The sequence below is a fragment of the Artemia sp. Qi Xiang Cuo genome, chromosome 10 (assembly GCF_049724085.1).
Source record: "Artemia sp. Qi Xiang Cuo chromosome 10, ASM4972408v1, whole genome shotgun sequence".
Classification (NCBI taxonomy): domain Eukaryota; kingdom Metazoa; phylum Arthropoda; class Branchiopoda; order Anostraca; family Artemiidae; genus Artemia; species Artemia sp. Qi Xiang Cuo.
Genome location: NC_142803.1, coordinates 26,777,415 through 26,849,503, shown reverse-complemented (window position 1 = coordinate 26,849,503; position 72,089 = coordinate 26,777,415). Strand labels below are relative to the sequence as shown.

The following is a 72,089-nucleotide window of genomic DNA, read 5'->3' as shown; positions in this document are numbered from 1 at the left end:
CGCTCTTTATTTAGGCAGCGCTATTGCACTGCCTATGATATCAAACAGATTTAAGCTATAAATGTATAAATAAAAAAAGTCGGTGAGTAGAGGAAAATGAGCTTAAAAATCAAGTTATGTAAATTCTAATCCTTTTGTGCCCATTTTTTCGCTAAGGGGGAATTCAGACAAAAGAGGGTAATTTTGATGTTGCATTATGGCATTGTCACTGAAAGTCCATATATTGATGAAATTTGGAACAAATTGAACATACGGAAGTGGTCGAAACGCGACTCGCAAACTATACAAATTTATGTGAAAAAAAAAAAAAAACGAAAAAGTGTAAGCAAATAAAAATAACTTTCTAATTCGTTTTCGAATAAACTAAAAAGTAGAATTTTTTCTCTTTCGAAAATCTATGAATACAATTTAAAACAGAAGGTGCTAGAGGGATTGGGATTACATAAAACATATATCGAATTGACCCAGGCTGTAAAAGTATAAAAAAAAGGTCCGAGTTGAGAAAAAAGAGTTAAAAAGATGAAGTTATGAACACCCCATTTCGTTTTGCTCCCCCCCCCCCGGCCTCCTGTTTTCACTTATACTTATAGAATTTCGAGAAAAATATTATTTTCTATTATTTAGTCAATTCTGAAAACGAGTTAAACTTTTTGCACTTATTATTTTTTCTTTTGTCTTCTCTTAGACTGAAAAGTTTTATTATTCTCTGAAACAGAAATTTGTCTTATCCAAAATTCGATCTCACCTTACCAAGGGCGCGGGCAAGTGTTCTTACCGTTGCACTATCAAGTCTTATATGATAGTGTTTGTTTTATAATATTTTTAGTGCCTAATCAGCCATTTTATGTTGTTCAAATTTATTCAAGAGGGAGTATGCAAGAAAAGACATTTTAGATACTAAATTATTTTAGACATTTTAAGACGTTTTAGACATTTTCGACATTTAGACATTTTAGACATTTTCCCCATCTAAATCATTTTAGACATTTTAGATACTGTCATGGGAAGTGCATATACTAATTAAAAGGGGAAGTAATTGAACATTCGTAAGTGGTCGAAACATGGCTCATAAACCATACAAATTTATGTGACAAACAAACGCAAAAAAATAAAAATAATAAATTTATAGGAAAAATCTTTTTAAACTCATTTTTAAATTTGACTAAAAAGTAGACAAGATTTTTTTCTTCTCAAGAACCTATGAATATAATTGAAAACGAGGAGTGCAAAACGGATTGGGCTTTACATTTCATATATCAAATTGACGTTACAGACATGAGTTATAAATGCATAAAGGAAAAAAGGAAATGATTTGGGGAAAACGGGCTAAAAATATTAAGATATGTAAAGAAGAATTCGTTTTGCACCCCTCGTTTTTACTTATGTTGATAGATTTTCGAGAAAAAATTATTTTCTACGTTTTAGTTGATTTCGAAAACAAGCTATTTTTTTTTATATATTTATTATTTTCGACAGTTTGTCTTCCCTGAGACTAAAAAATCCATAGTCTTCTGTGAAGAAAATTTGTCTTATCTAAGACTCGAACCTAAACTTACCGCTTTGCTATCAATCTATGTCTTATATGATAGTGTTTGTTTTATACTGTTCAGTGGGCCCAATTATCAATTTGTTATTTTATTTCTAAAAGTATGGGTATACAGGAGTGGGTAATTTGGATTTTGAACTATTTTACTGTCATGAGGAGCACGTTCACTGATTACTTTTGGAAGTAATTGAACATTGTGGTCAAAATATGGCTCACAAATTTAACAAACTGTGACAAAAGTGTGACAAATGTGACAAAAGTACAAACAAGTCGGTGAGTTGAGGAAAACGAGTCAAAATTATAACAATATAATCTAACTCATCTAAGATAAATGAATATTCTAATGACGCGCTTAAAATTTATTGTTGTTTGCTGACAATTACAAAATATTCGCCAGAAAAAGGAACTTCAAATAAAAAAAGTTTAGGTATAGACAAAATTTAGGCACCTTATAAACTTTAGGTATAAGCTAAAATACGGCTAAAATACGCGCAGTTAATTCGAAAATTTTACCTGTTCAAAATGTGAAGTTTTGTCTATGCATCAAATTCTACCAGGTTTTTTCCTGATATGAGGTGGCGTGGGGGGGGGGCATTATAGACTTCTTAGTGCCCTTTTCATATATTCAATGGTGTAAAAAAAATCTTTTCCATAAAATTTTGCCGCCTGAATATTTTCCCACGGTTAAAAGTAAAGAAAAAACAAATGTTCTCAGTTTTCGTTCTTCTTTTCCCTTCTCTTCTGATACCTATTCCAATTAGTATATTTTATTAAACTTCGGCTTCCAGCTCAAAAGTAGTACTACAGTGTACAAGTAGTACACCTGGCCACCTGAGGCAAAGACAGCTACACATGTTCCTCCTCCATCCCACTATACTAAAAAGCTTCCCTCTTTACAGTCTCCCAGGAAGTTCTTCTTTCCTTTAAATCTTTCTTTTTGACATCCTCCTGCCCCAACCGTGAACGACCTGCTTTCTGCCCAGTCCTAGACGGTTGACCGAAAAGAACAATCTTCGGCTGCCTCTCCTTCATCCGCAAAAGAGTGCCCAACCTTTCTCTCATTATATAAAGAGTGCTCAACCTTTCTCTCATTATAACCCTAGAAAGCGGGATAGAACCACACTTTTCGTACAGCCTAGTATTTGAAATACGATCAGTCAGCCGGATACCCAGAACAATCCGTAGACAATTTCTCTGGAAAACATCTAGCAAATCTTCATCCGCTTTTCGAAGCGCCCATGCTTCAGAGCCATATCTGACCACTTTCATCACTGTATCTTCCAAAATTCTAATCTTGGAAATATTTTATCTACTCTCCCAAACTTTTTTTTAACTGTGAAAAAACACCCTGAGCCTTGGCTCTTTCTTAACATTTTAATTTTTATTTATTAACATTCTTAACAGCTTCACTGCTCCCACCGTCTTTACTAATAATACTACAAAGGTAAGTGAAGCTGCCCACCTGATCAATCTTTTCGTTATCCAGTGTCATCATTTTCATCTTCACTTCACTTCAGCTTAGTGACTTAGTTTTCTTAGCATTAATTTTCAAACCTATTCTAGCTCCCTGAACTCGCAAAGCCTCTAAAACTTCATTCATTTTGCTGAAACTTTCATCTAGGATGCTTAAATCATCAGCATAACCTAGGTCAAGGAGATTTTTTCCTCCCCATTTGATTCTGTGGTCTCCCATTGCCTTTCCTGTGCTCCTTAAGACAAAATACATCAAAATGATCCATTTAAAGGGAATAGCAAACAACCCTGCTTAAGTCCTGATTTAATATGAATCCAGCTACTAACCTTATTTCCTACCTTGACCGTAGCAGTGTTATTCTCGTTCATAGCACTAATCACTTTAATGTCTTTGCCTGGTATACCATTAAAGGATAAGATCTTCTCTAAGGCTCTTCTATCAACAGAATCGAACGCTTGCTCATAATATACAAAACTGAGTACCAAAGAAGTTTGATAACTCGGGCACTTCTCAGTTATTAAACTAAGAGTAAAAATTTGGTCGACACATCCTCTGTCTTTTCCAAAACCGCACTGTTCTTCTCTTAAAACTTTGTCTACAGCATCTCTCAGTCTAAAAAGTATCATGTTACTAAGTAATTTGCTACCTACAGAGACCAGACTAATGCCTCGATAATTACCACACTCACTCTTATCACCTCATGGAAATCAGCTCTCACTTCCCACCTAATTCTGCTGAAATCTGATTACCTGTTCTTAGTAGAAATTCGATTGTAAGAAGCCGTCCTTCTCTCCAATTACCCAGAAAGATAGGGTCTGTGGTCTCCAAAAAACACCAGCAGAACACTAGCTATTCCTTTCCTTTAATTTCAATATCAGTCCTGTGATGTTATGATCAGTGTGGTGAATGTGATCATAGCAAGAATAAAAGGCTTTCCTAAAATAGCTAGGTACATCCCCTTTTCCTAAAACCATATTCATAATCTTCAATAACTTATTTGTAACTATATTTAAGAAACTCATTTACCACAGTATTAGCACCTGGAGCAATATTATTATTTAATCCTTTTAATACTGTCGCTATTCCTTCCTCACAGAACAAAATTTCCTTCACGTCCAAGGTATCACTAACTTTTTTATTTTCCTCTATATCCTTTTCTGCAACTCTATTTCGGTTTATCAAAACTCAAAATGTTCTGCCAATCTCTCTTTAACTCCCATTAAGGGCCCGTTCCTATCTTTAACTGGGACAAGTCTTGATTGACTACTCCCTTTCAATTTATTAACATGCCAGCACAATATTTTACTGTTATCACTGTTATCTATGGCCTGCACTTCACACCTCCTTAGTTCATATTTTAATGCTTTCTCCGTTTTCTTTACATTCCTTTGTTTTCATATGATCTATCACTCAGATAATTCTTGTAAAGACCCCTTTGCCTGTCTATTAAACATAAATTTGTTTCACTAATATTACTAGATACTCTCCTAACTTTCTTCGATAAGACACCATCAGCAACTTCACAAATTGTTTTTCTAACATTATTCCAACCATCTTCCACATTGTCAAATTTTAAACTCTTAAGTTTAGTATTCAACTGTTCCTGGATAGTTTCTCTCAAATTTTCATCCTTGAGTCTATCCACATCATAACTTCCCCAGAGGTAGTTACCCTTTCCAAATTTCAGCTTTAAATTAACCCTAGACACTACGAGATGGTAATCTTTACTTTTAAAATCAATAACAGCACTTTTATATACCCTTGTATCTTGTACTGATCCTGTCAGTCTTCGGTTTACAATAACATAATCAATAAGGTTTTCTGTCTTACCGTCACGTGAATACCGTATTAACTTATTGTCCATTTTATGACCAAACACCGTATTGGTTGTAACTAGATTGTTATACCTAAAAAATTGCAGAAATCTGTGCCATTACTGTTTTCTGTCTCCTATACCAAATTTACCTAGGCTAGGATACTATATATCCCTATTTCTACCGACCCGGCGTTAAAATATCTTAATAAAAACACCATATTGCTACCTGGTGCATATACTGCTATAACTGATATCCTGAACTTTCTAGTCATAAAATGAGCTACTAGTATTCCATTATTAATACCTTCCCAGCCTAAGCCAGACTTAGCAGCTTCCTTATTCATCATGAGTCCTACTCCCTGTCTATGTACCCCATCTTTCCTGTCTGAGTAAATAAATTCTATATCAACTAATTTCATGCTTCCTGTCCTACCTGTTGGATATGAGTTTCTGAAACTCCTAAATAAGTCCAGTTTTAATCGTCTGAATTCGTCAGTCATAATGTCGATGCGATAGTTATTTTTTAACGTCGCACCATTCCAAGTTCCAATTTTTATATTCTCTAAATCATCGAAATTATTTTGGCCTCAGGAAAAGCAATGGCCCCGGATACCAGTGCAGGACGGGGACCATCCATCTTCCCAAGTCTACACCGGAGTGCTTAAGCCTTGGGATCCGGACAGCTGAGAACCGGATAGCAAAAAGTCCGTGAGACCTTCAATACGAATGTAGGTTTTGTGCAATCCTGGACCCAGTTTGTTCACAACATGGTTTTCAGCACTTGACGATGCTCTTCCATGCACAAGAGTAGAAATCCTGAACTTACAGTCTCAAGCTTACTACCTCCGATGCATTATATATTCATGCCTATAAAATATTATGCTACAACGGGGAGCAAACCACAGTAGATAAATTAACTAGGATGAAACGCCCACTAAAAAAAACCAAGCCCAGAAGAATTATCCATTAATCAGAAGCCCGTGCGAATGTTGTGTCGTTCACTAGGCTATAATTTCCTCGAGGGGAGCCACTCCTCAAGTGGGGATAGAGTTGACCGTAAAGACCCCAGTCTTTCTGGTACCCCGAAAGGGTCGATGCAGCCCTTTGCAGAGGCCGTTGTTCGTAAATCTCGGTCTTATGTCCTGCTGCAGTTGTCCTCCTACAGAGGATCCTCCCACAGTGGTGTTCTGCATCACCATACAACTTAACCCATTACTGGGAGAAGGTTTGTAACTCACGGGATGTGTGCACACACTGGGGGGTCTTGTTGATTGAACTTTTGAGGGATCTTCTTCCTCCTCCAGCTGCATTTACGGCCCCGGGCAAGGGGGCACCAGTTTTATTATGGATCCCCAAGGACAAGGCCCCCCCATGGTCCGTGCATCCTATGAAGATACCCTACATATTTGTAAGGTGTTCCCCTTTCGCCACCTGGAGACACACTGAGAGGCCTGAGGGAGGCCCCTGCCTATCTGCCTAGTTGGATAATGCAAGAAAAGCTAGGACAAAGCATTATCTACCTTGTTAGGTGTTCATGCTGCACCTAAGGGATATAATTGTCTACCTAGAGACAATTATTTGTCCAGCATATTACCACCAATCTACTATGGTCAATTATAACTCAGAAAGATGTAAACTAGACTGTAACCTGTAACTGTAGGCTACTGTAATTAATAAAAATGAATAGTAGACTGTAACTTCTAGTAAACTAGAATGTAGCAGTAATCCAGAAGGATGTAAACTAGACCTGTAACTGTACTGTAACTCAAAATTAAGGTAAAACATTCTCTGCTAAATTTAGATAGATACAGTATAGACATATTATGCATACAATCTTATAAGTAGTAAGTACATATGGAATTTGCATAAAGCTATAGCAATTACCATGTTATTCCATAGAAGCTCTACACCTTTTCAAAGAGAGTGAGTATCCTCTCACATGGTCTTATGTTCCTTCCATTGTTATTCTATGGGACCTCTACACGTGATTAAAGACGTTATGAAACTATGTGCTATTTGCTTATGTCCCGTTGGTACCATTCCAAACGAGTGGGGATTCCCCTCCTGTTCCTAAACATTGCAAAAAAGATAACAGTATGAATGGGGGATTCCCTGCACAAATTTGTTTCAACTCCAAGTTTTTTTTCAACCAGTGTGGGTTTTTTTTCGAGCTGACACCTGTTTTTTAGGCAGCCAATCAGAGAACTGCTTACATATGATTTTCCCTTTGCATAACAATTCGTCATTGAAATTTCGTTGAAAACAATGGATTCGTCAATTGTCAATGTGAGTACAGCTTATTAAATTTTTTAATTTATTTCCAGATAAAAAACATTTACCAGTAAATTCAAATTTCAGGGGGACTTAGCCCCCCTCCCCCCATCCCCAACAATAAAAATTCCATACAATAGTATATTCGATAGAAAACGCTAAATATGCTTTTTTCTATTATGTAAAACAAAAACTCTCTCATCCACTGTTGTGTTACGACCATAATTCCTTACTTTTAGCTATTTCGTTCATAAAAAAATGCCCCTTTTTCCCAATTATCAGAAAATCTTTTTTTCCAGTCTAAAAACCACATGTGTTTATAATCAAGGAGAGTCACTTTTGAAGTCAGAGTTTAAACGTGTCTTATCTGAGTTATGAAAACAAAAGGTTGATGATTAAGACAAGGATTTGTGTAATTCTAAACGCTTTGGCCATTCAAAAAAGCGAGGATTTCTGTTAAATAAATAATTCTTATACATTTTAAAATAGCTTATTTCGTTCCAAAGCCTGGCTTTTTCATAACCAAAGGTTCAAATTTGACCCAGCGAAATGTATTTTCTATAATTTTCTTACAAGAAACTAGAGTTTACGGTCAAAAACCCTTATTAGCTCAGATTTTATAGGAATAGTTTTATTTTTCGATCCGAAAATAGACTAAAGTTTCAGATTTGAACCAGAGAATTGTATTCTCCATAATTTTCTTACATCTTTGGAAATCATTAACGATAACAAACATGTTATCGACCAGATGAGTTTTTGAAGAGCACATTCAGCATGGCGTGCGCTATTTTTTTTTTATCATGAACCCTTTAGAGACCAATTTGATCAACTTGGAGAAAGTTCAAATAGAATCGTTAGTGATATTGATATTAGTGCGTAAACTACAAACTGGAAAAAAAATATTCAGAACTTTTTTTCTTATAGCCTTGACTTTGAAGACATTTCTTCATCTTAATTGGTTTTAGAAATATCATGCAAAATAAAACTAGTAAAATAATTCAGGTTGTATGATAAATTAAATTTTTTTTTAATGCAGTAGTTTTTTGTAAGAACACTCGATATCCTAAAAGTGTCTGATTAAAACTTACCTTGTGCATCGATGTTGTTAGCAGAATTTCAAAAGGATCATTTATGAGTGCTGGCGTATCTGATGAAATAATTTAGGTCATATGATAAATTTAATTAATATTTTTTTTTAATACAGTAGTTTTTCAGTAAGGACATTCGATATCCTAAAAGTGTTTGATTCAAACTTTTACCTCAGGAATGGGATTGTCTTGAGGGGGGAATTTTCCATGGAAGAGGTGGAGGGTATTTTTACTTGAAAACAACTTCAACCGTGCCCAGACCCCCGCGATCAGAAATTAAATTATAAAAAAAGTTTCTTCAACTGAAAGTAAGGAGCAGCATCAAAACTTAAAAACGGACAGAAAATAGAGGCTGTTTCCAAAAGATCTAGGATTCATTAACTTTAGTGCTGTCAGTCAAAAGCTATGGGTTTGAGAAAATTGTCTGATTATCGAAAAATGAAGAAACACCTTCCAAAAGTCGACAGGAATGGGATTGTCTTGAGGGGGGAATTTTCCATAGAAGATGTGGAGGGTATTTTTACATGAAAACAACTTCAACCATGCCCCAGCCCCCCGCGATCAGAAATTAAATTATAAAAAAAAAGTTTCTTCAACTGAAAGTAAGGACCAACATCAAAACTTAAAAACAGACGCAAAATAGAGGATGTTTGCAGCAGATTTAGAATTTACTAATATGCCTGTTGCCAGTCAACAGTTGATGGTTTGAGACAATTGAGTGAGTATATACAAACTAAGACACATCTTAAGCACGTTGACAGAAATTGTAGTGTCGTCAGGGGGGACTTTTCAATAGACTAGATGTAGTGTCTTCTTACGTGAAAACAACTTCAACCATGCCCAGCCCCCCGTGATCAGAAATTAAATTATAAAAAAAATTTTCTTCAACTGAAAGTAAGGAGCAACATCAAAACTTAAAAACGGACATAAAATAGAGGCTGTTTCCAAAAGATTTAGGATTCATTAACTTTAGTGCTGCCAGTCAAAAGCTATGGGTTTGAGAAAATTGTCTGATTATCGAAAAATGAAGAAACACCTTCCCAAAGTCGACAGGAATGGGATTGTCTTGAGGGGAGAATTTTCCATAGAAGAGGTGGAGGGTATTTTGACATGAAAACAACTTCAACCGTGCCCAGCCCCCCGCTATCAGAAATTAAATTATAAAAAAAGTTTCTTGAACTGAAAGTAAGGAGCAACGTCAAAACTTAAAAACGGACAGAAAATAGAGGTTGTTTCCAAAAGATTTAGGATTCATTAACTTAGTGTTGCCAGTCAAAAGCTCTGGGTTTGAGAAAATTGACTGATTATCTAAAAATGAAGAAACACCTTCCAAAAGTAGACAGGAATGGGATTGTCTTGATGGGGGAATTTTACATTGAAGAGGAGAAGTTTATTATTACTTGAAAACAACTTAAACCGTGCCTAGCACCCAAAGGTTTCAAATAAGATTATAAAAAAAAGTTTTTTCAACTGAAAGTAAAGAGCAACATCAAAACTTAAAAACGGACAGAAAATAGAGGCTGTTTCCAAAAGATTTAGGATTCATTAACTTTAGCGCTACCAGTCAAAAGCTATGGGTTTGAGAAAATTGTCTGATTATCGGAAAATGAAGAAACACCTTCCAAAAGTCGACAGGAATGGGATTGTCTTGAGGGGGGAATTAGTTTTAAAAAGAAATGTCTGAAAAGTATTTTTTTGGGGATGGCGCGATGACTTTTCATCGGTCAGAGATGCAACAATGGTACTGTTTTTTAATAGCATGGAAAAGAACGACTATTCAATGCCTCGCTGTTTAAGTTAAGAGGTGAAATCAAGACCAAAGAACGACTATTGAACACAGAGACCACACACACACAGAGACGACACACACACAGAGAGACGACACACACACACACAGACGATACACACACACACACAGACGACACACACATAGAGACGACACACACAGAGACGACACACACACACAAAGACAACACACACACAGATACGAAACACGCAAAGAGACAACACACACACAGAGTCCACTCACACACAGAGAGGACAAACACACAGAGACTAATCACACACAGAGAGGACAAACACACAGAAACGACACACACACACAGACACAAAGAGACGAATCACACACAGAGAGGACAAACACACAGAGACGACAGACACAAATAGACGAATCACACACAGAGAGGACAAACACACAGAAACGACACATAGAGATGACACATGCACAGAGATGATACACACACCACACAGAGTCAACACACACAGAGAGACGAGACACACACAAAGAAACGACAAACAGATATAGAGACGACACAAACAAAGAGACGTCACACAAACACAGAGACGATACACCCATAGAGACGACACACGCACAGAGACGACAAACACACTAAGAATACAAACTTACAGTGACAACACACGTACAGAGACGACAAACACATAGAGAGAACTTACGAATAGAGACGACACACACATACAGACGACAAACAAACAAAGACGACACACACACAGAGACGACACGCACAGAGGGACGACATACACACAGAGACAACACACACACAGAGACAACACACACACAGAGACGACACACGCACAGAGAGGACAAACACACAGATACAACACACACATACACAGACTACACACACATAGAGACAACACCGACATAGAGATGAAAGAAACACAGAAACCAAAAACCCAGAGAGACGAAACATTCACAAAGACGACAAATACAAACGCAGAGTCCACTCACATACAGAGATGACAAACACACAGAGACGGCAGACACAAAGAGACGAATCACACACAGAGAGGAGAAACACACAGAAACGACACATAGAGACGACACATGCACAAAGACGATACACACACACACAGAGTCAACACACACAGAGAGACGAGACACACATACAGACATTACAAACACACATAGAGACGACACACACAAAGAGACGTCACACACACACACACAGATAAGAAACACACATAGAGACGACACACGCATAGAGACAACACACACACAGAGACAACATCCACAAAGAGACGACACACACACAGAGACGACACACTCAAATTGAAGACTTACACATAGAGACGACACACGCACAGAGACTACAAGCACACAGAAACGACACAGGAGCGCTCACCACCACACACAGACAAGACACACACATATAGAAAACGTCCAAACAGATACGACACACACACACAGAGACGACAACAAAAAGAGATACGACACACAACCAGAGACGAACAACACACAGAGAAGCCACGCAAACACAGATTAAACACACACAGAGACGACACATGCACAGAGACGACACACACACACAGAGTCCACTCACACACAGAGAGGACAAACACACAGAGACGACAGACACAAAGAGACGAATAACACACAGAGAGGACAAACGCACATAAACTACACATAGAGACTACACTTGCAGAGAGACGATACACACACCCACAGAGTCAACACAAAAAGAGAGACGTGACATGGGGTATATGATGAAATAATTTATGTCGTATTATCAATTTAATTTTTTTTTTTTTTAATACAGTAGTTTTTTTTTTAGTAAGGAAACACAAGACAACACGCACACAGAGAGAACACACACACACACACAGATACGAAACAAACAAAGAGACGACACACACACAGAGACGACATACTCAAAGTGACGACTTACACATAGAGACGACACACACACACACACACACTCACACACACACTCACACTCTCACTCTATCTCTCACACACACTCACTCACACTCTCACACACACACACTCTCACACACACACACATAGATAGACACACACACATACATACACACACACATACACACACACACACACACACACACACACACACACACACACACACACACACACACACACACACACACACACACACACACACACACACACACACACACACACACACACACACACACACACACACACACACACACACACACACACACACACACACACACACACACACACACACACACACACACACACACACACACACACACACACACACACACACACACACACACACACACACACACACACACACACACACACACACACACACACACACACACACACACACACACACACACACACACACACACACACACACACACACACACACACACACACACACACACACACACACACACACACACACACACACACACACACACACACACACACACACACACACACACACACACACACACACACACACACACACACACACACACACACACACACACACACACACACACACACACACACACACACACACACACACACACACACACACACACACACACACACACACACACACACACACACACACACACACACACACACACACACACACACACACACACACACACACACACACACACACACACACACACACACACACACACACACACACACACACACACACACACACACACACACACACACACACACACACACACACACACACACACACACACACACACACACACACACACACACACACACACACACACACACACACACACACACACACACACACACACACACACACACACACACACACACACACACACACACACACACACACACACACACACACACACACACACACACACACACACACACACACACACACACACACACACACACACACACACACACACACACACACACACACACACACACACACACACACACACACACACACACACACACACACACACACACACACACACACACACACACACACACACACACACACACACACACACACACACACACACACACACACACACACACACACACACACACACACACACACACACACACACACACACACACACACACACACACACACACACACACACACACACACACACACACACACACACACACACACACACACACACACACACACACACACACACACAAACACACACACACACACACACACAGAGAGAGAGAGACAAAAAACACACAGAGACGAGACACATAGAGAGACGACACAAACACAGAGAGAAGATAAACACACAGAGACAACACACACACAAGAGACACACACACACACACACACACGCACACACAGATACGAAACACACAAAGAGATGACACATGCACGGAGTTTCTGACCGTTTAAGTTTTGATGTTAGTGTTGTCAGTCAAAAGCTATGAGCTTGAGAAAAGAGCTTGAGAAAATTGTCTGATTATCGAAAAATGGGGAAACACCTCCAAAGTCGACAGGAATGCAACTCCTCCGGCGCGCCGGAGGGGGCATTCCTGTCGACTTTTGGAGGGTGTTTCCCATTTTTCGATAATCAGGTAATTTTCTCAAGCTCTTTTCTCAAGCTCATAGCTTTTGACTGACAACACTAACATCAAAACTTAAACGGTCAGAAACTCCGTGCGTGTGTCATCTTATTGTGTGTTTCGTTTCTGTGTGTGTGTATGTGTGTGTGTGTCGTCTCTTTGTGTGTGTGTTATCTCTGTGTGTTTGTCGTCTCTCTGTGTGTGTGTGTCGTCTCTATGTGTAAGTCGTCACTTTGAGTTTGTCGTCTCTGTGTGTGTGTCGTCTCTGTGTCTGTTTCGTATCTGTGTGTGTGTGTGTTCTCTCTGTGTGCGTGTTGTCTTGAGTGTCCTTACTAAAAAAAACTACTGTATTAAAAAACAAAAATTAAATTGATCATACGACCTAAATTATTTCATCAGATACGCCATGTTTCGTCTCTCTGTGTGAGTTGACTCTGTGTGTGTATGTATCGTCTCTGTGTACGTGTCGTCTCTATGTGTCATTTCTGTGTGTGTTTGTCCCCTCTGTGTGTGATTCGTCTCCGTTTGTCTGTCATCTCTTTGTGTGTGTCCTCACTGTGTGTGTGTGGTCTCTGTGCATGTGTCGTCTCTGTGGGTGTTTCGTATCTGTGTGTGTGTTGTCTCTGTGTGTTTCTCGTCTCTGTGTGCGTGTCGTCTCTCTATGTGTTGTCGTCTCTGTGTGTGTGTCGTCTCTGTGTCTCTGTTGTCTCTATGTGTGTGTCGTCTCTGGGTGTGTGTGTGTGTGCTGTGTGTCGTTTCTGTGTGCTTGTCGTCTCTGTGCGTGTGTCGTCTCTATGTGTAAGTCGTCTCTTTGACTGTGTCGTCTCTGTGTGTGTGTCGTCTCTGTGTGTGGGTGTCGTCTGTGCGTGTGTTCTGTCTCTGTGTGTGTGTCGTCTCTATGTGTGTTTCGTATCTGTGTGTGTGTCGTCTCTTTGTGTGTGTCGTCTCTATGTGTGTTTGTCATTTCTGTGTGTGTGTCTCGTCTCTCTGTGTGTGTTGACTCTGTGTGTGTGTATCGTCTCTGTGCATGTGTCGTCTCTATGTGTCGTTTCTGTATGTTTGTCCTCTCTGTGTGTGATTTGTCTCTTTGTGTCTGTCGTCTCTGTGTGTTTGTCCTCTCTGTGTGTGAGTGGACTCTCTGTGTGTGTGTTGTCTCTGTGCATGTGTCGTCTCTGTGTGTGTTTAGTTTCTGTGTCTCTGTAATCTCTCTGGCTGTGTTTTCTATTAGTTTGTATCGTCTCTGTGTGTGAGTGTGTTGTTTGTGTGTGTTTATATTATTTTTCCGTTCGTCCTATCTGTTTGTATGTCAGCTCTGTGTGTGTGTTATCTGAGTATGTTTTTCTTCGCTGTTTAAGTTTCGTCTCTCTCTGTATTTTGTCTCTGTTTGTTTGTCGTCTCTGTGTATGTGTATTCTCTATGTATAAGTCCTCACTGTGTGCTTGTCGTATCTGTGTGTGTGTCGTGTTTGTATGTGTGTCTTCTCTGTGTGTGTTTCGTCTCTTTATGTGTGTGGTCTCTATGTGTAAGTCTTCACTTTGAGTGTGTCGTCTCTGTGTGTGTGTGTCGTCTCTGTGTGGATGTTGTCTCTGTGTGTGTGTGTTGTCTCTATGTGTGTGTCGCCTCTATGTGTGTTTCGTATCTGTGTGTGTGTGACGTCTCTTTGTGTGTGTCGTCTCTATGTGTATTTGTCATTTCTGTGTGTGTGTCTCGTCTCTCTGTGTGTGTTGACTCTGTGTGTTTGTGTATCGTCTCTGTGCATGTGTCGTCTCTATGTGTCGTTTCTGTGTGTTTGTCCTCTCTTTGTGTGATTCGTCTCTTTGTGTCTGTCGTCTCTGTGTGTTTGTCCTCTCTGTGTGTGATTAGTCTCTTTGTGTCTGTGTGTGTGTCGTTTCTGTGTGTTTGTCCTCTCTGTGTGTGATTAGTCTCTGTGTGTTTGTCCTCTCTGTGTGGGAGTGGACTCTGTGTGTGTGTCGTCTCTTTGTGTGTTTTGTATCTGTGTGTGTGTTGTCTGTGTGTGTGTGTTTCGTCTCTGTGTGTGTCGTCACTATGTGTGTCGTCTCTGTGTGTTTGTCGTCTCTGTGTGTTTCGTCTCTGTGTGTTTCGTCTCTGTGTGTGTGTGTGTCATCTGTGTGTGTGTGTCGTCTCTGTGTGTGTGTCGTCTCTGTGTGTGTGTTGTCTCTGTGTTCAATAGTCGTTCTTTGGTCTTGATTTCAGCTCTTAACTTAAACAGCGAGGCATTCAATTGTCGTTCTTTTCCATGCTATTAAAAAACAGTACCATTGTTGCATCTCTGACCGATGAAAAGTCATCGCGCCATCCCCCAAAAAATACTTTTCAGACATTTCTTGTTATTACTAATTCCCCCCTCAAGACAATCCCATTCCTGTCGACTTTTGGAAGGTGTTTCTTCATTTTTCGATAATCAGACAATTTTCTCAAACCCATAGCTTTTGACTGGCAGCGCTAAAGTTAATGAATCCTAAATCTTTTGGAAACAGCCTCTATTTTCTGTCCGTTTTTAAGTTTTGATGTTGCTCCTTACTTTCAGTTGAAGAAACTTTTTTTTATAATTTAATTTCTGACCGCGGGGGGCTGGGCACGGTTGAAGTTGTTTTCACGTAAAAATACCCCCCACCTATTCTATGGAAAATTCCCCCCTCAAGACAATCCCAGTCCTGTCGACTTTTGGAAGGTGTTTCTTCATTTTTCGATAATCAGACAATTTTCTCAAACCCATAGCTTTTGACTGGCAACACTAAGTTAATGAATCCTAAATCTTTTGGAAACAACCTCTATTTTCTGTCCGTTTTTAATTTTTGACGTTGCTCCTTACTTTCAGTTGAAGAAACTTTTTTTATAATTTAATTTCTGATCGCGGAGGGCTGGGCACAGTTGAAGTTGTTTTCATGTAAAAATACCCTCCACCTCTTCTATGGAAAATTCAACCCTCAAGACAATCTCATTCCTGTCGACTTTTGGAAGGTGTTTCTTCATTTTTCGATAATCAGACAATTTTTTCAAGCCCAGAGCTTTTGACTGGCAGCACTAAAGTTAATGAATCCTAAATCTTTTGGAAACAACCTCTATTTTCTGTCTGTTTTTAAGTTTTGACGTTGCTCCTTACTTTCAGTTGAAGAAACTTTTTTTTTATAATTTAATTTCTGATCGCGGGGGACTGGGCACGGTTGAAGTGGTTTTCATGTAAAAATACCCTCCACCTCTTCTATGGAAAATTCCCCCTTCAAGACAATCCCATTCCCTGTCGACTTTTGGAAGGTGTTTCTTCATTTTTCGATAATCAGACAATTTTCTCAAACCCATAGCTTATGACTGGCAGCACTAAAGTTAATGAATCCTAAATCTTTTGGAAACAGCCTCTATTTTCTGTGTCTTTTTAAGTTTTGATGTTGCTCTTTACTTTCAGTTGAAGAAACTTTTTTTTATAATTTAATTTCTGATCGCGGGGGGCTGGGCACGGGTGAAGTTGTTTTCACGTAAAAATACCCTCCACATCTTCTATGGAAAATTCTCCCCTCAAGACAATCCCATTCCTTTCGACTTTTGGAAGGTGTTTCTTCATTTTTCGATAGTCAGACAATTTTCTCAAACCCATAGTTTTGACTGACAGCACTAAAGTTAATGAATCCTAAATCTTTTGGAAACAGCCTCTATTTTCTGTCCGTTTTTAAGTTTTGATGTTGCTCCTTACTTTCAGTTGAAGAAACTTTTTTTATAATTTAATTTCTGATCGCGGGAGGCTGGGCACGGTTGAAGTTGTTTTCATGTAAAAATACCCTCCACATCTTCTATGGAAAATTCCCCCCTCTAGACAATCCCATTCCTGTCGACTTTTGGAAGTTGTTTCTTCATTTTCCGATAATCAGACAATTTTCTCAAACTCATAGCTTTTGACTGACAGCACTAAAGTTAATGAATCCTAGATCTTTTGGAAACAGCCTCTATTTTCTGTCCGTTTTTAAGTTTTGATGCTGCTCCTTACTTTCAGTTGAAGAAACTTTTTTTATAATTTAATTTCTGACCGCGGGGGGCTGGGCACGGTTGAAGTTGTTTTCACGTAAAAATACCCCCCACCTATTCTATGGAAAATTCCCCCCTCAAGACAATCCCATTCCTGAGGTAAAAGTTTGAATCAAACACTTTTAGGATATCGAATGTCCTTACTGAAAAACTACTGTATTAAAAAAAAAATATTAATTAAATTTATCATACGACCTAAATTATTTCACTAATTTTATTTTGCATGATATTTCTAAAGCCAATTAAGATGAAGAAATGTCTTCAAAGTCAAGGCTATAAGAAAAAAAGTTCTGGATATTTTTTTGTCAGTTTGTAGTTTACGCACTAATATCAATATCACTAACGATTCTATTTGAACTTTCTCCAAGTTTATCAAATTGGTCTCTAAAGGGTTCATGATAAAAAAAAAAATAGCGCACGCCATGCTGAATGTGCTTTTCAAAAACTCATCTGGTCGATAACATGTTTGTTATCGTTAATGATTTCCAAAGATGTAAGAAAATTATGGAGAATACAATTCTCTGGTTCAAATCTGAAACTTTAGTCTATTTTTGGATCGAAAAATAAAACTATTCCTATAAAATCTGAGCTAATAAGGGTTTTTGACCGTAAACTCTAGTTTCTTTTAAGAAAATTATAGAAAATACATTTCGCTGGGTCAAATTTGAACCTTTGGTTATGAAAAAGCCAAGCTTTGGAACGAAATAAGCTATTTTAAAATGTATAAGAATTATTTATTTAACAGAAATCCTCGCTTTTTTGAATGGCCAAAGCGTTTAGAATTACACAAATCCTTGTCTTAATCATCAACCTTTTGTTTTCATAACTCAGATAAGACACGTTTAAACTCTGACTTCAAAAGGGACTCTCGGTAATTATAAACACATGTGGTTTTTAGACTGGAAAAAAGATTTTCTGATAATTGGGAAAAAGAGGTATTTTTTCTTATGAACGAAATAGCTAAAAGTAAGGAATTATGGTCGTAACACAACAGTGGATGAGAGAGTTTTTGTTTTACATAATAGAAAAAAACCTACTTAGCGTTTTCTATCGAATATACTATTGTATGGGTTTTTTATTGTTGGGGGTGGGGCGAGGGGGGCTAAGTCCCCCTGAAATTTGAATTTACTGTTAAATGCTTTTTATCTGGAAATAAATTAAAAAATTTAATAAGCTGTACTCACATTGACAATTGACGAATCCATTGTTTTCAACGAAATTTCAATGACGAATTGTTATGCAAAGGGAAAATCATATGTTAGCAATTCTCTGATTGGCTGCATAATAAACTGGGGTTAGCTCGAAAAAAAAACCCACTCAGATTGAAAAAAAACTTTGAGTTTAAACGAATGTTCCCCGGGAATTCCCCGGTCATAATGTTATCTTTTTTGAAAAGTTTATGAAAAGGATGGGACTCCCCACTCGTTTGAAATGGTACCAACGGGACATAAGCAAATAGCACATAGTTTCATAACGTGTTTCATAACGTGTTTAATCACGCGTAGAGGTCCCATAGAATAACAATGGAAGGAACATAAGACCATGTGAGAGGATACTCACTCTCTTTGAAAAGGTGTAGAGCTTCTATAGAATAACATGGTAATTGCTATAGCTTTATGCAAATTCCATATGTACTTACTACTCTTATAAGCCCTAAAAGTAAGAAAAGGGTAGATATAAAAACCTGGTAATACTTTCCCAGGATAAATTTTGAATCCTAGATTCATTCCTGAGAATTAATCTATAAAATAATGATTTTTTGGGGAATCCCCCTTTTCCCAAGAAATTTTCTCATGGGATTTTCGTCTAATTGGCAACACCAAAGCTAATAAAGTTTGCAAACATATCCAGAAGCAAAAGAAAGATTATTTCTTTTTCACAAGTTAAAGTAAAAATAAAAAATACAGTAAATATGAATCTGATTGATTTTTTGTATGACAATTCCTAAGTTCATAGTCAGTGCAAGAAAACTTGTTTGCTAAACCTACATTTTCAAATCTGTTGATTTTTCTTTTATTTAAAGCAAACAAATAATAAATAAAAAACATCTTTTTTCTAAGGACTAACTACAAAGAACGTTTTCCAAAAAAGAAAAATAAATAAAAATAATCTATAAGGCTATGTGTAATCTTCCAGTGTGTCTGAGGACACATTACAGCGTAGTTGCTGAACACGTGTGCAGTCCGTACAATATGAACGGTTAGTATGACAATTATATTAAGAAACAGTTTTACAACTGCAATGAAAGAGAAAAATAAAACTTCGAATAAACGTAAATTATCCTTTAAACAAAAGTTTATATTCAGTGCTAAAATTTAACATATAATTTATTGAGAGCATGAAAAAATATTTCTATTACCTTGAAAATTTAATGTAAAGAGTAGGGAGTTCATAAGTTTGCCGCTTTCCAACATGCGGCATAATTTCTGCTAGTCTTAAGTTTTAACGTTGCCCTTTGCTTCTATTGGAATTGTTTTTTCTTTATTAGTCATAAATGAGACAGACATCACTCTTTGTTAAGTACAATACTATTGTGTTGACTATGATAAAAATTGTGGGGTAGGGTAAAAATGGTCGAGGGACAAATCACCTATTAAAAATAAAACTTCTTCAGAATGAGCTATTAAATATTTTATTCTGACTACTTATTCCCCAATTCCCCGGAAAATCTCTCCCTTCCAAAACGATGATCTATGGATTAAAGCAAACGAAAAGAAACACATTTAATATACCTATCAAAAATTAACTTTACGGAATTTTAATCTGAATGTCAACAAGGGGGAATCAGGTTCCCCTGCCCCCTTCTCTGAAGACAATGAAAAATTGGGAAATTTAAATCTACTCAGAAGTACACTTTTGCTTTAAATCTATTTTCAAACAGTTTTAAAACAATTGTATTACCTTGTCCCCCCTCCCTTCTTCAACTAGAAATATATGAGTGGGCAACCAAGATTTCAATTAAATTGGTCATAGTTATAAGTTATAACAACAAGGTTGATTTAGTTTTAACGTCAAAAATCAGTTATAATTTCAGATTACTGATACAGAAAGAACATATGCAATATACTAATGCATTGTTGCAGACAATGTACAAAAATGTCTAGAATTAATTGAGCAACTTTAGTTAATCGTAACTTATTATAGCAAAAAATACTTAATTTAGTTTCTAGGATAGTACCTCCCCAAAATCGTATCCAGATGTTTTTTTGGGATGGGGCGGGGGGGGGGGGGGGGGGTTACAGAATTTTTTCTTTTTTTTTTTTGGGGGGGGGGGTAAAAAAAAACTTAAAAAGAACGCATAAAAATGTCTTTATATTCATTTTCGTCACGTTTTCCGACTCAGACAGACATTTCAAGGGGGGATCAAACCCCCTAACCCTTCCCCGCTGGATACGGCCTTTTACCTCCATTTATGGTAGTTTTATCTAATTTTTTCAGGCTTCGATGTATATTTTAGTAAAGCAAAACTTCCATAGACAAAGAATAAATAATATACCTTTCACTTAAAATTGAAGCTGAACATTAGGGTAGTTAGTTTCAATCCAGAATTCAAAAAATCGGTCTAATAAAGATACAGAAATCCATTTCCCAATCAACTCCAAGCCGGCAAGGGAAATCACACGATACACTTCTCCAGTTTTAATGGAAAACTGCCATTCCCATGGAATTTCTATGGAACAAGGCGTTTCCCAGTTGACAACGTAGTCTAGGGAAATGCAAGGTCAGTCCGCGCAGGAATTATTACTTAGAAGAAAGGCTGAATGAACCTGCCGGTTTCTTTTAACAATGTCAATCTTCGTGGAAGAAGCAAAAGGGCATATCTGACATTTTCGAAATTTCTTTACGACGATGGAGATAACAATTTCAAAACGGTCACAATTACAATGTTCTGTGATGGCTTTACCGCAAATTATTTATAATTATTCTTTTGAGATTAGCCAAGTGGTAGCCATACATACTTTCCAAAGTCTTTAGAAAACTGAAAATTCCAAATCGGCCGTATCGGTCAAACAGCTTCAAGAGATATGTTAGAGATTCAATAGTATAATTTTCAATATCAGTATCAATGCAAAATACTGATAAGCTTTTCTTTGATAAATTGATGGATAAACATATTTTATTCTCAAGAAAATTAGAAACTTTACACTCATTCTTTTGTCCTGGTTACTCTAAGCTATTTTCGGTACAAACGACTAAATAATGTTTAAAAAATTACTATTTATCCCTGCTTCAAATATTCAAAAAAGAAAAATTAACGGCAATTACTTATATTAAATACCAAGGGTCTATCAAGGATTTTTCTTGTTTTTTTGGGGGGGGGGGGTATTTTTTCAGGGGCTTACAAAAAAAACTTTACAAAAGGCAGACAAAAAAAATTACTTAAGAATAAAATAGAATTAATAATCCTAAAAAAATAAAATTATATATTCCTAAGAAATGAAATAAAATTAAAGCTCCAAAAAAATAGAATAAATTAATGTTCCTAAAAAATAAAATAAAATTAATGCTCCTAAAAAACAAAATAAAATTAATATTCCTAAAAAATAATTGAAATTAATGCTCCTAAGAAATAAAATAAAAATAATGCTCCTAAAAAATAGAATAAAATTAATGTTCACAAGAAATAAAATAAAATTAATGCTTCTAAAAAATAAAATAAAAATTGATGCTCCTAAACAATAAAATAAAATTAATATTCCTAAAAAATAAAATAAAATTAATGTTCCTAAAAACTAAAATAAAATTTATGCCCCTAAAAAAATTGAACGAAGCTCGGTCCCCTGGCACTTTAATAAATTTAAAACATTAAAAAAGTTTTAAAACAGCATAATGTCGTCATAAAAAGAGTCAAATATATAAGGCCATTATTTTACAAAAGGCATCCAAAATTGGTTTATTTGCATTTTGCTACTTTTATACTAGTCACACAACAAATTGTGTGTGTGGGGGGGGATGGATTCAAATCCGGTAGCCTCCCTCCCCTGGATATGGCCTTGTTAAACAGGTTTCTTTATATGATAAGCTGTTTGGTATGAAACGAAAAATTCTCTGATATTTTTGGAAAAATATTAACTTCAGGTGCACCTTTTTCACCTAGCGACCCTCACTTGTTTCCAGAAAAGAATTGTCACTAGTTGCTATTTGAATACTCGTACTTTATTTCTTCTTCAAATGTTAAAAACAACACTTCTTCAACGCTCACTATCTGATTTTAATGCGAGGAATGATATACATACGAAGCTATAAAAAAAATAATCATAAGATATATCCTATTGTTCTAGTGACGATTTTCAGATAAATCCAAGTAACTATAATAAATCAGGGAAAAAAATACGATACACCTCTCGGAATTCTACCCTGGGGGGAAGTCTTGGAAGATTACTCTTATGATTTCAGTAGTCAGAACATATGGCCGGGAAAAGCGTTTAATTTTAATTATTTATTTGACCCTTTCCCCTGACATATTTTGTCGGGGCCGTGCCCCCAATCAATTTTTTGTACATTAGGGTCACCGTGATCTAGTGGTTTGCGGCTGTAGTTTTCAAGCCGCTGAGAAAAAAATTGTTGAATAAATATTAAAATGTTGCCAAAAATTTAAATTGCAATTCAACATTTTAGTCATAAGGCACAAGAGAGGAAATTTTTTTGTAAATATTTCGACAATACATCCTAAAGAAAAGTAAATAGCGGTATTTAAAACTAAAATTAATAGAAATAAATTCAAACACTTCGTGGTAATGAACTGAAACCGTAAATCCAAAAAACGGAATTTTGATAGCAACACATACATCAAAAGAATAGGATTTTTCTGCTGATTTCAAATGCCTGAATAATCATGATTGGGTCAAGGAATAATATAATCTTGGCTTTAATAATTTAGCTTAGAAGTGCAACATGGCAAAAAAGCGTCTTGAAATTAAAAAAAATAACCCTTTTGGACAGTACGATGGTAAAAAACTTATTGTAAGAGGGATGTACACAAATCTAAAAAACTAAGATTAGGACCAAAAATGGAAAAAAGCGGCTTGAGATTAAAAAAAAGAAATCTTTTGAACAGTATTATGGTAAGAAATCCCAAAAGGAGTTTACACATAATAGTGTTCACAAGAAGAGTTAGACATAATTTACACATAAATTATGAGTCAGAAACAAATAGGGAAAAAGTTTTCTTGAAACTTAAAAAGAAGCCTTTTGCTTAGTACGATGGTAAGAAATCGTAAAAAAGGGGTACACAAATCTAAACAGAGTCAGTTTAAGCAAATAAAAATCTGACATGAAAATTAGCCTTAAAACAAAGTATGCTAGGCTTGGTCTTACCTGTCTAATAGATCACAGTTTGTGTGTTGCGATAGGAAATATACTGATCTAGCCTCGGTTTCCAAAGGGGTACCTCAAGGCTCAGTTTCGGGACCACTCCTATTTCTTATTTATATTAATGACCTTCCTCCATCTCCCAACCTTGATACCCACACTGTTTTGTTTGCAGACGATAGTAATTTTTTTGTGGTTTCTAATGATCTGCCCTCTGCTGTTGCTAAGGCTCAGCTCCTGCTCAACCATGTGCGTGATTGGTGTGAGCAGAACAGGATTCTGTTGAATAGCTCTAAGAGTAGCATTATTCATTTTGGAACCCCATACCACATGTCTGAACCTTTCCCAACAATCTTTGTTTTTTATGGTTCTGATATAATTCCCCAGTGCTTTTGTGTTAAGCTTCTTGGTGTGCACTTTGATTGTTCTCTTTCTTTCAAAACTCATATTTCCTGTACACATTCTATAATTTCTCGTCAATTGTCTATGCTTCATCGTGCCAATCAATTTCTTCCTCCTGATGTAATACTTTCTCTTTGCTATGCATTTGTCCTTCTTTATCGTTGTTATTGCTGCACTGTATGGGGCAATACTAACTATTCTTCCCTTCGGCAACTCCGAACAACACAGAATAGAGTGGTGTATGCAACTTTTTGCCTTCTCCAACTCTATCCTACAGCTGATCTTTACAGTGATACAGGTCTAGATGCCTTAGATGTGGTTATCAAGAAGCAAAACCTAAAACTAGCTCATCGAGCTTTCAATTTCTCGCTTCCTCCAAACATCTTATCCTACTTTGATCTAGCATCAACACGTAAGTGTTGCTTCAGAGCTCTGTTCACCAATTTTGGCTGCCTAAAAGGGTATCCTCAGCAGCTCAGAGGTCACCAATTTATAGAGCAATTGTTCTTTGGAACTCTATTCCCAGTGAACTTTCTCTTATCAAAAATACTTCTTCTTCCCTTTGCAGAAAAATATTCTCTAAGGCTTGAAGTAATTTCGTTTTTTTTTCTTAGTTTGCTGATTTATTTAGCTTTATCTATTTTTTTCCACTTAGCATTATCTAGTCTTTTTCTTTTATGTTTTATTTCATTATTATATTAGATAAGATAAGAACCCCGTTGTCTAATATTATTATTTACGGTTTGGAATCTATTTAAATTAAAGGAAATTTTCAGTTTGAAGAAATTTTAAGTATAAGATTATTGTGTAGCAGTTATTTTTTTTTCTCTGGTATTGTGGTTATATTTTTGAGGTATTGTTGTATTTTTTTTTTCTTCCCTGATTTGTCCTGTTTTGTAAGGATTTTGTGTTTGAAATGAGGTCCTCCACAAGCTATGCTTCTTGGGATTTCTAGCGCTTAAGTCTATTTATGTAATTATTTAAGCATTGAATAAATTGAAATTGAAATTGAAAATTGGTGCACATAAATTAGACACATCATTCTATAAGAATTAAATGTGGGTAGCAATTAGAAAACTTTCCAATAAAAATCGGCCACCACATCAGGGCTTGTAGAGGCTAGGGGTTGGAATAAAGATCAAGCTAAATCACCCACGAAAATAACACGTAAACAAAAAATGTACACTAATGTCGCAATATTCTGGAAATACAAGATAAAAACCTTAAAATCGCTGTTTAAAAAAACATGCTGAAGATGATTGCCTAAAAAGCGCATTATGATTTAATTTGACTGTCAATACAAGAAAATAATTTGTCGGTATAAATAAACAGAAGGGTGTGCCAAGGAAAATAAAATTGATGTTCCTAAAAAATGGAATAAATTAATATTACTTAAAAATAAAATAAAATTAATGTTCCTAAAAAAAAAATAAAACTAATGGTCTTAAGAAAAATAAAATTTAATGTTCCTAAAAAATAAAATAAAATTAATACTCCTAAAAATAAAATAAAATTAATGTTCCTAAGACATAAAATAAAATTAATGCTCCAAAAAACAATGAGCGAAGCTCGTTCCTCTGGCACTTTAATAAATTAAAACATTAAAAAAGTTTTAAAACAGCATAATGTCGTCATAAAAGGAGTTAAATATATAAAGCCATTACTGAAAAGCATGCTAATAAATCAAATATTGCTTCGACAATATTTGGCTTGATTGGTGATATATTTCAAGTTTAGAATGTTCTCATTCTCTGTTCCTTGAACAATACTTTAATCAAACAGTTCGTGATAACGAACTGTAAGTAATGAGCGACTCGGCTCAATAGTAACCGAAACTCTAAAAAACAGAAGTTTGATACCGATAGATACATCAAAAGAATCAGATTTTCGTACTGATTTCAAATATATAAGTTTCATCAAGTTTAGTCTTACCCATCAAAGTTACGAGCCTGAGAATATTTGCCCCGTTTTAGAAAAAAGGGAGAAACATCCCCTAAAAGCCATAGAATCTTGATGAAAATCACACCGTCAGATTCAGCGTATCAGAAAATCCTACTGTAGAGGTTTCTATCTCCTATCTACAAAAATGTGGAATTTTGTATTTTTTGCCAGAAAAAGATCACGGATGCGTGTTTATTTATATTTTTTGTTCAGGGGTGATTGTATAAACCTAGGGGTCCTAGAATATCGCAAGAAGGCTCATTTAAACGGAAATTGAAAGTCCTAGTGCCCTTTTTAAGTGACCTAAAAAACTGGATGGCAAGTAGGCTCCCTCTCACGCTAATTTTTTTCCCAAAGTCACCCGATCAAAATTTTGAGATAGCTATTTTGTCCAGCATAGTAAAAATATCTAATAACTATATCTTTGAGGATGATTTAATTCCCACAATCCCCGAGGGAAGGGTTGCAATGGCCAGGTGACGGGGATCTGGCCGTTGTTTACACATAGTATTGGTTATTAGGAAATATACAGACATTCTCAGAGGGTATTTTTTGGGTGGGGGGGGGGGTCAGGGGGGGAGAAGTTTACGTGGTAGGATCTTTCCATGGAGGAGCTTATCATGGAGGAAGGGATTTTTCCATGAAAGGGGTGCCGGATTTCCCAGCATTATTTAAAAAACGATCAGAAATTAAATAAATAAACGAGTTTTTTCAACTGAAAGTAATGAGCAACATTAAAACTTAAAACGAACAGAAATTATTACGTATATGAGGGGGTTCACGCCCTCGTCAATAGTTAGCTCTTTACGCTAAAGTTTTTTTTAGTACTTTCATAAGAGCTATTTATTCTAATTAAACCCTTTGTGATTCAGGGGTTATTTTTAAAGAATCGGAACAAAATTTGAACTTTAGCGTAAAGAACAAGGTACTGAAGAGGGGGTGAACTTCCTCATATACTTAGTAAAAAATATACGAATATAGAAGTTCGTTACCTAAGTTAATTCGTAAGTTTCGTATATTTATTACTAATAAAAACGTTCGTAAATAAAATTAAAAGCTCTAGTGCCCTTTTTAAGTAACCAACAAAACTGGAGGGTAACTAGGCCTTCTCCCAGAACCTTTTTTTGTCAAAATCATCCGATCAAAATTTTCAGAAAGCCCTTTAGCCAAAAAAAGTTAAATTAATGTGTAAATTTCGTTTTAATTATTCATGTACAGTGAGCCAAAATCCAAACCTTCATTAACTGAAAAATTTTTAGAAATTAAATTTTAAAAAACAAGTTTTTAAAATTAAAGTAAAGAGCGACAGTAAAACTTAAAACGAACAGAAATTATTCCTTACATGAACTAAAGTTTGACTTTTTGTCCCAATTCTTTAAAAACGACTCCTGTAACACAAGGGCCATTTAATTAGAATAATATTTTTTTTTAAGTTCTAGAAAAAACTTTTGAACAAAGAGCGAGGTATTGAGGAGGGGCAACCCCCAAATATATATTTCTGTTGGTTTTAAGTTTTGATGTTGCTCCTTTCCGTTGAAAAAACTTTTCATAGCGATGCTGAGCGAGGTTCAATCGAGCAGAATTTCCCCTATTTCACCGGGGGCAAGGCAATCCTGCATTTTTCCCTTTATTTTCTTGTCTTTTTTATTACAAGGGAAATTCACAAGGCCCTATGAAATTCAGGGATAGGACAGCCGGACATTCTACCCAACTAAAACTCGAAGCCTACTTTCTACCCTAGAATGGCAAAAATTGATGTCTACGTACTTGCAGGAAGGACTATTTATCTAGAAGCTTCATCCAACAAAAAATTGCTTTTTGAAACCGTCTCCCTGCAGGAGCAATCCCCTAAAAAGTCATCTTCAACTCCCGTAAGAAAAGTTTCAACAGTTCCCCGCAGTTAAAAAAAACTATCACCAATACGAGTAGAATACCATTTTTGTTGCTGTTGTCACAAATATGACATTACATAGGACGTTGCTGTTGTCACAATATGACGTTGCTGTTGTCACAAATATGACACAAATATTTCACAAATATGAGAAATTGTGGATGACTGTTTCTCCGAGGATTTAGGTCAACACATAGTCAATGTCCAGGTAAAGTAAACTCTTCAAAATAAACGCTTCACCTTGTAATACTGAAGTTAAAAGTGGTAGCCTAAATCCTTAAGTTAATCCTGTTTAATTTTTTTTTTGCATTTTATCTTAGTGATCTGATTGATCACAATCAAATCAAAATCACATCACAATCACATCACAATCTGATTGATCCAGTGCAATTCCACAATCAGATCACAATCACATCACAATCTGATTGATCCAGTGCAATTCCTGGTTCCAGTTCCACACTAACAGAAATGTTGACAAAACAAATATTTGAGTATATTCTAATGCAAGAAAGTGTTCCAGTAAACTTGAATTTGAATTAGGTAATAAAGACTCAATTTTAGAAGATTATAATCTTCTATAATCCAGGTGCAAAAAGAGAAAATAGGACTTTCAGCTGAGCCTTTACAAACGATTGATTTATCAAATAATTAACGTTGAGCAATACAATCATATTAATTTATAGTCGCATTAGTAAATTGTGCAAAAGCTTATTTCTTAAGAGTTCAAGCTGATATAAAATGGATGACGTCAAATCCTTAGAGATAAGATATGTAAAGCGAATTCATATTCCATTGCTAGTCAGTTCCGAATGATTCATACTAGTAATTACAGTTAAATAATTCTTTGAAATTTGTTTTAGAAATGGATAAAGTTCCGAAGAGTTTGTTGTTATTTCTGCTGTTATCCAGCAATTGTTACTGTTTATTGTTCGTCAATATAAATCCAACAAGAAGGCTAATTTATAGAGAGGAAATAACAAGTTATGATGTATCAATTTTATCGTTGACTTCATACCAAATTACTATCCCAGAAGCAATTAGCTATACTGTAATCTTCAAAAATGACCATAATGAAGTTGTAAAACTTTTAAATGAGACTTTGTTTTTTACCGCTAATGATGTTAATACTCAAAACCACAAAAACTTGATAGTGCAAGGCCTCGACCTGGGAGTCAGCCATATTGAAGCATATATTCAAGAAATTATGGATGAGATAGTAGTAGATAGTTTTGATTCAAATGTAACTGCAAGAGTGGAAGTTCTCGATAGTGTTGGTACAGCTGATCGTATTTTTGTGATAATATCAGCAGTGATTATTCTTTTGCATATTTTCCTGGCAGGCTGCAATTTAAGCTTAAAACCAATTTCGGAATCTTTGAAAACACCTATAGCTTTGAGCATAGGACTGGCGTGTCAATTTATAATAGGTCCCCTGGTAAGTTTTGTTTTGTATATACATAATGCGCCAGACGCTGCTCTTGCCCAGCGTTCTTCACGATTTTACAAATGTAGTTTAGAAACAGTCTGTTGCAACAGCTGTTACCCAGGATGGCCACTCCTAGTGATATATAACTTTTTCTAGGGATTTTTTTATATTGCCTAAACTAAAAACCCTAAATCAGCACTTAAATCAGTAGATAACTGAAGAAAGACACTAAATCAATCAAAAATCTGTGCAATCTGTAGACTTTTTTGCAATCTGTAAAATTTACTTAGAGACAGTGTTCCAGGATTAAGAAGAATTAAAAAAAAGGAATTGAAGTATATAATTGAATTAAGGGAGAATAGTTTACCGATTGGGTTAAGATAGAAGTATTTAGGGAGGAAAAGAGAGCAAGATAGTCCTCGATTTTGCCCGATGTATGGAAATATGGATGAGAATGTGGGTCATGTGAAGCATGAGTGTGTAGTAGTGTAGTATTGAGTGAGTTAAGAAATGAAATGTATTGAAAGTGTAGGTTCGATGAAAGATGGCTCTGATAAGGGATGAATATTTTGCAAGTGTTAAAAATTTAGGACGATATAAGCAATGAAGCACAGATGCAGATTTTTGTGATTTGTGTTTTCTTTGTTTATATTATGTAATGTTTATGTTATCTTTATGTAATGTCAATTATTTGAAAGTGAATTTTCTTTTTTGTTTAGTATTGCCATGACCCTAGGGACTTGGTGCAATTAGATTTGCTTAATAACTTACTTACCTACACAGCACCTTCACTAAAGCTTTACTGTCCGTTGAATCAAGTGCCTGTTCATAACCGATGAAACTGAGGACTAAAGGGGTCTGATTATTCAGACACTTTTCAATTCCTAATCTAAGAGTACAAATTTGGTCAACGTGTCCTCCCTTTCTTCTCTTAAAAGTTTATCTGCAGCATCTCTTAGTCTAACGAGAACCATCATACTGAGTCATTTGATTCCTACAGAAATCAAACTAAATTCCTCTATAATTACCACACTCGCTCTTATCATCTTTCTTGTAAAAGAGTTTAATAAAAGTTTTCCCATAATCATTAGGTAATCCCCCTTTTTCAAAAGTCTTATTCATAATCTTTTGGTAATCTATCTGTAGCTGCACAGCCACCATATTTAAAAAAAATTATTTACCATACTATCAGCACATGAGGCCTTATTATTTTTAATCATCTTAGTACTGTCTCTAGTACCTCATTGCAAAACAAATATTCCATCCCTTTCGCGAAACTTTTCCTTCTTTTCCGCATCATTTTTTCGACGTAATAGCTTAAATTATTTTTGTTTTTTCAAAGACCAAAGTAGTACGGCCATAGGCACCACTGAATACACATGCACTTACACAGGCCTGAGGCATGGATATGTGTGTAGTTTAACCGGTACATTGGGTTACCACGGCCAGTCACCTATTACTACGAACGATACTTACCTTACCAGACGGGTTTTCTAATGTGACACTCATTTTTTTGTGTGTCAGTCGGTTAGAGAGAGCTCACGATTACTCCATATGATAACTTGATTAGTCGGTTTTTATAAAAACTTGGCAAGCTATAATGTACTCAAGCAAAAACCCTATATAATGTTCATACACTGCATTCCAATTTTCATTATGTTTTAACACATTGATTATAGTACACTACATATTATTAACTTTGAAAACAATGGATTCGTCAATTTTCAATGTGAGTACACTTTTCATTCTTTTATTTACCAAAAAAAAAAAACAAAAAAAAAAAAAACGTTTTACTAGTAAATTCAAATTTCAGGGGGAGACTTAGCCCCCTCCCCTTCAACAATACAAAATCTTAAGAATATGATGAGTATATTCGATAGAAACGGCAAAGCACGCTTTTTTCTATTATGTAAATAAAATTTCTCCTCCACAGCTATGTTAACAAGTTTTAATTGTTTTGAAAAACAGTTCTTTATCATTCAGAAACAAGCTTTTTCCAAACATGTTGTATTTTTCCGATTTGAATGAAAAGCTTCCGTGTTACAAAGAGAGTGACAGTTTTGGGAGTCAAATTTCACAGGCTCTTGCTATAAACGTGCTTTGTCTAATTCCGATGTCGCGGCTATACTTACAAGCAGTTTCTCAACATTTGTGGTGACAATCCGCGTCTAAACGACTTTCTAGTGCTAAATGATGAATGAGGCGCTGATTCCCCTATCCCTCCCCCTAATGATTTTAATAATAATTCTTTTGGGATTTCCTTGAAAAATATCATTTTTTTTTATTTTCAGTGAAAAAATAGTGCCTTCATGATTCTGAGTAACTCATTCCATCCCCCTATTTTTTGAGGGGGTGGTAACGCACGGTTGACATTGTGACACTTTGATGGTGGTTAATCGAAGCTCTCGTTCCGTTGATGTGCCCTCATTTTCGTTAATGTCACTTATTTACTAAGGAAATTAAATCTCGTACAGGCTTTTACTGAGGACATTAAATCTCGTATATGTGTTTACTAAGAACAAATTTTTTTATCAATATTAAGGTTCTCTTTAGCCCTGTTTAAAGTTTTATGTTGTTTTTAAAAGGGAATTTCGCCTGTTTTTATCATATTTGCATATTTTTGTTGGGGAAACACACTGAAAAGCCATATTAAGAGCTATATTTGTGAGTTTTTCACTGACAATTCCTTTTTTTTTTAACCAAGCCTTGACCTTCCTAAGTGCATTTATACTGCGAAATGTCCCTAAGCTAACACAGCAAATGATAGAACCCCTACTATATTTGTGTTCCGATGTCACGGCTATACTTACAAGCAGTTTCTCAACATTTATAGTGACAATCCACGTCTGAACGACTTTCTAGTGCTAAATGATGAATGAGGTGCTGATTCTCCTATCCCTCCCCCTAATGATTTTAAAATAATTCTTTTGGGATATCCTCGAAAAATATCAATTTTTTTTATTTTCAATGAAATGATAATACCTTCTTGATCTTCAAAAATAAACCGATGAAGAAAATAAAATTTTCGTTAGTATATATCAGTAAGCAGAAGCAAGGTCAAGAAATTAATAATAGGATCACCTTTAAACAATAATATACAACACGCCTTAATCAGCAATAAACTTTTTGTCTTTAAACAAGAGGAGGAGGGCAAAATTTGACCTCTTAAGCATTTATCCAGCAAAATGGAAAAAGGGGGGATTTTTTTTTTCATGCTAAATTTTGCCTTCTTTTTTAAGGAAAAGGATACGTGAAATTACCCCCCTTCGGAAATGAAAAAGAGATGGAGTAAAGATATGATAATGCAAGCCACAGGACCCTCTAGTACCAAATATGCCGGTAGAATTACACATGATCTGGACATGCCAACAAGCAAACAACTTATGGTATCAGGCCACTCTCAAACCAGGATTAGCTCTATGCAAACTGGAAGGAAATGAAAAAGAGAATGGACCGCTTCTCATAATGCCTCAGCCCAGCCTACTCAAGATCTTGAGGTTGACCCCCTTCATGTTTTGCCAGGGACTTCAGGTGTAGAGGCCCAGTCAGAATTTGTAAGTATATATATATATATATTTTTTTTTCTTTCCCTATTTTCAAAAATAAGGTAAATTTTCTCAAGTGCATAGCTTTTGATGAGTAAAACTAAAATTGTTTTCTAAGCTATTCTATAATAATCTATTTTAATTTTCTTTAATTAACCAAATTAATAGTATATAAAGGAATGCTTATAGCACAAGAGTAGCTTATCATGCATATTCAAAAAATCTTACCTTTTAACTTCTCTTCTAACAAAAACGTTTTTTTTCTAATGCAAAAATCCAATTATTCCTTTAAACAAACTAACTATATAAAAAACAAACAATTCACTATTTCACATTTAACAATCAACCTCAAGCTGCTATATGTTTTTCCACAAAGGTTTTGCGCGCATCTGTCGCTTATCAAAATGTACCATCAATACACCGTAATATTTAATCTTCTCGACGTATAATTAGAATTTAAGTGCGCCTTGCATAGTGGGGTTTCATATAATAAGATTTCTATCTTCGATAAGATATATTAACACAGGAAGATGGTTTTTTACTAACATCCCAATAAGGCATCACAGTGATGTCAAGAAATATTATTTGGGCAAACCCATTTCAAGCAATTATTTCGAGGAAACAGTTTGGTGCGTATTAAAAGGTGTTTTTGAAACATAATTTGACGCTGTTCTATTTTGACGGGGTTGTGAAGTCCGATATCACAACTTGAAAGGAATTCAATCCTCCTACACTAAAGGAAGCTCCCGATTCCCAAGGGTCATCCCAGGGGGGCTCTAAAAAGGACCATCCGCCATTTTAATTGCACTTTAATTGTTGATATTGATGGAGAAAAAAAGTTCTTCTCTCTTACAATGATTTATTTAGTCCAGATCAATTACGTCCACGACTTCAAACAAAACCACTGCAAACTGACATAGAATAGTCTAAATTATCGAGAAAGTTACTCCAACACCACCCATTGATGTATGGGTTCTTGTCCAGTAACCAAAGCTGAAGATCAAGGGTTCATATAATATACTGTATAAGTTGAACGATGGTCGAATTTTATTGAGAGTTATATTCATGAAGGTCAAGCACTAGAGTTGGACCCATATTTTGCGTTTTTATTCGAAAAATTTTCGGAATAAAACCATTAGTTTTATATATCATTCTCTTGTTCTAACTTATCCTCTAAGAATAAGACTTCATTTTCCTGACTAAAACAAAATATATTTTTTTAACATGTTCAATTGTCATAATGAATGACATATGGCAATGTAACTTTTTCTTCTTCTTCTTTTAATTGTTCAGGTGGTGGGACAATGACTATGAAAAATTGACATAGTTTATTAACTTTATAAGATAATGGTTATTTTACATAAAAAATAAAACTTTTTTTCTACAGATTAATGATATAGCACCACCGCCACCATTGAGTGATGAAACAACTGAATTCACAGGACCAATTTTCTCACCACCAAGGGAGTTCAGTGATGAAGCTACACTAGTTCTAGAGAATATGGAGTGGCATAGGGGTTTCCTCAACCATGTTTTTGGGGAAATGGCTAGCCTAGACGACTTAACCTATGATATTGACATGCTTGAGTATCCGGGATGGGCAGGTATTCTTATGCGGGAATATATAGGGGATCTTGCTAGCGCATCTGAACCAATTTCTCATAATATAATTCTGTCATAGAAAAATATAGGCTGGCTCGGCCAGTGGTCCGCAAACACCTTGGTATATACAATAGAAGACTTCCTTACGCCATATTCACCCAATGTTATTGAATAGACTGGGAGAGATGATGTTATTGACAATTCCCTTTCGCCCTCCACCATTCCACTTAATGATATAGGTAGTAGTAGTGGTAATATAACAACAACAGCAACAGTACCCCTTCTTCCAGATTTTTTTCTCTCTAAGTCTGCCTTGGACCACACAATAGTCTATAGTACCAAATGTGGTTATCCAATCTACTTTCTAATGTTAGAGAATATAATAACGGATCCATCGGCCATTACCCATTCATATAATGATAAGATTTGAGCCATTCTTAAACAACAAATGGGAGTGTGGGGTATGGGGGTTAGTTTAAAATTATCGATATCACTAAAAATATTTTTTTTAAATGAAAATGCGGGTGAGAAGTATTTGATTTATCAGCACAAACTGATTTTGGCGTTGCGTCCGCATTTGTTAAAATTGTAGGAGGTTTTTCTAAATTTGCCTAATATTATTCGAAGTCAGTGGGAAATTTATCATGAGGGGGGGTATTTGGTCTGTGGTTTCATTTATTTAAAGTTTACATGTCAATGTTGGTGGGCTTAAAAAGGATTTTACTGTAAAAGGTGGACATGGGGAGAGGGCTATTGGTTTAAAATATAATTCAAATTTTGAGGTGTCTAAGGGGGTACAATGAATCTATTTCGATACGAGGCTGCAGTTTTTCAAGTATGCATATTTGATTGCGGAATAAAGAACACTTAAAAAAGATACTACTAAGAAGAAGATGTATAAAATGGCAATTAGGGAAAGGGTGGGTTCAATAGTCCCCCAAGTAAATTTTAATCATTTGAATGGTCAATATCCCATGACGCTACAAAGAAGATGTATGTTTGAGCGGACTGACGCATATTTAAAGATTAGTGTCATGGTGTTAAAGTAGGAATTAGAGTTTTAAGAGGGTCACTATTCTAATAAGAAGGGTATATTATTTCCAGTGTGGGCGCCTTCAGTTGAATCAGAAGAACTTTAGGCATAGCTTCTATACACCCCACCCACAGCCCCAAATTGAATAGGTATTTTCAATGTGATTACAGATATTAGAAGGGTCTTAAGTTATTTTAAAACGTAAGTTTGTGTGTTATTACTCTCCAACATTCCTCTCAAGATTTTGCTCTGATTTAAATTTAAAGCATCACATGAAACACTGTAAACCTCATGGATACCAGGCTTGTGGAGATGGTAAGTAAAGATAGAGCAATATTGAATTTTACAAATTTTCAAGACACACTCCTAATGAGCAATAAAATTACTTTGAACTGTGAGGCTAAGCTGCCAGACATGTGTATTCCATGATATTCAAATTGTTTTGAATTACATTAAGTCATAGGGGTCTTTTAGGCTCACACGCAACAATATTCCAACAATAACGTACTGATGTTGGATGCATTGGAGGTTTTGAATAACAGCGAAGACTGCAGGAGTTTAGTATTGGTCAGTCTAGTCATAACAGTGAACGGAGGAATTTCACGCCTTCACTAAACAAATTCTCCTATGCTCCTATCACCAGATGACCCATTGATCATTAAAATTAGTAACATGTGTTGGGTTTTGCAAGGGGGAATTAGATGATGGTGTTGGGAATGGGGGGAGGAGGAAGGTGATCGACCATGATCATTTGTGGCAGGAAATTACATCGGGAGGGAGTAACTTTAGAGGGGTAGCACACCAGTCATGCAATTTAAACGTTAGACAACAATATTTCCTACCTGTTTTTATACACAATTCCAATTACAACTTAAAGTTTGTTCTTCCGGCGTTGGCTCGCATTGCCAAGGGAGGAGTTGTAGATGACGCAAGGATAGATGGTTCTTTTTCATTTAATATCATATCCAAATCATTTGAGAAGCTACTGCTGCTAGAATTCATGTGGAAAACAGTTGACAAGGGTAACACTTGCCTGAATAAAATCCGTGTTTTAGACTCTTTCAGCTTCTTCCCCAAATCTTTAAGTCAATTGATTCAGGTACAGAAAAGTGACAATTTTGATAGCCCCCCTCTCCTCAAACAGCGCTTCTCCGATGATGAAATATATGATTTATTAACATGTAAGGGTATATATCCATATGATTATTACAACTCTGGCTCGAGTCTAGATGAGGTGTCACTATCATTCATTAAAAGTTTTAACAAGTCTCTTCCTAGGAGTGAGTGCACCACTAGCGACTACGATTGTGCAAAGATTGTTTGGATAAAGGGTAGGTATAAAAAAGGGTTGGAATACTGTAAACTTTACTTGGCCATTGAAGTAATCACTCTTATGTATACTGTGTGCAAGAGTACGGATAAAATCTCTGGGGAATTTGGGTTGGATTTAGGTTATTATTTTTCCACTCCTCATTTGGTGATAGACTTAATAATTAAAATCAGGAAATAAGAAATTGGTCTGTTTGCCGTCGTGGATCAGCATCTGTTTGTAGAGATATGATTGGGGGTTGGGTCTGTTTTTCACGGGGATCGTGTCATGAAAACAGATCCGAGAGGACAGCACCCCGATGAAAAGTTGGACACAGTTTTTTTGGATATGAATTATCTTTACCCATCGGCAATGTCTCACTACTGTTTGCCGTGTGTCAATTTTAATTGGCTTGACAATCCACGTGCTTCGAATGTCCCCGACATGACTAATATTATGGAGACTGGAGCACAGGGATGGTTTTTTTAAATTGACGGGGTAAGACTCATGACACTCCATGACACGGTAAAGGACTTTGTTTGTCTATGAATAAATAGTCCAGTGGGTAGGGACTCTCTTGGTCCTTCCACTTTACCTTCAGTCGTGGCTGTATTTACGCACTAGGTCCCATCTCTACAAAAACTAATTGCCGATCTCAACCCGAAACACAATATCGTTGTTCATCACATGCTATTGAAATGGATGGTGTCCAATGGTTTCAAGGTCACAAAAATTCATAGAGCCCTCAAATTTGATCAAAAAGCTTGACATAAAAACGTTTATTGATACCTTTGTCAGTAGGCGTTCACAAGTGAAAACGAAAGTTGAAAAAGAAGTCTATAAACTCATTTTGAACTCAGCTTTCGGTAAAATGTGCGAGAGCGTAAGACACAGAAGTCGATTTGACATTGTAACCAACCCCAAAGATTGTGCTCGAATCATTGCGGATCCAAACTTCACAACGTTAACAATCATAAACTCAAATATGGTGCTCCTACATCGCAAGAAAAGAAACATTGTATTAAACAAAAATAGTGCAGGCGAAATTGCAATAACTCAAATAACCAAGAAACTCATGTTGTCTTTTCATTACAATGTGTGCGAGGTACAGTGGCTGATTCAGGGACAAGTTCAAGTATACTATGTGGACACTGATTCACTCCAGTTAAAATTCAAAACTGAAAATCTATTGAAAGATTTTCAAAATGGTAAGTACATTAGGTCACGAATGGACTACGCTAGCTTTCAGGATTCCCTCTACTCGAAGCCAGTGAGACACCAGGCCCCAAATCAACTGTTAATGCTAAAATCTGAAACCGGTAGCGATATGATATCCAGTGGTGTTTTTCCCGGTCCGAAGGTATATTTTGTGGAAACGCACTGCAAGGATATCAAACAAGTTTGCAAGGGCGTACTTACACTCTTTTTAAAAAATAATTTCGAAATGAGTTACTATAGAAACTTTGTGGAACGTAGTTTAGTGCCAAGGGCGAAAGTCATGATGATTCGCTCTTTACAAAATAATAACTATACAGTTAGAATTGAGAAAAACGCCATTTCTGCCATATCTGACAACTTATTTGTACTTGAGTTTGGTCTGAAGTTACAAACAAACGTTAATTATTTAATTTCAGACCGATTTGAATTTATAGAGTAAATAAAACAACTCGGTCTAGAAAAATTAACTTAAATTCACTAAAAAAAAAAAGTATAAATTGGGTGGGAGGGTTTTTTGGGTAATTAGGTGTATTTTTTTTGTTTTTTTTTAATTCTTTATCACAAACAATTTTCAATGTGTGTGTGTGTGCAAGGCAGATAAATTTTCACTACTTGTTGCCAGCCCCGGCCCGGGCCCGCCGCACTCGGCCCCTGCGTCCCGGCACCCCGTACATACCGGCCCGTCCCTTGCCGCCGCAGCCGCCGCCCGGGGGGAGGGGGGCCACCAAAATTTAAAATTCTGTAAATAAAAGTGTATGATATTATTCCAAGTGCATTATTCAATAAATGTTGTATTTTTTATAAATAAAAAAAAAAGTGTATTTATTTAAGTGTTTTTTTTTTTTTTTTTTTATAGTGGTTATGTAAATGTTGTATTTTTTATTATAAATAAATTAAAAAAGTGTATTTTTTTCATGTTTAAAGTGCTTTTTTCAATGTAGTATTTTTTAAAAGTATAGTTACTTTTTTATGTTTAATAAAGTAAAATATTATTCTTTATTCGTCTTCTTCTTCTTCTCATTATTATTGTTATTCTTCTTAACTGTAGTAGTAATAGTTAAATTATTTAGTTGTTAGACTGCTATAGTACATAGTTGGTTGTCTAAGTGAGTTGTGGAAGGAAATATGCATCAATTTGAAACACAATTCAGATAGTGTCCGTGTGGACCGTCAGTGTCAGGCAATACAACACTCTTAACTAAAATAATTAAAAATTGTGATAAAATGTTTGTGGAAAAGCCGAAAAAAATCTACCATTGTTACAGTATTTGGCAGGATTAAAAATTGTTTTTTTATTTAATTTCTGATCTTTTTTTAGTTAATGCAGCTTTTATTTTGGCTCGCCGGCATTGAATAAGTAAACAAAATTTGCATAAAAAATTTAATTTTCTTTTGCTAAATGGTTGTCTCTAAATTTGGTTCTGACGTAATTTAAAAATTAACTTACGTAACGAACTTCTATATTCGTATATTTTTCTTCTGGCAAAAAATACACAGTTGCGGATTTTTGCAGATATGAGCTTGAAACCTATGTTATAGGTTTTTCTGATACGCTGAATTTGACGGTGTGATTTTCATTAAATTTCTTTCACTTTTAGGGGATATTTCCCCCCTCTGTAAAAAATCAGGTAAATTTTCTCAGGCTCGTAGCCTTTGATGAGTAATACTAAAATTAATAAAATTCATATATTTAGAATCAACATTATAAGCCCATTCTTTTGATACATTTATTGACATCAAATTTCAGTTTTTAAAAGTTTCGATTACTATTGAGCCGTATCGCTTGTTTTTCTTATTGTTTTTTTTATTACGTATATGTTATTACGTATATGATGGGGTTCTCCCCTAAGTCAATACCACGCTCTTTACGTTAAAAGTTAAAAAGAATTTTGAATTCACAAACCCCTGAATCACAAAGGCCGTTTAATTAGAATAGATAGCTCTTTTGAAAGCACTAAAACAAACTGTAGCGTAAAGAGCGAGGTATTGACTTGGGGGAGAACCCCCTCATATACGTAATAATTTATGTTCATTTTAAGTTATAATGTTGCTTCTTACTTTCAGTTGAAAAAACTGTTTTTTTTTTTAAATTTAATTTCTGATCGTTTTTTAAATAATGCTTGGAAATCTGGCGCCCCCTTCATAGAAATATCCCGTGCCCCAAAGAAACATCCTCCACGGAAAGATTCTCCCGAGTAACCTCCTTCTCTAGCCCCCCGCCACTAGAAAAAAATACTTCCTGAAAATGTTTATAGACGTCCCAATAAACAAAACGAAATGCAAGCAATGGGCAAAGTTCATAACTTCCAGCCCTTCCCCAGTGAACTGTGGGGGATTAAGTCGTCGTAAAAGACATATTTATTAGATTTTCGACTATGCTGAACAAAATGGCTATCACAAAATTTTAATTAGGTGACTTTGAGAAAAAAATGAACATGGGAGGGGGCCTAGTTGCCCTCAAATTGTTTTGGTCACTTAAAGAGGGCCCTAGAACTTTTAATTTCCGTTCCAATGAGCTCTCTTACGATATTCTTGGACCACTGAGTCAATACGATTAACTCTGGGAGAAAAAAAAAAACAAATAAACACGCACCCGTGATCTTTCTTCTGGCAAAAAATGTAAAATTCCACATTTTTGTAGATAGGAGCTTGAAACCTCTACAGTAGGGTTCTCTGATACGCTGAATATGATGGTGTGAATTTCATTAAGGTTCTATAACTTTTAGGGGGTCTTTTCCCCTTTTTTCGAAAATTAGCCAAATTTTCTCAGGCCTGTAACTTTTGATGGGTAATATTAAACTTGATGAAACTTATATATTTGAAATCAGAATTAAAATTTGATTCTTTTGATGTATCTATTGGTACCAAAATTCCGTTTTTTAGAGTTTCGGTTACCATTGAGCCGGGTTGCTCCTTACTTACAGTTCGTTACCACGAACTGTTTGATAGGATATCTTGAAAAAATTTCACAATAAAAATAATTTTGACCCTTAAAAAATTTTTCGTTTTGATCCTGTTTTCTTAGAATAAAACAGCAGTTTTCTTCTAAGCGTCTGGTTAGTAATATAAAAGTAAGGACTACCAAAAATAAAAATAAAAGTAAAATCAAAAATAAGTAATATAAAAGTAAGGACTACCAAAAATAAAATACCAAAATAAAAGTAAGGTAAAAATAAAATAAAAATAAAAGTAAGTAAAAAAAAAAGTAAAAGCAAAAATAAAGTAATATAAAAGTAAGGACTACCAAAAATGAAATACCAAAAATAAAAGTAAGGTAAAAATAAAACAAGAATAAAAGTAAGTTAAAAATAAAAGTAAAAATAAAGTAATATAAAAGTAAGGACTACCAAAAATAAAACACTAAAACTAAAAGTAAGGTAAAAATAAAATAAAAATAAAAGTAAATAAAAAATAAAAGTAAAAGTAAAAATAAAGTAATATAAAAGTAAGGACTACCAAAAATAAAATACCAAAAATAAAAGTAAGGACTCTTGTCTGATTTTCAACCAATAAGATTAAAGGCAAACATGGGCCCCAATGAGGGAGGGCAGGGGGGTGAAACCCCCCCCCCCGGGCTGAATGATGCTGCTTTATTTTTATATTTTTGTTCTGAGATTTCTATTATATAGCATTAAAAGTGCCGATTAGACGATGTTTGCCCTCCCCTGAAATTCAGCTTATGGGCGCCCATGAAGGCAAATAAGCTTATTCCAAATCAATTGCAACGTCTTCCCGAATAAGCTGAATAGTCCCACTTTTTAAGGATAAAAAGTCCAATCATTATCCAGTTGAATTAAAATCAAGTATTTTGAAGGCATCAAGACATGGATAATTATAGAAAAAGCCAGGACAGATAGACCGAGTGATACAGTGGCAATTCTGGGATAGGCCTTTTTTAGGAATATACAAAAATGATGTCATTTCATTTGTCGATAGATAAATCTAAGGTCATTTTGTGCCGTATTTGAAAGGGGCTGTCCCCTCCTCATCGCCTTGCTCTTTACGCTAAAGTTTGACTCTGTCTCACAACTTTTTTTTTAAAACAATAAAAAAAAACTTAAGTGTAAAAAGCGAGGCATTGAGGAGGGGAAAAATATATTTACGTCTAGGTCATCAACATAAGCCTGACTGTACCAAGAATTCCATTTAAATAGACTCATTAGACTGAGCTTTTTATTGAACTTTAGACTATTGAAGCATTAGACTGAACTCATTAGACTCATTAGACTCAAGGACTGAGAACAGTCCTTGAGCTACTTTTAGTCCCCATTAACTCAACTAGTACTTGCCAGTTCCTGAGAATTGTATCATTTACCTTTTTTCAAAAGTAACTGTTTTTCACCTGTTACACTTTCTTTACGAGAAAAAGTATTTAAAATCAGTTATTGCAGAGGTTCTGAACAGTTTCGAGAATGCTCTACAACACACAGCTGATTGCCCCAGTTTAACTCCTACCGTGGCCCGTGGGGCCTTTTGATCAGAGGTAAAAAAAAATGCGCGAAACTAATATTGAAGATGCATTAAACATAAAATTCAAATTAACAAAGAAAAAGTGTAGATATAAACAGATAGGAGTTCAAATCCACCCATACTAAAAAATAACTCACAAACACCAAAAACAGAAAAGCTCTATTCCGCGTTTTAAGATCAAGAAGAGTCGTACAAAAAAAAACAAAAAAAAACGCTACGCCTTTTAAAGTTACCTAGGTGTATTTCACTTTCAAGGGAAATATCTTGGTTGCTATGTCTCTAGAGGTTGTTTCCTCTTTTTTATTTCTTTCTGATTTTACTTCTGTTCTAGATTACCTTTGGAGCCTCAATGCTAATATTTGAGCAGAAGCTGCTAAGATTAGGTCTGTTTTGCATTGGAATTTGTCCTGGAGGACTTGCTTCGGTCTTTTATACGAGGGCGTTTAACGGAGATACCTCCCTGAGCATCACACTCACATTAATTTCTACGTTTGCAGCAATAGGTAAGAAGAGTTACTACCATATTGCACGGATACTTGACTTGTTGTAATAAAACAACCGGTGAGTCCGGTGAGTGTCAGTAGTAAGGCAATAGGCACCACGAGCCCTATAAGGAACCCTACAAGAATATGCTCAAAAGTGTAATAGATACGAACCCTACATTCAGCCCTACAAGAATATGCTCAAAAGTGTAATAGATACGAACCATACATTCAACCCTACAAGAATATGCACAAAAGTGTATAATATTTGAACCCTACAAGGAACCCTACAAGAATATGCTCAAAAGTGTAATAGATATTTACCCCGGTCTAAATGAATTTGAGGGCAACTTTTTCAACTGGGTAAATAAATTAATATTGACTTTGGACACGTTTAACGAGAGGGGAAGTGGGTCCACAATTTTATACATTGAACACATGGATCTGAATCTCAGTAGATTTAAAAAAAACTTTAGTTTAAGGGGAGGCCGGGGGAACAAAATAAAATGCCACCCAGATTTGTCGGCTACCAAAGGTGTTCAAGGTTTCAGTTTTGACACGGGGCTGCAATGCTTTAAATATGCTTTTTTAGCAGCAGCCCATAAAACATTAAAACAAAGAGTTAACAATGAAAAATCTCGACGGACTTGCTCGTAACGGTGGAGAAAATTTCCCTAACGTACATTTTGATAATTTAGAGGGGAAGTACCCTGTGGTATTGAAATAGATAGGCATATACGATAAACCAAATCAAAATCTTGGGTTGGGGGTGGTTGTTCTGCATTATGAAACATAATTTGCAGAGGGGGGAAAGAAACCAAATAAAAAAGGGGTTTTATATTCAGTTAGGACACCAATGGTGGATAATGTTAAAAATTGGGTTTGGGTGATTTACGAACTCCCCAAAGATGTAAATTCCTATGTTCATTTTTTCCCCGTTACAGCAATAAGTCGACTCTTATCCCAAGGCGTTCAGAAAGGTGAATGTCTCTATTGCCCCAGGTACCTTTCTTCATTCACAACCAAAGAAGTATTCTTGGATCCCGTGGGGTACTGCACAATTTCTTAGAATCAAAGAATTGAATTACTGAGAGAAGGCAAAGATACTTTACAATTTTAACTCATCCAAAATTTCCTACTAAAAGTAGATAAAACGTGTTTCGATTGTGAATCTAGACTGGTGGAGGTATCGGTACTTTGAAATTATTTAATACAATAGCGTAACTATCATGTGACTTGGTACTTTGAAATTATTTTCTATAATAGCGTAACTTTCATGTGACTTGGTACTTTGAAATTATTTTCAACAACAGCGTAACTATCATGTGACTTGGTACTTTGAAATTATTTTTTATAATAGAGTAACTTTCATGGGACTTGGTACTTTGAAATTATTTTCTATAATAGCGTAACTATCATGTGAAATGGTGCTTTGCATCTATTTTCAACAACATCTTCACTAAACTTTGACTCTGTGCTTTTAAATTATTTTCTATAAGAGTGTAACTATCATATTATTTTGTATTGTGAATTTATTTTCTAGAATAGAGTAGCTATAATGCCAATTTGGCCTTTTAAATTATTTTGCAAATTCACGTACCTTTAATATGATTTGGTAGTTTGAAATTATTTTCTAAAATAGAGTAACTATTATGTTACATGTTACTTTGAAATTATATTATAAAATAGTGTAACTATCATGTGATATGGTACTTTGAAATTATTTTCTACAATAGCGTAACTATCATGTGACTTGGTACTTTGAAATTATTTTATACAATCGTGTAACTATCATGTGACTTGGTACTTTGAAATTATTTTCTATAATAACGTAACTATCATGTGATTTGGTATTTTGAAATTATTTTCTATAATAGCGTAGCTATACTGTGACTTTTTAATTTGAAATCATTTTCTAGAATAGCTTATATATCATTTTAGTTTTTAATTTGATATTATTTTATACAATAGCGTAACTATCATGTGACTTGGTACTTTTAAATTATTTTCTAAAATAGAGTAAATATCATGAGACATGGTACTTTGAAATTATTTTCTACAATAGCTTAACTATTATGTGTCTTGGTACTTTGAAATAATTTTCTATAATAGTGTAACTATCATGTGACTTGGTACTTTGAAATTATTTTCTATAATAGTGTAACTTTCATTTGACTTGGGACTTTGAAATTATTTTCTATAATAGTGTAACTATCATGTGACTTGGTACTTTGAAATTATTTTCTATAATAGCATAACTATCATGTGACTTGGTACTTTGAAATTATTTTTCACAATAGCGTAAATATCATATGACTTGGTACTTTGAAATTATTTTCTGAAATAGTGCAACTATCATGTGATTTGGTATTTTGAAATTTTTTTCTACAATAACGTAACTATCATGTGACTTGGTACTTTGAAATTATTATATACAATAGCATAACTATCATGAGACTTGGTACTTTTAAATTATTTTCTACTATAGCGTAACTCATGTGACTTGGTATTTTGAAATTATTTTCTATAACAGCGTAACTATCAGGTGACTTGGTACTTTGAAATCATATTCTATAATAGCGCAACTATCATGTGACTTGGTACTTTGAAATTATTTTATACAATAGCGTAACTATCATTTGACATGGTACTTTGAAATTATTTTATACAATAGTGTAACTATCATGTGACATGGTACTTTGAAATTATTTTCTACAATAGCGTAACTATCAAGTGACTTGGTACTTTGAAATTCTTTTCTTCAATAGGGTAAATGTAATGTGAGTTCGTACTTTGTATATATTTTCTACAATAGCGTATCAAGTGATTTGTTACTTTGAAATTAATTTCTAAAAAAGCGTAACTATCATGACACAAGGTACTTTGACCTCATTTTCTATAATAGTGTAACTATCATGTGACTTGGTACTTTGAAATTATTTTCTATAATAGCGTAACTATCTTGTGATTTGGTATTTTGAAATTATTTTCTATAATAGCGTAGCTATACTGTGACTTGTTAATTTTAAATCATTTTCCATACCCGCGAAACTTTCATGTGACTTGGTACTAAAATAGAGTAACTATTATGTTACTTGGTACTTTGAAATTATTTTCTAAAATAGCGTAACTATCATGTGACTTGGTACTTTCAAATTATTTTCTATAATAGCGTATCTATACTTTGAGTTGGCACTTTGATATTATTTTCTACATTAGCGTAATTATCTTGTGACTCGGTACTTTGAAATTCTTTTCTATAAAACTATAACTATCATTTTACTTGGTGCTTTAAATTTATTATACTTAATAACATAACTATCATGTGAGATGGTACTTTGAAATTATTTTCCACAATAGCGTAACTATCATGTGACTTGGTATTTTGAAATTATTTTCTACAATCGCGTAACTATTATGTGACTTGGTACTTTGAGATTATTTTTTATAATATTATAACTACCATGTGTCCTTGTACTTTGAAATTATTTTATAAAATAGCGTAACTGTCCTGTGTAATGTTACTTTGAAATTATTCTCTGAAATAGATTAACTATCATGTTACATTGTACTTTGAAATTATTTTATATAACAGCGTAACTATCAGGTGAAACGGTACTTTGAAATCTTATTCTACAAAAGCATAACTATCATGTGAGTTGGTACTTTGAAATTATTTTATAGAATAGTGTAACTATCATGTGACATTGTACTTTGAAATTTTTTATACAATAGCGTAACTATCATGTGACATGGTACTTTGAAATTATTTTCTACAATAGCGTAACTATCATGTGACTTGGTACTTTGAAATTATTTTCTATAATAGCGTAACTATCATGTGACTTGGTACTTTGAAATTATTTTCTATAATAGCGTAAAATTCACTACCGCGATCCGTTTGAATTTTTTTATATGAATCCTGTTCGAGAATACTTTCAATGGCCGGAGCAACTTCAACGCCTCTCTTTGATCGCAATGGAATGGCGTGTGCATAGCGACTAAAAGCACTGATTGCAAGTAGAATGTACTTGTACGGTGTGTTGTGACGTTGTAGAATCTTATCTAGAGTTAGGAGATCTGCTTGCATTATATGCAATGGGAAAAAGGCTTTAGTTTTTCGATATTGATTAGCACGAAGTCTATGATTTCTAAGCAGAGTGTAACTTGATTAATTTTGTAGATAGTCTTGTACACTTTTAGTGTGAACGCCAGTGACCTTGGAAAGAGTGGTGGGTGAACTTAAACTCCCCACCTCACCAATATTTTCATAAACACGTTTCAGAACTTCAACCATTTTGAACGTAAACAAGTTGTGTAACGTCCACTACCCTTTTGTATAGTGGCGGTTGGTGGTGGTGACGTTGACTTGATACGTCTTCGCTTTTGTCTAGCTATCAGTGGTGTGCTAGTATTTTCCAAAATTGATTTAAAATCTTCTTCTTCTTCATGTTCATATTTTAATGGTGTTGACAATGATGCATGTTCATTTAATTTTTTTAGAATTTGTCTATTGCTAATAAGGCCTTTGGAAAAGTTTAATGTAATTAGAAAGTTGTATAGATGAGCGTCAAATGATAATAATCCTCTACAATTTGTAACCATGTCAAATATTAAATCAAGTTGATTATAGCTCTTGCCTTGAATTATAATCCCTTTCCCGTTGTTTTAAACTTGAACATTATCTTGACCACTTTTCAAAAGATAAGTTATGAGTTGTGTTCTTTGTTCAAGATCATTGTTGGGCCATAAAATTCCCATTTTAAATACTAATGAATAAGATTCCTCCTTCTTTAACTGTGTTCCATCAGCACAATCCTGAGGAGATAATTCTTTTTTGTGATCAATAGCAACAGCAGCAGTGGCCTCTAAACGATACGACTTATATTTGTCCACTCGGTGAAGTGCATCTTGAAGTAAAAGTAATTTTTTATCTTCCTCAATATTCTCGTTGTCAAGGAATTTACTCAGATTGTTCTCAAAGTGTTCCAAGGGTGAGAGAGCGAGTTCTATTGGAGTCAATTTATAGGGTTTTACCATCTAGAGAAAACTGTTTACAAGTCCTCCAATTATCGGTAGTAAAAGTGTAAAAAAGCTAAATTAGCCGGGGTTACGTGCGCGCACGTAACCCCGTCTAATTTTTTTTTTCATAATTTCCTGAATTAAATTTCTGTATTGTGTATCCAAGAGGTGAATAACCCCGAAATAAGAGGCTGTTAGCTCCCTCCCTCAATACACATCTTTTGAAAAACTACACCAGAGTGGTATTTTCTGCCATTTTTGTCACTAAGTAATTTCAAAGTACCAAGTCACATGATAGTTACGCTATTATAGAAAATAATTTCAAATTACCAAGTCACATGATAGTTATGCTGTTGTAGAAAATAATTTCAAAGTACCAAGTCACATGAAAGTTACGCTAGAATTTCAATGTACCAAGTCACATGATAGTTACGCTATTATAGAAAATAATTTCAAAGTACCAATATATATATATATATATATATATATATATATATATATATATATATATATATATATATATATATATATATATATATATATATATATATATATATATATATATATATATATATATATATATATATATATATATATATATATATATATATATATATATATATATATATATATATGGAGGATGGTAATGATGCTCGTCCGGAGTTAGGGCCCATGCAAATTGGCGCATGAAGAACGACCTCCACGTGCCTTTGGATACCTGGCTAGCCACCAGAGAACCAAATGCATCAAGGGACGGTTGGGTTGGCAGCCCTACTCCTGAAACTTCTAATGCTACGAATGGAACCAGAAATTCAGCTTCGGATATATCATCTCAAACCCCGTATTGACCTTGGACCGCCCAAGGAAAATCCCCTCTGAACATCGTTGACCGAGGTGGCACCAATCTGGTCACCCGGAACGTCCTGACACTGAACCAACCCAGTTCGAAGCTTCTTTTAGCAAAAGAACTAAAAAAAATAAAGTCACAATAGCTGGAGTCACCGAAACACACCTCCCTGGACATGGTGAAGAGGACATAGGTGAAGGAAGCACATTGGTGTGGTCTGGCGGTAGCCAAAGAAGAGGAGGCGTTGGCCTAGTACTGAACAGTGCTGCACGTAGGGCCCTCCTGTCATTCAAACCAGTATCGCCTAGACTCCTGTCAGCAAGACTGGATGGGAAGCACGGCAAAATAACTGTCATTACGGGCTATGCCCCCACAAACGACGCTGATGAAGAAGACAAAGACGATTTCTATAACCTGCTTAGTTCTGAACTATCTTCTGTACCTCCCCACGACTACCTCCTCCTCCTAGGAGACTTGAATGTAAGTGTTTCAAACGAATCAGGCCTGTGTGATCTCGCTGTTGGACCTGTTACAGTGGATAGCCTAAACGATAATGGAGAGAGGCTGCTGAATTGTTGTCTGGCCCATAATCTAACGATTGCGAACACATGGTTCCAGAGACCAAATATAGCCAAGTACACCTGGTATAGCAATGATGGATCAACAAAGAAGATGCTTGACTACATCATCGTACGTCGACGATGGCTGTCGTCTGTCCAGAATTTCCGCACCTACCGTGGCGCCGAGCTCGGGAACACCGACCACCGGCTGGTAGCAGCCAAAATTAAGCTCCGCCTCAAAGCTATGAAGAACAGCCAGTCTTCTCGGAAAATTGATGCCGGTCGCATCCAACAGGACCCTGCTCTGGCTGAGCGGTACCATGTGGAGATGTCCAACAGATTTGAGGTCCTTGGCCAATGCGATGATAGTGAAGTTGCATGGAAGTCCTTCAAAGAGAACACTCTTGCGGCAGCAACTGACGTTGTTGGAATGAGGCAACGGAAGAAAAAGGACTGGATCAGTAATCACTCCCTTTCCATCATAGAGCTCAGGCGAGAAGCACGTCTTGGTGGGGACATGGCTACATACAGACTGCTAAAGAAAGAGCGCAATTCCATGTTGCATAAAGACCGCAAGGCTTTTATTGACAGCAATGCATCCGAACTGCAAGAGGCCGCCAAGAAAAATGACAGTGGAGCCACCTACAAGATTCTTCGTGAGCTGTCAGGTCAGCACACTCAAACTACGCCAAACCTTCGAAGCGCTAGCGGTGAGAATATCTACGACCAATCACAATGCCTCCACCAGTGGGAGGACCACTTTGAGAAACTGCTCAACTCAGATCCACCAGACCAGACGGACCATGAGCTAGCAGCTGCTGCGGCTACTACCATACCTGCTCCTGATGGTCCTGAATTTATAGCGGAGGAGATAAAAGCTGCCACCCGCAAGCTAAAGAATAACAAAGCGCCAGGAATATGTGGCCTAACATCGGAATTCCTTAAAAATGGGGGTCCAGCCATGATCCTCTGGCTACAAATGCTGTTTAACCTTGTTTGGCACTCTGAAAAAATCCCCTGAGACTGGAAGAAGGGCCTACTTGTGCCAATCTACAAGAGGAAGGGGAGCAGACAGAATGTATCAATTATCGTGGCATAACTTTACTCTCAGTTCCTGGAAAGCTCTTCGCTATGCTGCTTCTCAAACGGGCAACAAGATACCTCCATGCCCTGCGTCGCCCCCAGCAAGCTGGCTTCATGCCAGGCAGGTCCACCACCGAGCAAATCCATACGATTAGACAGCTAGTAGAGAAAACTCTTGAATATAAGAGGAAGGCGTACATTGCCTTTGTCGATTTTCGATCTGCCTTCGACACTGTCGATAGGCAGTCACTATGGCTAATCCTCCAGTCTGCTGGCGTACCCACGAAAATCGTCCGTCTCCTCAAAGAGCTGTATAATAACACTGAAAGTGCGGTGATCGTAAATGGACGGCCTTCTGCATATTTCAAAATTAAAAATGGTGTCCGGCAAAGATGTGCCGCTGCACCTGAGCTCTTTAACTGTGTAATAGACCAAATCCTGAATAAAACACAACTGGTTCAGCCATTTGGCATAGGCTTTGCTGCAAGAGTTCTTTCAGACGTCGACTTTGCCGACGACGTGGCGCTAATATGCGAAAACATTAGTGACCTAAAAACTACACTGGAAACACTGGCCTCTGCCGCTGAGAAATTCGGTCTGAAAATAAATTGGTCAAAGACCAAGATAATGCCCGTTGAGAAAACGCCGTCCAACCCCCTGTCATCTGTGGAAATTTGTGGCCAGACTGTAGAGGTAGTCAAGCAGTTTACCTACCTTGGTTCAATTGTCTGCTCAAACGGAAGCCTAAATGCCGAAATATCAGCAAGAGCGGCAAAAGCAAACTCTGTCTTCGGTCGCCTTCTAAAAACAGTCTTCCATAAACCCCAGATCAGCCGTCTCATCAAAGCACGAATATATTCTGCTTCAGTTGCCAGCGTTATGCTCTATTCTGCTGAGACGTGGTCGCTGACTCAGAAACAGACGTTGAAGGTAGATGCCATCCAGACGAAGCACCTCCGAAAAATCGAACGCTCCCGATGGCCCGACAGGGTACGAAATTCGGAAATCCTCAGGTCCTTCAAACTCCTACCCCTGTCCGAGCAGCTTGAGTCTCGCTCGCTGCGTTGGTATGGCCATCTGCTCCGTCTGCCTGCCCAAACACCCGCCCGACTCATCTTCGATTTCGACCCAGCTGCAAACGGCTGGAGGCGTCCTAGGGGAAGACCACGCACCAGATGGGCGGACTTCATCCGTGATCAGCTCGCCTCCAGAAACATCAACCCGGCTGAAGGGACAACCCTCGCCCTGAACCAACCACTCTGGAGAAGACTGACGGCGATGACGACTGGTTCCCTCTACGCTGCCGACGCTGCCGAGCAAGAGCCTTAAGTAAAGTAAGTAAGTAAGTAATATATATATATATATATATATATATATATATATATATATATATATATATATATATATATATATATATATATATATATATATATATATATATATATATATATATATATATATATATATATATATATATATATATTATATATATATATATATATATATATATATATATATATATATATATATATATATATAGTGTCCCCGTAGCAGACCTATATTTGCCCTTTTACTGGACATTATACTCTAGACACATTGTAGCAAAATTCTAAAATAAGCTTCGTCGAGATATGTAATACAGCACTACCTGCAGCAATGTTTTTATTCAGGATGATATGTATGTATTTTTTGTCCAACTGTATCAAGTCCTAGCCAATGATTGTAAAGGAAGTGTAATTTGGATCGGCAATAATTCGAGCACATTGTTTGGGATCGGTCACGACGTCACAACGATTCCTATTGCGAACACTCTCACACATTTTGCCGAAAGCCGAATTCAAAATGAGCTTATAAATTTATTTTTCGGCTTTCGTCTGTGCTTCAGAACGTTTCTTGACAAAGGTGTCAACAAACGTTTTAGATAGGGTTTTTGGATAAACTGGAGCGCTCTATAAACCTTTGTGACGTTGAAACCGTTGATACTCATCCATTTTAAAGCGACGTGATGCACAACAATATTTTTTTCGGCAGAAGGTTAGCAATAAGTTTTTTTTTTGATGGTGACCAATGCAATCCATCCTCCTCGACTAAACGTCTATTGCGGGGGCTCAAAGAGTCCCTAGTCACAGGTCTATTAATGCACGGGAAAACAAAATCCTTTACTGAATCGTGAAGCACGACTGGTATCTCCCCATCAAGTTCAAAAAACCATCCAACCGGTCCATTCTCCTCAACACTGTTGTCAATGTTGGGGAAATGGGGAGCTTGAGGGTTATTGAGCCATTTATATTCAACGCAAGGTAGCGCATAATGGGACATGGTCGAGGGGTAGAGAGAATTCATATCAAGGAAAACTGCATCCGAATTTGTCCCCGTCTTCTCTTCAGTTGGATCAGTTTCCAATATACGATCCCCGTGAAAAAAGTATCCACCCCTCATTGACCTATCAATGTATATGTACTGATCGGTGTCATTGAATAGTCCGATTTTTCGCTAATTTTTAGGTTGATGTCCATTACTAAATAAGGAGATGAAAAATAATTCTCCAAATCAAGATTAAATTCCCAAAAGATTTTGTCTGTATTTTTACACATAATTTCTTACAAAGTTAACACATCCTTCGACAAATACAGCTTGCAGTAGTCAAACCCATTTTTACACCCTCTCCCTGCCCACACTTTTTTTTTAGCAAAACTGTATTCATCGGGGGTGCACCTACGATCGTGTAGACTATCATAAAACAATTCAATTGATGGAATAGTTTCCTCGGCAAATCTCGACATGGAAGAATAATATTAATAAGTATTTATACCCTTGACCGTCAACAAATCGTATAAATCATTTAGACATTATTACTTGAGAAGGAGGAAACTGTTGAAGCCGTCATTGTTTTTCTGCACTTGAATTAATTCGCTCAATGATTTGGGGAAAAAACTCTAGGAATCTAAAAAGCGAATTTTATTCGTGTACTCAACGTAAAGGAAAGAATTTTAAAAGGAAAAAACTTCTTCAGGCGGGCGGTAGCTTTTTTACACTTTTACTACCAATAATTGTAGGACTTGTAAACAGTTTTCTCTAGATGGTAAAACCCTATAAATTGACTCCAATAGAACTCGCTCTCTCACCCGTGGAACACTTTGAGAACAATCTGAGTAAATTCCTTGACAATGAGAATATTGAGGATGATAAAAAACTGCTTTTACTTCAAGATGCACTTCGCCGAGTGGACAAACATAAGCCCTATCGGTCGAAGGCCAATGCTGCTGCTGCTATTATTGATCACAAAAAAGAATCATCTCCTCAGGATTCTGCTGCTGGAACACAATTAAAGAAGAAGAAAGCGTATTAAATTTTATTTAAAATTGTAAATCTAAGGCCCCACTCATATCATGAAAAAATAAAAAAACTCCTAACCTATTTTATGGAAAGTGGCCAAGATCAGATTCAAGTTGAGAGCAATGGGAAAGAGATTATAATTCAGGGCAAGAGCTATAATCTACTTGATTTAATCTATGATATGGTTACAAATCGTAAAGGACTATTATCGTTTGACGCTCATCTATACAACTTTCTAAATACATTGAACTTTCCCAAAAGCCTTATTAGCAATTGACAAATTCTAAAAAAATTAAATGAACATGCATCATTGTCAACACCATTAAAATATGAACATGAAGAAGAAGAAGATTTTAAAATCAATTTTGGAGAATACTAGCAGACCACTGATAGCTAGACAAAAGCGAAGACGTATAAAGTCAACGTCACCACCACCATCACCAACCGCCAGTATACAAAAGGGTAGCGGACGTTACACAACGTGTTTACGTTCAAAATGGTTGAAGTTCTGAAACGTGTTTATGAAAATATTGGTGAGGTGGTGAGTTTAAGGTCACCCACCATTATTTTCAAAGTTAATGGTGTTCACACTAAAATCGGACAAGACTATCTACAAAATGAATCAAGTTACACTCTCTATAGAAATCATAGACTTCGTGCTAATCAATATCGAAAAACTAAAGCCTTTTTCCCATTGCATATAATGCAAGGAGATCTCCTAACTCTAGATGAGATTCAACAACGTCACAATACACCGTACAAGTACATTCTACTTGCAATCAGTGTTTTTAGTCGCTATGCATATGCAATTCCATTGCGATCAAAGAGAGGCGTTGAAGTTGCTCAGGCCATTGAAACTATTCTCGAACAGGATTCATATAAAAAAATTCAAACGGATCGTGGTAGTGAATTTTACGCTATTATAGAAAATAATTTCAAAGTACCAAGTCACATGATAGTTACGCTATTATAGAAAATAATTTCAAAGAACCAAGTCACATGATAGTTACGCTATTGTAGAAAATAATTTCAAAGTACCAATTCACATGATAGTTACTCTAATATATAGAATAATTTCAAAGTACCAATTGGCATTATAGTTAAGATATTGTATAAAATTATTTAAAATAACCAAGTAACATGATAGTTACGCTATTGTAGAAAACAATTTGAAAGTATCGTGTCACATGATAGTTACACTATTGTATAAAATAATTTCAAAGTACCATGTCAAATGATAGTTACGCTATTATAGAAAAAAAATTTCAAAGTACCAAATCAAATGATACTTATGCTATTAAAGAAAATAATTTCAAAGTGCCAAGTCACATGGTAGTTACGCTATTGTAGAAAATAATTTCAAAGTACCATGTCACATGATAGTTACGCTATTGTATAAAATAATTTCAAAGTAACATGTCACATTATAGTTAAACTAATGAATAAAAAAATTTCAAAGTACCAAGTCACATGATAGTTACGCTATTATAGAAAATAATTTCAAAGTACCAAGTCACATGATAGTTACGCTATTATAGAAAATAATTTCAAAGCACCAAGTCACATTATAGTTACGCTATGTCATAAAACAATTTCAAAGTACCATGTCACATGATAGTTACGCTATTGTATAAAATAATTTCAAAGTACCATGTCACATGATATTTACTTTATTGTAGAAAATAATTTCAAAATACCACGTCGCATGATAGTTACGCTATTATAGAAAATAATTTCAAAGTACCAAGTCACATGATAGTGACGCTATTGTAGAAAATAATTCCAAAGTACCAAGTCACATGATAGTTAAACTATTGTAGAAAATAATATCAAAGTGCCAAGTCACATGATAGTTACGCTATTGTAGTGAATACTATTAAACTACAATGTAACTTAATAGTAAATTTATTGCAGAACAAAATATCAAAGTAAAAAGACACATGTTAGTTACTCTATTGTAGACAATACTTTCAAAGTACAAAGTCACATGATAGATACGCTATTATAGACAATAATTTCAAAGTACCAAATCACATGATAGTTACGCTATTGTAAAAAATAATTTCAAAGGACCATGTCACATAATAGTTACTCTTTTGTAGAAAATAAATTCAAAGAAACAAGGGACATAATAGTTGGGGGAATATAGAAAATTCTGTCATATTACCAAGTCACATGATAGTTACACTAATATAGATATAAATATCGAAGTACTAAATCACATGATAGTTACTATATTGTATAAAATAATTTCAAAAGAACCGAGTCACAAGATAGTTACGCTATTTTAGAAAATAATTTCAAAGTACCATTTCACTTGATAGTTACGTTATTGTATAAAATAATTTCAAAGTACCAAGTCACATGATAGTTACTCTATTATAAAAAATAATTTCAAAGTACCAAGTCACATGATAGTTACGCTATTGTGTAAAATAATTTCAAAGTACCAAGTCACTTGATAGCTACGCTATTATAGAAAAAAATTTCAAATTACCATGTCACATGATAGTTACGCTATTGTATAAAATAATTTCAAAGTACCAAGTCACATGATAGTTATGTTATTGTAGAAAATAATTTCAAAGTACTAATACCTCCACCAGTCTTGATTCACAATCGAAACACACTTTATCTGCTTGTAGCAGAGAATTTTGGGAATTGTTGAATTGTAAAGTATCTTTGCCTTCTTCCGGAAGTTCTATTCTTTGATTCCCAAGAATTTGCAATGCCCCATGTTATTCGAAAATGTTGGGTCAGATGTGAATGAAGAAAGGCACATGGGACAATAGAGACGTTCCCCTTTCTGAACGCCTTGGGATAAGAATCGACTTATTGCTGTAACGGGGAAAAAATGACCATAGGAATTTACATCTTTGGGGGGTTCGTAAATAACCCAAACCCAATTTTTAACATTATCCACCATCGGTGTCCTAACTGAATATAAAATCTCTTTTTTATTTGGTTTCTTTCCCCCATTTACAAATTCTGTGTCAGTACTGGAGAACAACCACCCCAAACCCAAGATTTTCATTTGCTTTTTCAAATATGGCTATTTCTTTCAAGGACACCGGATACTTCCCCTCTAAACAGTCAAAATTTACTTTAGGGAAATTTTTTCCACCGTTACGATTAAGTCCGTCGAGATTTTTCATTGTTAACTCTTTGTTTTAATGTTTTATGGGCTGCTGCTAAAAAAGCATATTTAAAGCATTGCAGCCCCGTGTCAAAACTGAAACCTTGAACACCTTTGGTAGCCGACAAATCTGGGTGGCATTTTATTTTGTTCCCCCGCCCTCCCCTTAAAATAAAGTTTTGTTAAAATCTACTGAGATTCAAATCCATGTGTTCAATGTATAAAATTGTGGACCCGCTTCTCTCTCGTTAAACGTGTCCAAAGTCGAAATTAATTTATTTACCCAATTGAAAAAGTTGCTCTCAAATTCATTTAGACCAGTGTAAATATCTATTACACTTTTGAGCATATTCTTGTAGGGTTCCTTGTAGGGTTCAAATATTATACACTTTTGTGCATATTCTTGTAGGGTTGAATGTAGGGTTCGTATTTATTACACTTTTGAGCATATTCTTGTAGGGTTGAATGTAGGGTTCGTATCTATTACACTTTTGAGCATATTCTTGTAGGGTTCCTTGTAGGGTTCTTGGTGCCTATTGCCTTACTACTAGTGTCTCGTTGTGAGTGGTGGATAATGGAATCCGGTGAGTGTCTCGTTGTGTGTGTGTTTGTGGGTAAACAGCAAGCTTAGAAATCTTTGAATTCAAATTGGGGTGAAAATTGAATGCCATTTCTAAACAGTACATGTTACATACTTTGTTTTTCTTCCAGATACTTATCGCAACCTGAAATTAAAGTTACCTTATTCTGTAAAAAAAAAAAAAAAAAAAAAAAAAAAAAATGAGATGTTCTGCTACTTAGTGTGGCAGAATCCTTTTTAACTTGGAAAGATAGGCTACAAAAAAAATCCCTTAATAACGACAAGTTTTTATTTATCAGATTGTTGTCTTAATTGGCTGCATTATAATGTAAAGTTTGATTTTAACCAACATTTTTTTTAGCCCAAACCTGTTTTAATCTGTTGAAAAAAAATAGTCCCTCCAGTTTCAACTTTATTTTTACAGTTTCGGCTCAGATGATGTAGACCACAGTTTATAGAATTATCCAGTAAGTTTATCGCAGATCATTTCTGGTCTTCATTCTCGGTGCGAACAAAAAGCTCCTCCCACTTATTTCTGCATTAGCGGGTTAGTTTGTTTCCGTCAATCAATGAGAAATGGTTACAAAGTGCATTATTCGTAATAGCGGGTTTCCACTTATTTCCGATTATTTCTATTATAACTCTAAGTTTCGCGTCATAGAGGGTTACAAATTGCATTATTCGTAATAGTGGGTTTCCACTTATTTCCGATTATTTCTATTATAAATGTAAGTTTCGCGTCCAAGAGAAATCTGACTTGTCTACCCGTGAAAAGAGCTAATGCCGCTTATGTTTATATCTGCAAAAACATTTTCTGGAGCACTTGCACCTCGGTCCGGGTTCTCATAATGGGTGAGATAGGGAATGATCATACTGCTAATTTTATAAACTGTGATGTAGACCTACTGTATAAAGAATTATTTCCTAGAGCAACTGAATTGGGAATAAGTTTTAACGCAACTTAAACACCATTATTTCATTTCAGTTTCAATGCCACTTTGGACGGTTATACTAACTCAAGGGAGACATTTGGAAACAGAAGATGTAGAAGTTTCTTACCTAAATCTCCTATTAGCTCTGCTGTTGATGGCTGGCCCTCTTCTTCTTGGGGTAGCCCTCAGATTTTTTAAAGAGGAGTGGGCTGTCATGATAGTTGATAAGACATTGAAGCCAATGGCACTTTTTGCATCTTTTCTTCGATTAGGAGTGAGTATCTACTTCAAGTTTTTTTTAAGTTTCCGTGACATGCTTTGTTTGTTAATTTCTATACTTTACGAACAAAATAAGCTCATTATACTTTTTGTTTTCAACTTCTTCTTTTCGAATAATTTACAATGCATTAAATTAAAAGTATAAATTAGAATTAAAATTAAAAAAAATATATTTGGCTTTACTTAGCGTTATAAGATATATTTCGAACTAAAATTTCTATATATAGCCTACTTCTAGCATATGGCACTACTTTTATTTTATATGTTAGATTTTTGTATGTTTACATTTATTTTCATAAGAGTTAAAAAAACATAAGTAATTATTAAAAAAAATTATAAGAATATTAAATTTCCAAGAAAGGCGAGTTTAATACTATTTTTTTTTTGCCCGGTCGGAATCCAGAAGAGCCCTATTACTCGCACCTGCATTTATAGTCAGTTGCATTTTACAGTGTGGTGCGTTTTTGCATATGTCCCCCCCAAGAACTAGTTGCTTCCACCCGTATTTATTGTCTGTAGTATCCTTCAATTTATTAAAAAATTACAATGCTTTAGGGATTTCTGTGAAACTGTCAAACCTGTTGTGCCTCTGAGACCGAGCCTTAAAGTATATAGGACAACAAAATAGAAAAATTTTGCCCTTTTGACCCATCTCAGATCTATTCTTACCTGAAAACCGCAATTTTCTGAGTCTCCACAATCTTTTGGTCTTTTTTCAGAATTATGAAGTTTTTATGGCAGTACCATGTTTATGGCAGTGCTGCCAAGTTTAACCGTGAAATTAAATTGGCAAAACAAATTACTTTAACCTCAAACATTAACACTCCGTTGATTCCCTAAGACAACTACACCTTTGGATGAAAGATACACCTTCTTATGCCGTTTGCTGTTAAACGGTTTTAGCTTACATTTTGCTTATTTTTCATCCACGTTTCTTTTTTTAATTTGGCACCCGCTACTACCAAAAACTGCATAACTGCATATGGAGGTCTTTTTCATTAAAATTAAATTCTTGATTCCTTCTTAAGGTTCAATTGTGTCCAAATTCTTTTTTCACTGTCCTTGGTACTCTAAAGCGTGAAATAGAAAGAATATTAAAATAGTTCATGCTCGAATTGCTGGTTCCCAATGTTTTTTAAGACTGAAGGTAATCTGAATAGGTTATTGAATAGGTAATCTGTCAAACGATACTTTTATAAGAAAGAAAATTAATTGCTGTATCTTTTTACAGCAGATCATAAAAACAAGCTTAAAATCAGGAATATAGAAACAAATTAATCTGAAGATACATAGATGGCGTTGCTACTGTTCTTGATTTTTTACGCAATTAAAAAGGCAAGATAATACAGAACAATAAAAAATGAAATGATGAAAGAATTTTCCACCAGCAAATAGATTAATCATAATAAAACATATTAAACTAGCAGTAAAACTCTGACAATGAACTCACACATAGAAGTTCGCAAGTAAAGTTTGAATACAAGCTTTAGAATATCCAAATATCTTTTAGGGTTATTATATCCTAACTAAACTGTCGTCATCTTAATTCAATTCGCCTATAAATCTTCTTTGAAAAATGAATATTTTAAAGAATGCTTGAATGGGAGGGGAAATGTGCCATTTCCTTGGAAAGAGCAGAATTACATTTCAAGTACAATATCTTATAGCATTTGAGATAAGTATGACACATTTTTGACAAAACATTTTGCATTTCCTCTTATGGAGCAATTTCCACTATTTTGCTACCTAAAGAATGCAAATTACTTTCGCAAATTACATAATTAATCTACAATCTACAATGAAGAAAATAAGTACACGCAAAATCTCAGGTTGTGCAGCATCTAATTTGTACAACATCTCAGTATTTTGTTATATCTCATTAGACATTTTTGGCACCATCTGTTCCATGTCAAAGAGTATATCATTTATGCGAGACAGGGAAATGAATGTATTCACAAAAGAGTGAATCGACAGGCCGAAACCAAGCTCTTTTAAATATTTTCTTTCAGATAAGGTGGAGAGTAACAGATGAGAAATACTAAAATTTTATTGCATATACAAGAACAGCGTCCACTAAATGCACGAGTTAAAATTATTCTCCCCTTTATCTACATGGGTAAATATCTTCAAAATTTCAGTACATAATTTAAAATAACCAAGCGACAATTTTGAGATTTACGGACACAAGAAAATAAACAAAAAAATTATAACTGTGATTCTGATACTTTTTTTTCGGAATTTTACTTATCAAAAAATAAATGAAAATTCCAAGCTACATTACTAATTAAAAAAAGAAAATATCTAAATATAAAAGCTGAGCTATAGTTCTTCTTTGCCTCGCTGTTTGCGGGAGATAAATGTCTTCTAAGACTAAGTCATTAAGGCTAGGAATAAGTGAAGATGAAAAGGTGACGTTGGATAATGAAAATATTGATCAGGTGGGCAGCTTCACTTACATTGGTAGTATTATTAGTAAAGATGGTGGGAGCAGTGAAAATGTTAAAAGAAGAATAGCCAAGGCTCAGGGTGTTTTTTCACAGTTGAAGAGAATTTGGAAGAATAGAAGGATAAGTCTGAAAACCAAGATTAGAATATTAGAAGCTACAGTGATGACAGTGGTCAAATATGGCTCCGAAGCATGGGTGCTCAGAAAAGCGTATGAAGATTTGCTAGATGTTTTTCAGAGAGGTTGTTTAAGGATTGTTCTGGGTACCCGGCTGACTGACCTTATTTCAAATAATAGGCTATACGAAAAATGTGGTTCAATACCGTTTCTAGGGTTATAATGAAAGAAAGGTTGAGGTGGCTAGGGCACGTTGTGCGGATGAAGGATGACAGATTGCCGAAGATTGTTCTTTTTGGCCAACCGTCTGGGGCTAAACGGAAAGCAGGCTGTCCTCGTCTTGGGTGGGAGGACGTCATAAAGAAAGATTTAAAGGAAATGGGAACTTCATGGGTGGGTGTAAAAAGGGAGGCTTTAAATAGATTGGAATGGAGGAGGAGCTTGTTTAGCTATGTTGGCCTCAGGCGGCTTGGGGCTGCGGTGAGTTGTTGGTAGTAGTAGTAGTAGTAAAATGTATCAGTTTCCTACACTGCAATTCTAGAGTGCAAGAATTCCAAGAATTCCACTCTAGTGCAACCAGGGTTCAATAATTCTAGAGTTTCGTGACAGATCTTTTATAAAAAAATATTATTCCATCATTTGATGCTCTGCTACTGCAAAATTAGCTTTTTTGTAAGAAAATTCAGAGTATCATTGTGCGAGAAAAAGATATAAGAAAAGTAGTATTTCTTTTATTGTAAGAGCTTCACTTGTCTAACACTAAATTATCGTGTAAACTCCACTTGTTTGTCTACAAGGGAATATTTTTTTGATTCAGTTTCTGATCTGGTAGTTTTTACGATAGTAAAAGAGTTTGATTTTTGAAGAGTGTCTTGCATCATTTCCTTATTTTTTTGGCCTTTTCATATTATATACGAGTGTTATTTTGAATAATTTGTTTTCTGTATTTGTTTATCTGTGTTTCTGCTGTGTGATTTTATTGAACATCATTTTTAAAATCCTTGGGGATTTAAAAAAAAGTACTTTTGGAAGATTTAAGAAAAATAGTCTGGTCATCACTATAACCATAAGATGTACGACGGTTCACTTGCACAATCACCAAAATAATTCCTTAGCATAATTAACACAGAAATCAGAAGTACAAAAAAGCGTCAATTTTTCAGGAATCGGAAACCAATACTGTTGGGATTCCACCCTGTTTTTTTTCTTTTCAGATAAATGACCCATTTTCTTTTCTGTAATTACATTAGCCTATAAGATAATTTTTAATCCTAAGTTGAATTCTGGTTGCTAAGTTAGATGCTTCCGCAATAAGTAAGCTCTGAACTAACTTTTATTTTGGACTTCCTGGTCTGAGTCATTGAAAGGTAAAGTAAGAAAAAGTAGAATGGGTTTTGAATGGGGATTGAGAGGATTGGCTGGGCCAAGTGAACGTCCACCCCTATGAAAAGTTTCTGTACAGAATATTATGTTTGAGTTAGTCTGCATTTAGACCCCGTTTGGGGAAGCGTATTTTTTTGGTTGTTATATGTGACCGTTTGGAAGAATACAAGTAAGATATTTTCTACGAACAGGGTACTAATTTTCCCGGAACCCAGACAGGGTAGGAACAGAGATACGAGATGCCATCATCATTATATTGACAGGGGGGTTCGTTACCTCCAAGGAAATAGTTAAAAATTAGCAGTAACCCAGGGTGGGTAGCCTTGGCCTTAGAAATTGGCCATTTGACCGCTCGATCACGTTATCATACCCTGGGGCAGGGTATAATGTAAATTGGGTATTACCAAACCCAATATTTACAGAATCGGTGTGGTAGACGCGGGGATCCCATAAAATTTGGCACCGCTAGGGGCTGGTTTAGCACCATTTTTGAACCAATAGATGGTGATACCCGTACCTTACCACACCAACACTGGTGGCATTGTAACCTACCAGTATAACACTGGTGCCAGCGGAGGTTACCAGTATAATATTGGTGGCAGCGGTGGGATACTATCTACTGTTACAAGCATTTTTGTCTGCGACTTCGGTTGAATTCTTTTGCCTTTTAGATCCAGGCACAGAAATAGTCACTTCATCTGTCTCTCAAACAATGATAGTTTCTACTGCTAAAAAGAAGGATCTAATATTTTGCTCCTTTCTCAGTTTAGATATTAGACAGTTGGCCCAGGGCAAGAAAATCAACTTCTGAGCTAAAAGAGATACAATTTTTCTATTTAAGCTTCCGTTTTCTATTTCTCTAATCCTTGATGAAGGCCTGTGACATCAGTTATTTTGTTGCTTAAATTTTCTTCATGATAGATGGATAGATATTTATTCTTACAAAAGCCTCTTTGGTCCATGGCAAAAACAAAACAAACAAACGCTTTCGAACTTAGTAGAAATATACTTATCAATAGCGATGCTGTAATACATGAGTGGGCAACCCACGGGCCAAATGCGGCTCGCGAGACGTCTTGGTGCGGCCCGCAAGATCTCCACTGAAAGGGGGGGGAGTGCATTCTGCCATATAGCATTCTGTAAAAAACCGTAGGCGTCACCGAGCATATTTAGTTTGATGTTCAACTATCCAGTCCAGATCAATTATTTTGGTATGTTACAATTTTTGTTTTTGAGCAAAGCTACTCAAAGTTTGAGAAAGATCCACCAAAGGTATTTTTGTTTTGATTTTCTTTGGTTCTTTTTTTTTAGTTCAGTAAAATTTAGTGCTTGGGGTACAAAATGAAAGCCAAATTATCTGGTCATGTTATGTGGCCATCTTGTGGCAAAACATTCCGAAGAAAAAAAATAACGGTTGATTTTGTAGATGGATGTCATCTGTTATACAGTGGGACAGGAAAATATTGTGCACACTGGGGCATATACCACTATGTACCAGATGAGACCCATCTACGAGGGTAATTTATACTTCAAAAGGTTTTAAGGGTTCAATTGTTCAAAAGGGTTTACAAGGTCTTAGGAACAGAGTAAGGTGCTGAGTTTAAATTTTTAGGGAAACTAGTGGGGGAGTAAAACTAAATCAAAAGGTACAATATATATCCAGATTGTCAAAAGGGTATATGTGCAATATCCCAGGAAAAAGGTGGGAGGTACGTTAGAACTTACAGAGTTTATTATTGGGAAAGTTGAACTAAATCAAAAGACACCATGTCCATCCAAGTTTGTCATAAGGGCATATTAAGGCATCTTAGGAACGGATAAAGGTATTAATTTGAAACTTGAGGCCCTGTTGAGGAGGATATATAACTATACATGGATGTTAAAATGGTCTATTGACAATATATGTGGCATGGCCAAGGGCATTAAGGTGAAACTATCACCGGCTATATATCTGCACATCAGGGGTGTGGGGGTAAAGCATAGCATATATTAAATACGTAACCTAACCTAACCTAGGTACCTTTTCCCCCCAAACCCCCAAAAACTAAAGTTTTAAAATTTTCGATGCTATGACGGTTAGTGGTTCTGACGGATTTTTTTTGTCGATGTTATGACGGATTTTTTATTGATCCTGGCGTTGGTACTCCTGACGGTTAGATGTTATGACGCCTTCCCATATTATACGTCTCTACTACAAAAATGCAAGGTAATGTAAAAAAATTGCAAGTCAAATGGAACAATAAAAATTCCATTGATTGTATGAACTACAAAAAATGTAACAATATACATCACGCATTTAATTTTTAAACCCAAAATATTTTCATATAAATATTATAGATGTACTCTAATTATTATAGTACCTACAATACTACACTACAGAGTAATGACGTGTGACTTAAGTACGGCCCGCGTAATGTCCCAACGTAAAATTTTGGCCCTTTTACAACAAAAGGTTGCCGACCCATGCTGTAATATAATAATAACAAAGCAATAACGATAGCAATAACAAAAACACACATAATAAGACATATAATACCTTAATAACACACAGCTCTCATACGCAATAATAATAATAATGTTGTTATTACATTATAAGATACAAAATATTACAAAAATAGTGCCTCAATGGGCCCTGGTTAACAAAAAAAAACAAATAAGAAAAATAATTTACAAAAAATAAACGCTGCCACCATTACGTATATAATTATTGTTTCACATCATTCTTTTCTTGTCCTGCCTATCGTCCACCCTCGAAAAATCTCTATCTGTCCTGTGTGGTTATATGGACGTACCTCCCCACATTCCTGATATACAATTTAGCATTACTTTTTAAACTTACCACCATCCAATCCTTCCCTTTTACCACAATCCCAAAAATTTCTGCCCTCGATTCCTTCAACTCTTTACAATTGCACATAAAGTGCTCTAAATCGTCATTTTGTCCGCACACCGGGCAAAAATACGGACCCTTTCACGACCTAAACCTCCCCAAATACTTCTTTTTTTCACCAATATATACAATTTGAAGTGCTGAGAGGTTGTCAACTTTACTATAGTGGTACACGTAAAACGGTTTGACAATGAATCTGCAAAAAAATAAGCTACCTCCTCAAGCTTGGACAAACATATGAAGTTGTAACTTGCTGCAAAAACCAGCTATGGGCAAAATTTGGACACGTAGACCCTTCATCATCCCTCCCCCGCCCTCATGAAATTTTCAACAGAGGGCAAAAAAATGCACCTACTTTGAACTTGAATCACATAATAATTTTCAATTTGTATGAATTTGCTGGTGGCACCTTTAAAAGCCCCCTCCCCCAGCCACACTACATACTTCCTATAAAACGTTAGGTACGTGACACCTGGTGTGTGGCAACCCGTGCCAATAGTGACCGAGATTAAAAATAAGCAAGCAACGTAAACCTAATGTTCATCAAGATAGGGAACATTTATCTGGAACAGTCCCCAACGAAGGTTTTAGTGAATCAGCAAAAGCAACCACCTGTTTAAAGTGAACTAGTGAAAGACATTTTCCTGTTTCAAGAAATATTCTCCCAGAATATTTACTCGTTACTTCTAAAAAAAATTTTTTTTTTAAAGTAAAAAAATATTTTTACTCGTTACTTCTAAAAAAATAGCAGCAAAATTATAAAATTGGAGTTATCTTAAACTGAAAAATCTTCTAAGGTATATCATATATTGTTACATATACACATATATACGGTACAGAAACTTATACATATACCGTACATATTTTGTCTATTTTCTAAACTTTCATCTAATTTATCGTTGGAAAGTCTGGATTATAAATAGCTGTGACTACCAAAATTTTAGTGAAGTCATTGATTTAGATCAGTAAAATTTACATGATTAGTTAATTTTCAAATAAGTAAAGAGGGGTCAAAGTGGGAGTTTTGAACCGCATGGGAATTATCTGTTTTGGCTTCTACTTCACGTGACTCGGTTTGAGCTACTGACTGAACAATTCGCGAAACTTTTCTAGTAATTACAAGTTCGAGTGGTTAGAGCGGTAAAAGAACTACTTAGTTATATCTTATTTTTGAGTCTTTTGAGCTTGCAACACAAAAACCCATTTAGCGATATTTTTTGCAATTCATCTCTTTTCATCCAAACGATGAAAATAAAATGACAGGTTGCAGTCCATAATAGAACATTATCTAACAAGAGAACTTTTAGTGACAAGTTCTCACAAACAGACTTGAGGCTCTAGAGCCACCTTTTTGATAAAAGGAATAAAGAAAATCGAAATAAATCAATTAAGTTTGAGTTGGCCCAAAAATGCACTTAAATCCAAATCCATTCTAAGATTTTAAGGTATTCTTATGAAAGAATTCAATACGTGTTGGCGTCTTCTAAGAAATAACCACAGCTCCTCTTATTTCTATGGGAGACAGCATATATAGTTAATTAATTTCTGCCCACTAAAGCAGGAATTCTCGGCCTTTGTTCAGGTCTTCTGCCTTTTGAATAATACAAAATGAATTCAAATATTGAATAGTTCAAAACTTTTTTTTAAAGCGTTCCTTAGATATGCACGATATTATTTAATTTTGAACAGATTCTTTCCGAGTCCCCTCCCCCGGAAAATTTTTCACTATTCTCAAGGAGTGCAAGCAACCTAGGTAGAAAACTGTGATGCAAAGGGCTCACTTCCTGTTACAAACTACTCTGCTGGCTATCTCAAAGGTGGTGTGGTAAATTCAAGCAACAAAACATAAGTTTTAGAAGAGAGCAGAAAACTTGCAAAAGAATTTTGTGCTATAAGCTCTTGTTTATAACCAATTTTTATTCTTAGCCAAGTTTTACTCAAAATTTTGATATAGTTTCCTCTTCACAAGATATGAAATTAAGACTGAAAGCATAGTTTCCTTCTGAAAGTGTTTTTTTCAAGAGAGGAAAGGTGACAAAGCTGGAAAGGTGGATAAGAGGAAAGGTGACTTTGAAAAATCAAAAGTAGGAGAGCAAAGTAACAGGATCAACCCGTTTATTCATTTTAGAAATCTAGGGTGTAATTTTCATTTAAAATAAAACTGAACTAAAAAGTAACTTAGAAAAGTTACTTTTAGTTCGGATACTAAGAAAGTAACCGAATGGTCCTACTAAGTGCTGTAATATTTGTTTTCATTATGTTTGGCGACCTTATTCTCAATTCTGTTTTTTTTTTTAGTTTGGGATTTGGACCATAGTCAGACTTTCACACTTATGGACTCCCCAGATAACGCTCTCTGGTTTTGTCGTAACAGCTCTTAGTTATGGTATTGGAGCCCTTTTGCCAGCCATTTTTTGCCTTGGAGCAGCTCAGGTAATTGCAATTTCACTTGAGACCGCTCTTCAAAATGGTGCAATAGCTTTTATGTGGCTCAAGCTCACTGTGCCCTCACCTTACGCTGATATAGCTTCTCTACCATCGGTTGCTACTTTGTGCTTTACTCATTTTGGACTTCTCCTTGTATATGTGATATTTTGCATTGTGAACCAAGTGAAATCTAAGGAATGTTCTGTAAAAGTAAGGACCAGATGGTTTAAAAAAATGGAAGAACCAGACCCTAAAGAAGTGAGGAAATTACGAGAAGGCTATGAAGATGATAATGCAACTAACTTACAAGGGAAAAATCACGCTGTGACTTATTTGTAAAGAAAATTTTCGATGTGATTCCAGAAAGCAACAGATAGTTGGGTACATCTGTCGGTAAATCCCTGAAGGGTTAAAAAAAACAGTGAGAGGAAGGCCAATGAGCAAAAAACAACATTAAAAAAGCTAAACCCCAGAATCATGAATAATTTTCATCTTAAATAAACTTTTTGAGAACCCGTACTATTTTTTTCTTTTTATGGAAGTGTTCAAGTGTTTATCACTTAATCTACATTTGGTAATAGTAATAATATTCTATTGTAGCTACTGTATTTAGGATACTAATAAGCTCAGAACTGTCTTTAAAATCATGAACATGACAAACATGACAGGTTCAGCCAAAAATGGATCATTTCTTTTCCAAGATACCACAGTATGGGCCAGATAAGCAAAATGAAAATAGCATATTTCTCTCTCTCTCTCTCTCTCTTTCTCTCTCTCAAAAGACATGAGCCGAATTTATTCGCAATAAAGTGCCGGGAATATTGCTTTATATTATATTTATGCTTTGTTTATCTCAGAAATATAATTTTTTTGGTTATATTGCCATCTATGTTGAATTATTTTCGTTTAATTTTCAGTCGATTGATGCAGACTCAAGACAAATTTTAGCAATAACTAAATTTATTACTTTTCTTCTTTAGATTTTTATTACTTTTCTTCTATTTTTCGTAATTTTATGTCAGTATAGTGCGCTAACGATAGTTATATTCTTATCAAATCCCTTAAGGTTGAATAAAAAGATAACCAGATGAATATTTAGTGGTTGACCTCTTCAGAAGGAAATATATCAATAAAACAATTCTTAGTTCATAATATGCTCAAAATTTGTAATCAAAAGTTTTCTAAGTCACTCCTACTTTCATTCATGCTTTTTCCACTTTTTTTAAACTCTATAGTTTCCTTTTGTGCTTTTTATTTCGTGTATTTGCATTTTAAATATTGGCGATCAAACGTCATCTATATTTTTATTCAAGGTGGCATTCCAGAAGTTCCAGGATTTCATTTGGAAGTAATGCCGTTCCATATTCGCTAAGTAGGCCTATCACACTGGTTCACTTAAGATCCGCAAGCCTATAAATTCCGTAGCGTAAGCCACTTAAGCTCCGCAGCCTAAGCCGATTAAACAGTTGTAAAATTTTCAACTTAAGATCCGTCTCATAAGCAACATAGAAAGCCGGAAGTGATTTGAGTCATTTCAAGTAGACATAGATGATTAATTGAATAGATAATAAGCTTCATGAAGGCCATGCTCATCCAGCCTAGCCTTCCTAGGCTACTACCAGAGTTGCTCCTTTTCATCAAGGAAAACGGCCGAAAGACAAAAGTCCATAACTGTCCATAGCTCCATAACTACTGGAGTCAGAGTAAAAAAGCTGGATTCTATTTCTTCCACCAGAGTTTTTATTTTTGACAGGGGTGCTGGCAAGGGGGGAAGGGGGCATGGTCCCCCCTGGGAATTTGGAACTATAAAGTAATTATAAGGAAACCAAAGGAAAAAGAGCAGAATAGGGAAAAACATGGAAAAAATATGCGCTGCCCCATTCATGGCTGCCTGCCAATAGGTTTTGACCCTTAATAAAGAAAACATAAGTGCTAATTTGTGACTGATTGACCCCTTTCCAATTTTCCTCAAACTTTTTTTTCTATATGATTTGGTTGGAGTACCAAAAAAAAAAAATCAAATTCTTCATAGCTTAGTTTAGTTTAGTTTATTAATAAAAAAAAAATTAAAATTGACAAAATGCTTTCATATATATATATATAATACATGAGAAAAAAACAAGCCTTTCAACTAAATCTTCTAGCCTGCCCACGAACTTGCAAAAGCAAGTTGTCCTAGGGGGTTCATAGTAATGAATAGTAAGTAAATAACGACCCTTGTCAATAACGAAAGTGTAAGAGCCTAACTATTGATAACATTCAATCAAAGAATCAGCTTTTTATGATGATCCTAAATATGTATTTGTTCATTAGTACTTAGGGCAGCTATTAGTACACAAGAAAGTTCGTTTAATTATAGAAAACAAAAGGAAAACAACTTAATAAGGGGGAATTTCAGAAAAAAATATGCCGTCAACTTTTGCTTGCATTGCAAGAATACCCATGTGCTGATATATAAACCACTATCCGGGTTGCAGTGGTAGCTAGTGACCTAGTAAGAGACGATCGCGTCCAATGTTAAGAATTATAATAACTCATAACTCCTAAAAATTGACTCAGATCAAAACAAAAATACACCATTAGAATGGCCTTTGTTTGAAACCCTTACATAGGAAACTTACCTTCCCTTGGCTTGAACAACAAGGGAAGTATATTGGCTTGAAAATCAAACAGTTCGTGGTAACGAACTGTAAGTAAGGAGCGACCCGGCTCAATGGTACCCGAAACTCTAAAAAACGGGATTTTGATACCAATAGATACATCAAAAGAATCAGATTTTAATTCTGATTTCAAATATATAAGATTCATTAAGTTTAATATTACCCATCAAAAGTTGAGTGACTGAGAAAATTTGTCTTATTTTCTAAAATATGGGGAAAGACCCCCTAAAAGTTATAGAAACTTAATGAAATACACCCTATCATATTCAGCGTATCAGAAAACCCTACTGTAGAGGTTTCAAGCTCCTATCTACAAAAATGTGGAATTTTCCATTTTTTGCCAGAATAATGATCACGGATGCGTGTTTATTTGTTTGTTTGTTTTTTGTTTTTTTTTTCTTTTTCCCAGGGGTGATCGCATCTAACCATTTGTACTAGAAAATAGTGGGAGGGTTAATTGTAAAGGAAATTAAAATTTCTATTTCCCTTTTTAATTTAACAAAAAAAATTGAGGGCAACTATGCCCCCCCCCACGCTCATTTTTTTCCCAAAGTCACCCGATCAAAATTTTGAGATAGCCATTTTGTTCAGCATGGTCGAAAATATGATAAAAATGTCTTTTAGGATGACTTGATCCCCCAAAGTCCCCAGGGGGAGGGCTGAAAGTTATGAACTTTACTCCAATCAAACAGTTCGTGGTAAGTAAGGAGTGACCCGGCTCAATGGTAACCGAAACTCTAGAAAACGGGTTTTTGATACCAATAGATATATCAAAAGAATCAGATTTTAATGCTGATTTCAAATATATAACTTTCATCAAGTTTAATGCTACACATCAAAAGTTAAGCGCCTGAGAAAATTTGGCTGATTTTCAATAAAAGGGGGAAAGACCCCCTAAAAGTTATAGAAACTTAATGAAAATCACACCATCATTTTCAGCGTATCAGATAACCCTACTTTTGTGTTTTAAAGCTACTATATAAAAAAATTTTTTTTTTTCCATTTTTTGCCATAAGAAATATCACGGTTGCGTGTTTATTTGTTTGTTTGTTTGTTTTTTTTTTTTTTTTTTTTCCCCAGGGGTGATCGTATCGACCCAGTGGTCCTAGAATATCGTGGGAGGACTCATTGGAACGGAAATTAAAAGTTCTAGTGCCCTTTTTAAGTGACCAAAAAAAAAATG

The 72,089-nt window shown here is 35.6% G+C and overlaps 1 protein-coding gene across 1 annotated transcript; it reads left to right on the top strand.

Annotated features, from left to right (window-relative positions):
- The first annotated feature begins 28,960 nt into the window (after positions 1-28,960).
- LOC148947625 (sodium-dependent organic anion transporter-like) lies at positions 28,961-70,909 on the top strand. The gene is made up of 4 exons (XM_089096175.1): positions 28,961-29,558; positions 43,058-43,229; positions 58,758-58,978; positions 68,118-70,909. Exons 1-4 carry the CDS (start codon positions 28,986-28,988, stop codon positions 68,583-68,585), a joined length of 1,434 nt encoding a protein of 477 aa, XP_088952301.1. The 5' UTR covers positions 28,961-28,985; the 3' UTR covers positions 68,586-70,909.
- The last annotated feature ends 1,180 nt before the right edge of the window (positions 70,910-72,089 follow it).

Coding starts and splice junctions, on each gene's coding strand:
- LOC148947625 (XM_089096175.1), top strand. CDS start 28,986: ATGGATAAAGTTCCGAAGAGTTTGTTGTTATTTCTGCTGTTATCCAGC. Junction 29,559..43,057: donor AATTTATAATAGGTCCCCTG/GTAAGTTTTGTT, acceptor CTTCTGTTCTAG/ATTACCTTTGGAGCCTCAAT. Junction 43,230..58,757: donor TTCTACGTTTGCAGCAATAG/GTAAGAAGAGTT, acceptor ATTTCATTTCAG/TTTCAATGCCACTTTGGACG.